This window comes from Zingiber officinale, chromosome 5B (assembly GCF_018446385.1).
Source record: "Zingiber officinale cultivar Zhangliang chromosome 5B, Zo_v1.1, whole genome shotgun sequence".
NCBI lineage: Eukaryota > Viridiplantae > Streptophyta > Magnoliopsida > Zingiberales > Zingiberaceae > Zingiber > Zingiber officinale.
In genome coordinates, this window is record NC_055995.1 from 782813 (window position 1) to 853474 (window position 70662).

The following is a 70662-nucleotide window of genomic DNA, read 5'->3' on the forward strand; positions in this document are numbered from 1 at the left end:
CAAGGGCTTTTTTGTTACTTTTGAAACCACGAGGGTCATTTCGTACTTTAACCAAATCTCAAGGGGTAAAATATAATTCACCCTTTTTTAAAAAAAGGAAGATTTTTGAAGAGCAATGTAGTAAATCTCGTTCTGAGTGGCTCAGAGAGTTTAAACCCGCGAGCTCGAGCGAGGAGCATCGGCCTCCGATTCCAAAATCAAAACCCAAACCAGATCTTCTCCTCTTGTTCATGTATTAGTTTATTGCTGTAAATATTAAGGCCAAATGCTGAAAAAAAAAAAACAGAAGAGTTATTCCCCCTTATTTGGAGAATACGAGGCATTTGCAGCGGTGGAACCCCGAGTATTATGGGGTTCCACAGATAGAAATAAAGGATACCGTCTCTTATTCTCCATATAAATCATCTCTCCATACTTAAATTTCTAGATCCATCATTGGGCATCTGTACCTGTGTCATTTGATGCTGAAAGTCACACTATCTCCAAAACATAAGCTATGAGATACAGTTAATGCTATCATCTTTCAGTATGAATGAAGCTGTAAAAATCTCAACAGAAGGAATATACAATGCTCAAACTGGGCTGCTTTGCATGGTTGGTTGTGGCTATGTTACTTTTTTGGTTGCTAAGCAGCAGATGGAAAGAGGTGAGATAATGGACAGTGAAATTATTATTAGCATCCAATTTTCTCCTCTGAAGCACAGGGCTGGGGATAAAATCACTGGCACAATTAGGAGCACACGAGACAAGATGGACCCATTACAGAGCAGGCAATTCAGTCAATATGGAGAATGGATGTAGAAATTATCATGGTCATGATTTCTCTCACACTGTCATGTTTCTTTGTTGGATTGCAGCTCTTCCATGTGAAGAAGAACCAAGAAGTACTTCCATCCATATCTATTATTATGCTCATCATTCTCACTTTGGGGAATATGATTCCTTTGGTCCTCTATTATTATGCTACATTGAAAGTGTGTTATCTGAAAGAAAGAGAAGGAAAATGTGTTTGGTGTTGAATGACCATCAGGTGATGAATCTTTCATTTGTAGCTGAGCTATCGGAATTCCTTCATTCTGATTTTCTTTACACGTGATTTCATCCATTAGCTTGTCAAGAAGTTAGTTGAATTCCAAGTGAGGAACTACTATATCATTCAGTAACAGAGTTTTGTACTAGAAACTAATAGCATTTTTCAACTAATAATTGATTGATACATATTCTAAAAGACAAGTACATTAGTTACATTTGTGCTTGTTATGTTTCATTTAATTTTATTTTGCTTCTCAAACTGAATTTAGTAGTCATGCTTTTACATTGCAGTGCAAGCAAAATGTCTTATACGTTTCATTCAACCCAGTTGCTCAATTCTGATTCAGTTGATCTTTACTAAAGAAGTCGTTTGTAAGAGGGTATTTGGCTGAGTTTATAAGCTATCTAAAATAGTTTATAAGTTGTTCTGGAACTTATAAGTTCTTTAAATTTGTTTGATAATTTTTTTTTCAAACAACTTATAAGTTGTTAAAATAAATTGTTTTGGAACTTATAAGTTGTTTTTAAAAAAATATGGGAGACCCTACTTTTTTTAAAAAAAAAAATCTTATTTTAATAATTTTCTTTTCTAAAATATCCTTATATAATTTTATAAATTTCTATCTTATCCTCCATAAATTTTTATAAAGCTAATATCTTTCTATCTCCGTCGCTTTCTCTTCCAACGCTGTGTCATTATCTTCGTCGATGCCTCTTTTCAATTTTTCTCTTCCCAAATATAGAAATTCGCCTAAACTCTCTATTAATAAAAAGCTAAAAACCCGCTATTAATAGTAGTATACTTTTTTTGATAATTTTCTTAATAAAAAGATCTTATAATACCAAACACATCAATACCTTTAAGTTGAATATAATAAATTCACCCAAATACTTTAACAATTTATTTTTAAAATAAGACCTAATCACTTATAAGTTTTTAAAACAGTTTATAAAATATACGAGCTTATAAGCTATTTTTAATAAGTTTAACCGAACATTCAAAAACCTCCATTTAGCACTCATAAACTTGTTTTGTCCTCCAGTTTTGCTATACATTGTACTCTAAATTTTGAATTTCATAACAAATATTGACATTTCAATTTTTTATTTATTTATTGAATTTTACATATCCTATTGTAATCTAAATTAATTTTTTAATTAAGGAAAAAAAAATCAATTTTCTTTCTATGTCTGGTCTCATATTTAGAAATCTTTTCCAGATCGTAATGAATATTTAGTTATTCGGTTTAATTAGGAAAGAAATAATAATTTTTTCCTAAAATAATCAGAATTTTTAGGAATAATTAAAAAAAGGAACGACGTATTTTAATTCCGTTAACGGTAACCCGATTTTAAATAAGCCCATTTATAGCAACTAACTCGCAACCATATCTTCCTATAAAAGCCGGTATCGCTCCGCGGAAGCGATCAAAACCTAGAAGATTTCCCCGTGCTTCGAGATTCTAGTAAAACCCTAAATTCTTCTGCTTCTTTCGATTCAATTGCGATGCAGATGGAAACAAAGGCGTTAACAGAAGAGGCGATCTCAATGACTGAGAAGAAGATGAACATGAGCTTAGGTATGCCAGGAACTTTTTCCGTTGAATCTGAAGTTATTCTATCTCAATAACTTAGTCCTAATACGACTTCACATACTTACTTTATTGTAGATGATATTATTAAAATGTCGAAGAAAAATGCTGCTAAAGGGAAAAGACCTCCGAGGCCTCCTGTGAGTGAATATATTCTTTCCAGCAAAGTTTTTTTTTTTTTTTTTTTCTGTTTCAAATTATTAAATAGTTGATCACAAAATCCTGTCTTTAGATTAAAAACCAAGGCTTTCAGAATAGGAATCCTTCCCATGGTAATGCCCTGCTACAAGGATTCATGGATTCCAGATCATCGATTAGACAGGTAATAACTAGTATGCTGTGTTTTTCTGGAGGATATATATGCTGTACATTTATTAATCTGTGTTGACCATGGATGTTCAGGGTGTGCTTGCAAAGAGAAGGTCCAATGTTCATGGGAATCAATTCCCAGTAATCACAGAGATGGCTAGGAAGGCTGCTGCCAGTTCTGTCCAGAACAGGATGAGAAATCCGAATGGCAGATGGTTAGTCCTTTTGCCCTTTTCTATCTTTTATCTTACATTATTGTTTTGCAGTGTAGCACAGATTACAAAATGTGGTTCTTATTTAAAACAAACAGACTTCACATACATCTGTGCTATCAATATTGTTGTAGTTATCCATCCACTGTTGTTTTCTGGACCCTTCAGCTGTTAAGCACTTTGAACTGCACCTTCATTCCTTTCTTAACAAAATCTGCTCTGGTCCTATTTTTGTGGTGTTTTAGGATTGCCATGTTCCACCCAATGTTGGTTTTTGACCACTTAGATAATCTCAAAGTAATCTACATTTTGGGTTAGGATGGATAAACATGGTTTATAAAGGATTTCTGTGCATCAAGAGTATTCTTTATTATTCGATTATGACAAGATTTGCTTATCTCTATCCAACAATTGTAAACAAATGGAATAAATTATATACATTTTTTGGTTAGATTTGGGTTGAAGGTATTATGTTTGGCATATAGTTAACACGGAAACACATGTTTATGTACGCAAGTTCCTGGAGTTTTCTTCTAAATCAGTGAAGCTTTCCATTGCACCTTCCTAACTAAGATTTTTAGATCAGTTCCATCATACAACAATAATTTGCCGTTTGGATGTAATCAGTTTCATGGTATAGATTAATCTGCCATAATTGTTTTCTTTTGGCACGAAGGGGGGATCTGTTGTTTTGGGGTGTGGATGAGGAACATGCTAATGTTTAAGCTCAGAGGAGGAAGCTGAGAAGAAAGCTGGCTGCTTGCTGCCTGTATCAGGGATCTTTAATGAAAAGTTTGTAGACCGCCATGGCTAGAGATTATATACCTTGATCTCATTGCTGGTTTAGCCAAATCCTGCTGGTTTAATAGACATGGAATCTTTCTCAAAGCATCTACATTTGCCTCTTAAGGATGTGGTAGAGCTGTCCAATCTGTTTCTAGTTTCCTGTCATTACCATATTTCTGTGACTAGTTAATTAAACTCATTCTTTTCTTTTAAACGAATGGTAAGCTCTAAGTGCCTTTAGTGTTGGTGTTTGACCTATCAGGAAGAAAATATTCTGACTCAAATTATGTTTTGCTTATAATAGTTTTATCCTCTAATTTTAAGATTGAGCTTACTGATGCAGTGTATTGACACCCCTTCAAAGGAGTGCTGATGCTGACTCCGATATCAAGGTAACTTCTTATAAGCACAAACTGTTAATCCTTCTGTTTGATTTGATGACTTCTCTTGGCCTTTCTTTTAGGATCACTTAAGGGCAGATAATTGTATTGTTGTATCCATTATATTTGGGCCGGCAGTATTGTTTCCTAATATCAATTTCATGTGTTTGCCAAGCAGCAGCTTCAAGCCTTGGATGCAATCTTTGCAAATATGAATGCGATGAGGATGGATTTTGTGATCGAAAAGATTAATCCTGGAGGCAGCATGCAGTTGGTACAAAGGCCCTTTGGCTCAAGGCAGCAGCAAAGAAGAGGTGGTCGTCGCCCTCGAGGTGGTGTTCAGCCGGGACAAAGGCGCTTTGGCTCAGGGCAACGGCAAGGAAGAGGTGGTCCTCGTGGTGGTGCTCATGGTGGGCGTCGTGCTGCTGATAGATTGCCTTCAGCTCACTGACTTTGCTAAATAAGAACAGTTAGTTTGCTGTTGCCCAGTGAACAATTAGCTTGTTGTATTTTATTTGTTACATTGTTTTCATATTCACATCAAAGTCAGGCGCGTAAGGTGGAAATCTATGTCCCAACTAATCTGTACTCTCTCTCCAGTCATTAGAGTTTCTTGAAAGCACAAATTAGTTGCCCCCACGGGCGGGATCAACCGGTTATGACATGGTATTCTTGCAACATGGGTCGGGAGATCGAAGGTCTGCGGCAGCAATTGCGATAACATCAATATCTGTCCGTGCTAAACACCTTCGACCGCCATGTCATCGCCGGGCCCGTATTCACCGTGATTTACTCCCTCTCATACTCGTGGGGCAGGGGTGAGGGGGCCGCTGGGCGGCGGGACCCGCCTTTTGCAACATTGAAAGCACAAATTAGTTAGATTTTTATCAATTAGAGTTCAACATTATTCATAATACGACTATATTTACAGTGGATATGGAACATAATTTGTGACAAAGGAATATTCCATGGTTTCCATCTTAATGTCCAAAAATAACTCAAGTTCCCTAGATTGCAATTGCATGTTTCAATGAAGACATAAGCTGACAAAATATCCTCTAAAATCATCAATATTAACCTCAATGGAAGATCCAATAATAAACATGAGAAAGACATTATCAGTACTTCAGCCTCACAATCAAATTATCCAAAGCTTTGCAACTACACAATTAGGAAGAACCAAAATTATTGTACAACAATAAGTTTGCAGTTTATAATTTAAGTGAAAGGTCCGACAGCAGCAATCAATTTGGTTTCACCCATTTTTTATGTTCTAACTCCAACTTCGGTTAGATATCAGCTCTGATTTGCACCATCTGAATCAATCAATTCCTGCCAACTCTTACAGTTCGCAAATTAAGCTAACTGAAAATTGATTAGCAAATTCAAGGCAAAACATGAAATGGAACTAACAATTGGTTGAACTAAATTAGGATCTTACAGGGGCAATCAATTTAGTTTCATCCACATTTCATGTTATAACTTCTACTCATTTATTCCTATATGCATAAGACAGTTACAACACACGAGTATTTATTTACATCTCTTTAGATTCTCGAGGAAGGATCATATACAGGCATACAGAAATTTCAAACAAAAAGGCATTTCAAGGATTCAGAATATCAACATCCACATTCTCAAAGCCACGAACATCCAATAACGTGATTATTTATTGTCTTCATTTTGTGTCAACCCGCAATGTCATCATCCTTATTCCTTGGTAGCCGTCCTGCCCTGTTTGCTCGTCGGAACCAAGTCTTGAATGCTAAGATCAAGTGTGGGCAGTCATCAATGTTCCGAGTGGAAAAGCGTAAGCACTGCTTCAGCAAATCTTGAGAATCCGATAATGGAAGGGTAGATATTATTCTAAGAAATGCTTCTTCAAGGTCCTGGATGATTGATTTTTGACCAGTTGGCATCGGGAAAACAATGTCCCGACATACATTCAGTACCGGGAGCCAACAACTGACCAGATTCATCCTCACCTGAGAAAAATAAATACTAAAATTAAGAGCTTTAAATCTACAAACTCCTACTGAAAGCATATGCATCTCACTGATTCGAACTTGGAAGCTTGCAATTTTCTTGCACCAGCATCGCTCACAAATATATGCAAGTGCTAAATCAATCAAACTATTGGAAATTATCAACCGAATGAACACCCTTCTACTCGTGAAATATCAAAATCAGGAAAGCATTAAGAATTTGAAATCATCTAAGTTATACCATAATGAGAGTCATTCACATTGAAAAAAGAGAGGCTGTCTTTCCAAGCAAAGTAGTTCCATATGCAGTTGACACTTTGTGAAGCAATGTTAACAGAAGACCTCTACTAGGCCCAACATGCATCCCATTATATTCACATCGACTTTATTTCGATTGATGGTGATGCCTATTCCCCGCAACTAATTAACCTTTCCAATCTCAACATTTGTAAGCGAAACATCATATACAACTCCAACCTTCTCATTGTTGTCCTGATCATATTTTGTTATTGGTAATCCCCTTTTAGCACAATGTCATTTGAAAGAGAAAGAAAAAGAAAAATGCTTAAAAAATAAATTTAAAACTCATCCACTGCTAGCAACATCTGTACAAGAAAATCTTCTTTTATGCTACATAGGGGAAATACTTGGATGCCCTATAAATCATATTCTGATATAATATTGTAGCTTGTTTTCTAGCATTAAATATTTTTTAAAATAATATTATTTATGGTTTTTTTTATTTGTTTATAGATTGTTTAAATAGTCCATGGATTAACATAACTCTGTTAAAAAGGTCATGCGCATAGAATGATAACCATGAAATTTGTGAATGTTATGCCCAAATCCTAAATATTTTTGGTCATGCTCTCATTCAGACTGGACACCTGTAAATCTGATAGACTTACATGCATAACATATCCACTAAGAGGATATTTCATTTTATGTACATTAGTGTAGGGACACTAGTATTTATACTTGCTAGATTAGAGAATGAATTCACTAAGATAGTCTGTTGGTCCTTTGATCTAAATGTCATAGTAGCCTAATGTGCGCTATTTATTATTTAATAATCTTCCGGTTCTCAGAATCATAAAGGGGCACTTAAGTATAGTTTCATCACATATAGTTTGCAACTGTAATCAAGGGATTGATCACTCTGCAGTCATCATGGGAGGTTGTGTTGTCTAGTGGGGTCTTCTTTGATTGCAGCTAAAGAAGTCTTTGTCCAAGATGGGACACTAAAAAAATAGATATTTCTTGGAACAGTCAAATTAATCATAAACCAGAACAATAAAACCATACTTGCTTGGTCATAATTTCTACTTATCCACTCTTTGGGTTTGTTCAGGTTACCTAGCAATGAAGGGGCATCACTGTATCACATATGCAATGAACTTTTTCTATCAGAACTAAATTTATCTGTCTTGAAGACATGTTGTGAAATGCTAATCACAATTTGTAGGTATTTCAGATTGATATATATCAACTTTAAAATGTACTAGGAAGCTTTAGTCAATGGTTAGCTCAATCAAAACCATATATCAACTTTAAATCTATGAAAATATCTCTCTCCTCTTGTGCATTTGGCGGTATCATCATCCCTGAGCACTGTGCCCATATGCACATAGGCAATAGAGGGGAACAATCTACTTAATCACATGAAATTGACCATGTACCCTCACATGTGTCACCTCCCAACTAGAGAAATCTAAATGGAAAGCATACTCAAGTCTTAACACATACCCAAAGAGGATCAAGACATGTTTAGCAAATGTTAGGTTGCAACAAAGGAATGTCCTTCTAGTACCATATAAAAGAAAATAAAATATTGCAATGTTATAATCATTAAAAGAGAGGACTATGACATCACAACTATATAACTCAAACATAAAACCTTATAACTAAATACCATATGTGGGACTAAACCCCATAATTTGTATAACAATTTACTCTTAGTAACTCTAAATATTATAAAGAGGTTTAATTTACTTGCATCACATCAGTTCGAAAGAAAGTTCCTACATACTTGCACATATCCATCCCTTAAGACTGTGTTCCACCTGCCCTTTCGCTCAATTGGTTTATCTCCCCCTTGCTATCCATGTTAAGGAACAAAGTGTTAAACATGTCCCTGTCATGTACTTGGAGCATAAAGGCTTCCCCAAAGGGGAAGTTCCAGTTATTGCCTCCCTTGAGCCTCAAAGTTTTGGACATCCCCAATCCTATGCATTTGAGTAGCGAGGTTCCTAAAATATCTGACGCCTACAATTGTTCTATCCTGTATGGAGCCACCATTGTCTCAACCATTGTTTCAGAAACCCTTGCAGTTGCTCTTCACTTTGTTGACGCATTAATTTTCGTAGGAAAAAATTAATAGGATCTACTAGATTTAATGTTCATTCTATAAAACTCAATTGACTTCAAAAATATGGCATGGCTATTCATAGAACTTCTGTATATTGGCTTTATCCCATCTGATTCACTTTCTATATGATGTTTAATCTATATAGTGCGGTTCAACTAGGCAAAATATTATTAATATTTCCCTATTTTAATTATTTCCAACAAGAAAGAAGCTGCACGCATTTAGTTCTAACTTCAAACCTGTCGAGGAGCCAGTGTATTTCCAGAAGCAACAGAGTTAGCCAGCCGGAATGTGGACCTTATGATCAGTGATGGCAGCCCAGGAGCTATATTCTTCCAGGCGTCATCCCTAAAAGTCTTCTGCAAATCTGCAGCCAAGGAAGCCTGCTCACTCCACCCTGTTACTGCTGTATCGGCCACCCTCAACTCGATCATCCTCTCAACCAACCAGTGCAGGTGCTTCGCATTCATCATGGATGAGTGAAGATTCAACCTCTGCATTGCCTCCCTTTCGTCATTCCCCCATGAAAGTCTAAAATCCAGGCTTGCGTACTTCCCCAAATGATCCTTCACCATCTCCATACTCTTCAAGAAGGCCTGATCAAGAGCTCTCCTTACGCAATCCCTGGAAGAGTAATCACTAAGTAGCTTTGCAACGAAGGCCTTCACGTTGACAGTGGCAACATTTGGATGGCTGCGGATAGCTGAATCTATCAATTTATGGAGCATTTCCTCAGATGTGCAATTCCCATCCCCCTCCTCTGAGACAATTGGGGAAATCCTCGCAAGGAGATCTTCACATTCCTCTAATTGAAGCAAAGGTACCAAATTTAACACCCCCTCCTCTTCCTCCTCCGTCCACGGCACCGCCTCGAGGAATCGTACGCAAGCTCGGACGCAATCATCGAAGAGGAGCTCCATCGCCACGGGGAGCATCTCCAGAGCGTCGGAGACGGAACCGATCGCAGCGGAGAAATCGAGACTGTGGAGAAGCCGAATGACAGCGACGTGAACGCCGAAGGGGCCGCGGGAGCGGTCGCCTCCAGCAGAGGCGAGGACCTTGAGGTAGAGGCGATGCCGGATCCCGCTCCCAATGACGGAAGGGTGATTCCATCGCTCGGAGAGGAGGGCGTCGAAGTAACGGGAGCGGCGGAGTGCGGCGGAGCGGAGGTGAAGGTCTAGCGAGACGGGGTCGAGGTCGTCGACAAGGGAGTCGTCGAGCTCGAGGCGAAGAACGACGTCGGCGGTGGCGGGGTCGTCGAAGCCGATATCCGTTAGGGTTCCGTCGCCGAGGGGAATTTGGCCGGCAAATCCTAGTCGCTGGCGTTTCCGCAGTGGCATCGTGTCTTTAACGCTCATAACGGCGTCGGCGATGGGGTTGAGGCCGGAAAACAGAAGTAGAGATGATTAATTATGTTGTCCTGTAGCCACGACTTAGCTTATTCTGTTCTAAAAAAATAAAATGATAATTTCAATTAGTCGGGATAAATTAGGAAGTTTTCACTTGTCATCAGGATAAATCAGAAAATTTTTCATCATCCATCAGAATACGAGACAAGATATCTTGGATCACCTTTTGTGATACAAGGGATGTATCACTCGTATTTACGGTCGGATCATGATCATGATCCGGTCGTAATTGGTTGCGATCTCTTTCTGGGTTCACTGTCCCCGTTAGATTGTAGTTTGGTTCAGAGCGAGCGGCCGGAGGCCGCCTGGAGGACACCCTCATTCAGCGCCCAGTAACATGGCCACTTATCGACCACCGGAGGTCTTTGAGCGGCCTCCGACCGTCCACTCCGAACCAAATTATAATCTGATGGGGACGCTGAATCCGAGAAAGGATCACAACCAATTGCGGTCGAATCATGATCCCGATCCGATCATAAATACAGTGACACATCCTCTGAATCAAAAAAATAGTTCAGGAGATCTGCTCTCTTAGAATACGATCAGCTCAAAAGTCCGACATCTAATTATGTCCCTAAATATATTATAATTAGAGATCAGTGCCTAAATGATAATTTGGATTTCGTATCGCAGTATCACAATTAGGGATGACAATTTCACTCAAACCCGATCGAGGATCCGATATCCGATCCGAATGGAGGAGGGTATGGAGGGACTATCAATACCCGAATATACGATTAAATAATATATATACATATAGTAAAGAAAATTTTATTTTTCCAAATTCAACTTGTTATTTTTGTTGATATTAAGAAGAGATTATATAGATGTTTAATTTTTTTTTAATTATATATATATATATATTTGTTAATAGGATGTTAATTTTAATATATTTTTGTTGAATGATAATAGTTGGATAGAAAGAAGAAAAATTAAAATTATAGAAGATATCCGATCCTTTAATAGAAATGAATATATCCATCGAAAATCCTATACCCGATGATATAAGGATGGTGAATTTAAAATCTGATCCGAATTCTATCCATCGTCATCCCTAATCACAATACCGGGACGCATATAGCAGCGAATAGATATTTTCCTCCTCGCGATTAATCTGACTCATGCTTTGAGATTCGTCTCTAGTCCGTTTCTCATGCCAAGCGTCCAAGCACGAATCGCAAAGGCTTTTTTGTCCAGTGGTTCCTTCGCAAGCGACGGATGAATTGCAACCGTCAGAAACGAAACCGACGCGTGTGATCAGATGGGTAAGGCTGGGCCCGCCAAATACGATAGGTCGCCCGATCCCGACAAGATCTCAGTGGGATCCGTCTTTGGCGGCCAAGTGGATAAGATAATGATCTCGAATTATTTAATAACTTAATTAAATTTTAATGAAACGATTATGCACAAAACTCACTGGCGCCCTTTTAACTAACGCCAAACTGTGTATAATTATTCACATTATTTTTTCTCTTATATTTTTTTTATCTAAATTGATGCATTATAATAACTACATAATTACAGTTCCGTACCTACTATATAATATATAAAAAAACAAGACTAAAATTATTTGAACGAAAAAATTTAAATAATATTTTTTATTCTAAATTCAGACTATTACAAATTGTTTTTTTAACTAGTAGTAGTTATACATCGTTAAATGGATTTCGATTTAATATATTTTATGTTAAAAATTATGATTTTTTAAAATTTAAAATTTAATATTTAATATTTATATTTTAGTAATTATAATTTCATAACTACTATAATTATGTGACAATTCAATTGTAACCGTTATAATTTTATAGTTATTATAACATGAATATTAAATTTTAAATTTTGAAAGATCATAATTTTTAATTCGATTGAACCACGTGACATATAATATATTAAATCAAAATTCGTTCAAAGATCTACAATTAATTACTGGATAAAACACGTAACAGTTACAAAATGTTTACATTCTTATTGAAGACTCCGAACAATTTTAGTAGTAATTACATATGCCCCGATTTAAACAATAACAAATGAGAAAGATATAATAATATGAGTAAGTTGCTTTTGTGTAGTGGAAGATAATTAGGTACTTGTATGTAGGATGGGATGTTTTTTATTAAAAAAAAAAGGCTAAATACTTTTACTCCTCTTATTTCCTATCAAGTAACATTTTACCTCTTATATTTAAAAAATAACATTTAATTTCCTTTGATCATAAGTAAGGTGTGAGAAAACTTTTAAAAGATAATTTTATTCATGTTTTTTTTTTATCATATTTCGATAATAATTTTAAGAGGAAAAAAATATATTGAATTGATTATTATATCCTTCGATAAATTTTTTTTATAAAATTCATAAACACACCAATCTAAATAATAGAAAAATAGCAATTCTGAAAGAGATAAGCAACCAAAAACTCATAGACCACCCTCACCAAACTATAAAAGAATCAGAATTCTAAATTGATGAATCAAAATCAAATGAAAATGGAACAAAGTTCATTATTATATAGTATATTTTGATGATTGAGCACTAATCTTATAGTCACAATAGCTTATAAACTTTCTTCTTAGACTTTGTAATGTCTTTGATGCGCGTATTGGTATAATTTTATCATACCAATACTTCATTCCTACTTCATTATATGTCATATTTGATGATGATGAGACAGAAATTTTTAATGATGAATTTTATTTTATCTTCATTTGATTTTAGTTTATTAGTTTAGAATTTTAGCTCTTTTTTTATTTGATGAGGATGGTGGAATGAATTTTTCATTTAAAATTATCATTTTTCTATTGTTTATATTAATGTATGTATAAATTTTAAAGATAATTTTTATTAAAAAATATAATGACCACAATGCACAATTATCTTATATAAGTTTTCTCACATTGACTTCTAGTTAAAGAAAGTTAAATATTATTTTTTAAATATAAGGGATAAAAAACTACTTGATAGAAAAAGCAGGGTTAAAGGCATTTAGCATAAAAAAAATCATAATGTGGCGTTATATTTAAAAAAAAAAACTTTTAAATATGAGGCCCTCGCATAGCACTTTGGGCTGCTCGATAGGGCTCGAGGTCCATTAATACTCACTTAAGGTGCTTTTTAAAAAATAATATGTGCAAGCCGAATAAATGCTTTTTCCTCAAAACAATTTAATTTTTCAAATAAAATGATTCTAAAAATGGAACTTAGATTTATGGGGGCGGATCATAGTCCAGCCTTTAGATTGGTGAGAGGTAATGACTCTCCACTTGTTAACAGGTGAATTTCCTGATCCCGATTCAGGAGCGGATAAAGGGATCAAAAGATCCGGTCCTAGATTTATAGATAACAATACCTAAATCAAAATAAAGTGAGGAGAAATCTGATATACGCGAAATGAATTAGTCAAATTTATTTAATGGGATGAATTTTCAATCACGTTTTAAATTTAATCTTGATCCGGTGGTGATCTAGGAGGACCCATTGTCGAGAAGAGTCAACGTTCGGATGGTCGTCAAAGTTAAAAGATGGTAAGCTAAGAGACTAGCTGAGCCGAAGTCCCCATAGGCCGAGCGGCAGGAGGAGTTTGTGGCAGTGAGGCCGAGCCCACCACCCGATCAGCCTAAAGAGTTCAAGAAAGGTGGGCTGAGTCTAAGACGGACCGATGAAAGAAATGCTCGAGCCGATCGGAATAGGTATGCCTGTAGGGGGCTAAAGAGTGGCCAGCCTGCAGGATAGACCAAAGGAAGTGTCAACAGATTAGCGGATGACATTTAAGAAGGGAAATATGTCTTAACATCCTTTTAGGAGTCAATGCCGCCGATTGACAGCGCGAAGGAACAGGAAATCGTACAGAAGAAGATTACGCCGCCTTAGCAGAAAGGTGTCCGCCCTGTTATAGTAAGGTGTCAGGGACTCTTTCCCGATATTAGCTATTGAGGAAAGCTTAGGAAGTCGTATCCGCCCGGGAAGTGTGTAGTCAACCCGTCGAAGTTCTATATAAGAAGAGGAGTGGCTACCCGCGGAGGTACGCGCATATACGTCTTTGAACCACACCATTCACTTCTTCATTTTTCCTTCATTTCTTCTTCCTGCGGTTGTGTGACTTGATCGTCGGAGGGCCGTCACCGGGAACCCCCTCCCGGCTTGGTACTAACGACTTATAATTGCAAGAGCGAGGCGTTTCCACCACGCACGAAGATCCATATCAGCGTTATCTCCCGACAGCCGTCCACTCAACTTCAGGGCAGGATCAAATCTAATACAAATATACAATTAAATTCCACCTAACGAACTAATGGATCCGTTCGGGTTCAACCCGAACCAGATATGTGTCATCATTTTTAAAGAAAATAGAATCAAATGCGGATCTCGATTCTCCGACCCGATCCGTTTCCTGTATTTTTTTTTATTGTATTTGCGTAAAGGCCCTCGGTCGTCGCCGATATTTTAAGGCAGTCCATATATGCCGAGAGGAACCCTCGTGCCGCTTTATTTCTTCTTCCCCTTTCGTTCAGCTGTTCGATCGATTGAATCAATTGTATTTCAGTAATTGTTTACTTTTTGTTTTTTCTCTTCTTCTTCTTCTTCGATCGAAGCATGCGCTCGATCTGGGTTTTCTGGTCTCGGTTCGGGTTCTGGATAAGCGATTAGAGGCGAGATGAGTTCTAGGGATGAGAAGGGCAACGACGAGCCGTGGAAGGAGAGGGAGCGCGCGACGAGGGCTTGGCACGTCGCTCTCTTCGGATTGGTCGGCGTCACCGCCACTGGCCTCCTGGTATGATCTCCCCTCGCGTCCTACTGAACTTCCTGTTCCTTATTCTTGGAGTTTGTTTATAATTTTCTTTTCTTTGGTTAACTTGATTTTGTATTGTAGCGGAGAGGAGATAATGAATTCGATATAAAAAGAACATGATCGTTTTGCTAGAAAGATTGCGTTTTTTTCATCTTCCATGGATAACGCAATGTGTCATTATCGATTTTACCTCTGCCTTTTGTTTGTTCAGCGAGCTTAGCAGTCTTTTAGTTTGAATGGAGTCTAAACAAAGATCTTTTTTCATATGTTGAACTAGACGATCAACCTTATTTTTATTTTTTTTCCTTATATTTTTTATGCTGATTTTCAAGTTGGAGATGTGAAGTGAATTTGGAATTTGCTCTAGTACTATACCGGTGTCATCAGTTTCAGAGTAATTCATGAACTTTGAAAATGCTTTGCTGACGCCAATGTACTTTAATGAGATGAATCGATCTGGTAAGTTTTCAATTTCTTTGGAGTGAAAGAGGCACCTGATTCACAATTTTAACAGTGTTCTTTGCTTCGAGACCGAAGAAGTGGTCCTTGCTCTTGTTTGAAATCTGTTCTTTATTTATTTCTATTAGAGAGAGAATTTTGATTAGTTGCTTGCTGCCCTGTATCAGCGATGGCGACAATGTTTAATCTGTCAGGTTTTTATGGTTGCCTTTGACATTTGTTTATATGCACGCCGTGATCATGCCTTGCTTTCCAGTTCCAGTATAGTGCTAGTTGTAAACATTAATGTCTTACACTCCTGTTCTCACTGATTGAGAATCTTTCTCCCTCTCCTTGTATAAAATTGGTTATATTGAAGATCTAGACTCTTGAAAAAATTTCCTATTATTTTTGGAGTTATACTAGGTTAACTTTGGGTTTCAACATCTCAGCATGGCAATGGTTAATGTATCCAGAGTTCATTGCTTGTAATTCTTAGGTGATATTGTGTCCATATACTCCTTGATAAGTAGTGTTATTTTGCTCACGTAGCAACTTAACTGGAATATATGTGGTCTTTGGCAGGCTGGTCAGTTGCGCAAAACTACTGAATGGGTATACACTCAGGTAGAGTTAGTCTCTGCACTGTTACTTTTAGCATTGCAACTAGTATATAAGGCATTCTTAGTTTGGCATGGAGTCTGTTGAAATAAATTGTACTTGTAACAAATGCTAATGCACCATGTCAAGTATGCTGGTTTATCAATCAACTACTGAGAAAGTGGAAGATAAAAAAGTTCAGTTACAAATCACTGATACCATAATCAATGGAATTGCATATAGCAAGACAGGGTTAAAAAGTTGAACATATCCACTATCTGAGAAGCTTATAAATTTTAATATTCCTTTGGATCAAGTTGAATGCAGGTGTTTCTTATTGTAAGTTCTAGTGCTAGGTTTGAATGAATGTTTTTGATACATCTTTCATTTTTTGTACCTTATAATAATAAATCATTATGACTATTTTTTTATTATGGAAGATAAGTTGGTTACTGTGATAAAAAGGATTTATTTACAGTAGTCAAGAACAAACTTCATAAATTAAAAGTGAGGAAACACAACCTTCGTAGCCAAAAGAAAACAAAACATCAGCATTGATCAGTGAAGCATGATTCCTAGCAACAAGAAAAAAATATAAATTCATAAATCCAATCAGCCAATGAAGACTAGAAATCTGCTACCTTCAGTCAGATAGTGACAATTGATTTTCAATTCTTGTCTGACTAGATCTCCATCAGAAAACTTTTGTAAAAGAAACTGTGTCTAATCATCTATCTTTCTGATGATTAACCATAATTATATTTCATGTGAAATAAGGTTAAGGCTTTATTAAAGAACATGTTGGTCAGTTTCAAAAGTACAAACTCACTTCTCTAATGTAGCTTGGCAAAACTTATGACAAATTGTGATTGAATATATGTCATCCTCTCACTATGTTATAAAAAGTCGTGTGTACACGTCTTTATATCAAAATAAGAAAGAGTTGGGGACAAGAAATTAACAATTAATGTGCAAGGAACTATTGCTTCTGTTTTGCAGTTTACTAATGACTTTATTCTCTCTTTCGTCAGTTGAGCAGATTACGGTCCACTTCAACCTGGAGCAATTCAACAAGTAGTTCAAGTCATGAAGGTTCCAGACAAGAAGCTTGGAAAAGATACTACCGTATTAGAATGCAAGAGGAATATGAGGCTGAGAGGGAGAGAGTTGTAAGTTATTCTATTCACTATTCATCGTTACATCCATCAGTTTTTCTACAATTTTTTTTTCCTCCAATGACTGTGGTGAGATAATGGTTGTCTCTTTGTTTCACTAAATCACTGCACACATTTTTTTTTCAGAAAGATGGGGTTATATCTTGAGTAAAAGTGGTGAGGTCAATGGAGGGATAAGTAGTTGATCATTATATCTTGAGTAAAACTGGTGAGGTCAATGGAGGGATAAGAACCATATAGTTGATCCCAAGCAGGTGGGACTCACATGGCTTGATGATTAAACATATCTTGGTTATATACCACCTAGCAATTGATTTTAACTGATCTATTGTAGTCAAATCCATGACAAAAATCAAAATATTAAAAAGAGCATGTAGGTGGCATGTATGAACCCACTACATGGCACATACATAGGATGCAGGTGCTTATGTGGGGCCTCCATATATGGCCGTGTTTTGATGGCATATGCAACAGCATGGTGCACCTGATCCTGCCTATTGAAGCACCACATACGCTATATATGATGTGGTCCCTTGGCCAAAGGTGTAAATGGCATATGTGACCACCTGGTCCACTCTTTTCATATGTTGAACTACACGATCAACCTTCCTTTGATTTTTTTTCTTCTTCTATTTTTTACGCTGACTTTCAAGTTGGAGATGTGAAGTGAAGTTGGAATTTGCTCTAGCACTATAACGGTGTCATCAGTTTCAGAGTAATTCATGAACTTTGAAAATGCTTTGCTGATTCCAATGTACTTTAATGAGATGAATCGATCTGGTAAGTTTCAATTTCTTTGGAGTAACAAGAGGCACCTGATTCACAATTTTAACAGTGTTCTTTGCTTCGAGACTGAAGAAGTGGTCCTTGCTCTTGTTTGAAGCCTGTTCTTTATTTATTTCTATTAGAGAGAGAATTTTGATTAGTTGCTTGCTGCCCTGTATCAGCGATGGCGACAATGTTTAATCTGTCAGGTTTTTATGGTTGCCTTTGACGTTTGTTTATATGCACGCCGTGATCATGCCTTGCTTTCCAGTTCCAGTATAGTGCTAGTTGTAAACATTAATGTCTTACACTCCTGTTCTCACTGATCTAGAATCTTTCTTCCTCTCTTTGTACTAGAAGTGGTTATATTGAAGATCTAGACTCTTGAAAAAATTTCCTATTATTTTTGGAGTTATTCTGGGTTAACTTTGGGTTTCAACATTTCAGCCTGGCAATGGTTAATGTATATAGAGTTCATTGCTTGTAATTCTTAGGTGATATTGTGTCCATATACTCCTTGATAAGTAGTGTTATCTTGTTCACGTAGCAACTTAACTGGAATATATGTGGTCTCTGGCAGGCTGGTGAGTTGCGCAAAACTGCTGAATGGGTATACACTCAGGTAGAGTTAGTCTCTGGATTGTTACTTTTAGCATTGTAACTAGTATATAAGGCATTCTTAGTTTTGCATGGAGACTGTTGAAATAAATGCTACTTGTAACAAATGCTAATGCACCATGTCAAGTATGCTGGTTTATCAATCAACTACTGAGAAAGTGGAAGATAAAAAAGTTCAGTTACAAATCACTGATACCATAATCAATGGAATTGCATATAGCAAGACAGGGTTAAAAAGCTGAACATATCCACTATCTGAGAAGCTTATAAATTTTAATATTCCTATGGATCAAGTTGAATGCAAGTGTTTCTTGTTGTAAGTTCTAGTGCTAGGTTTGAACGGATGTTTTTGATACATCTTTCATTTTTTGGAACTTATTATAATAAATCATTATGACTATTTTTTTTATATGGAAGATATGTTGTTTACTGTGATAAAAAGGATTTATTTACAGTAGTCAAGAACAAACTTCATAAATTAAAAGTGAGGAAACACAACCTTCGTAACCAAAAGAAAACAAAACATCAACATTGATTAGTTAAGCATGATTCCTAGTAACAAGAAAAAAAATATAAATTCATAAATCCAATCAGCCAATGAAGACTAGAAATCTGCTACCTTCAGTCAGATAGTGACAATTGATTTTCAATTCTTGTCTGACTAGATCTCCATCAGAAAACTTTTGTAAAAGAAACTGTGTCTAATCATCTATCTTTCTGATGATTAACCATAATTATATTTCATGTGAAATAAGGTTAAGGCTTTATTAAAGAACATGTTGGCCAGTTTCAAAAGTACAAACTCACTTCTCTAATGTAGCTTGGCAAAACTTATGACAAATTGTGATTGAATATATGTCATCCTCTCACTATGTTATAAAAAGTCGTGTGTACACGTCTTTATATCAAAATAAGAAAGAGTTGGGGACAAGAAATTAACAATTAATGTGCAAGGAACTATTGCTTCTGTTTTGCAGTTTACTAATGACTTTATTCTCTCTTTCGTCAGTTGAGCAGATTACGGTCCACTTCAACCTGGAGCAATTCAACAAGTAGTTCAAGTCATGAAGGTTCCAAGCAAGAAGCTTGGAAAAGATATTACCGTAGAATGCAAGAGGAATACGATGATGAGAGGGAGAGAGTTGTAAGTTATTCTATTCACTATTCATTCTTACATCCATCAGTTTTTCTACAAATTTTTTTTCCTCCAATGACTGTGGTGAGATAATGATTGTCTCTTTGTTTCACTAAATCAGTACACTTTTTTTCTTTTTCAGAAAAGTTGTGGTTATATCTTGAGTAAAACTGGTGAGGTCAATGGAAGGATAAGATCCATATAGTTCATCCCAAGTCGGTGGGACTCACATGGCTCGATGGTTAAACATATCTTTGTTATATACCACCTAGCAATTGATTTTAACTGTTCTATTGTGGTCAAATCCATGCCAAAAACCAAAATATTAAAAAGAGCATGTAGGTGGCATGTATCAGCCCACTACATGGCACATACGTAGGATGCAGATGCTTATGTGGGTCCTCCATATATGGCCACGTGTAGACGGCATATGCAACAATGTAGTGCACCTGATCCTGCCTATTGAAGCACCACATATGCTATATATGATGTGGTCCCTTGCCCAAAGGTGTAAATGGCATATGTGACTAGGCGTGCAGCCGAATAATATGAAAATATTGATATTCGAGTTTGAGCTCGAAAAATATATATGATATTCGAAGCTTGAAAATATAAATAATTTTGGCTCGAACTCAATTCGAAATAAAATTCGAGCTCGAGTTCGATTCGAATTGTTCGAACCTTGATTTGGATATATTCGAATTATAATTCGAAATGACTTAGATTCGATTTCGATTCAAATTATTCAAACCGTAATTTGAATATATTTAAGTTAAAATTTTGTTCGATTTGAGTTTGCCTCGCGAGCAACTCGTGAACAATTGAACCAGATAGTATAGGTTCGAATTCAGCTCGAAAAAATATTCGAACATGTTTGAGTTCGGCTCGAATTCGATAATTTTGAATATGAATTGAATATTTTTCGAGTCAGCTCAAAAAGCTCGTGTTCCGGCTTGATTCGTTTGCATCCCTATATCTGACCACCTAGTCCACTTTTAAAAAACCATGCTGAAATCCACATAATTCCTGCCTTCTTGTCCCAACTTTATTTATTCTATGCATGTTGGCCTAGTTAACCTAATCATATTGGGATTTGAATCAGTTAGGCCAAGAAGCAACCAATGTCAGAAGGATTGAATTAATGGAGTGTGTTGATTAGAGATGCTAGGAATTTGTATAAGTTGCTGTGCAGATGGCTTACAAAATTATTTAACATGATATTGAAAACGAAAAAAATACCTGATCAATGGATGATAAGTACTCTAGTTCCCTTATATAAGAATAAGGGAGACGTACAAAATTGTGCAAACTATAGGGGCATTAAACTAATGAGTCATACTATGAAACTTTGGGAAAAAGTAATAGAAAAAAGATTAAGGAAGGAGACCATAGTGACAGAAAATCAATTTGGGTTCATGCCTGGAAGGTCGACAATAGAAGCTATACATCTTCTTAGACAATTAATTGAAAAATATCGAGAGCAAAAACAAGATCTACACATGGTATTCATTGACTTAGAAAAAGCTTACGATAGAGTTCCAAGAGAAATTATATGGAGAATTTTAGAAAAGAGAGGTGTTAGCGTAACATATATTGAACTAATTAAGGATATATATGAGGATGTAACGACCAGAGTAAAGACTTCATGTGGAGTAACTGAAATATTTCCAATAAAGATAGGGTTACATCAAGGATCAGCTCTAAGTCCCTATCTTTTTACACTAATTATGGACGAACTCACTGCGCACATTCAAGACACAGTACTGTGGTGCATGTTGTTTGCAGATGATATTATTTTGGTAGATGAAACACGTGAAGGAGTAAATGCTAAACTAGAATCTTGGCAGGAAATAATAGAAGGAAAATGTTTTAAACTTAGTAGATTAAAGACAGAATATATGGAATTTAAGTTTAGCAATATTAGAAATAATGAGACAATTGTTAAGATAGGAGAGGACGAGTTGCTCGAAACCGAGAGATTTAAATATTTAAGATCATTTTTACAAAACGACGGAGGGATTGAGAGAGATGTCTTATAGAATACAGGCAAGATGGTTGAAATGGAGGGGAGCGTTGAGTGTTTTATGTGACCGTAAAGTACCTCTTAAACTTAAAGGTAAGTTCTATAAAATCGCAGTTAGACCTGATATGTTATATGGAGCTGAATGTTGGGGTATGACTCAAGCACATAAGCAGAAGATGAGAGTTGTAGAGATGAGGATGTTAAGGTGGATGTGTGGGCATACGAGGATGGACAAAATAAGAAATGAGAGCATTAGAGAGAAAGTCGGAGTTACATCTATTGAGGAAAAACTCCGAGAGACACGTTTAAGATGGTACGGACATATACTTAGACGACCAATAAATGCTCTAGTTAGGCGATGTGAAACTATGATATACATGCATATCAAACGAGGAAGAGGAAGACCAAAAAAGACTTGGTTAGCAACAATAAAATAAGATAAAATTTATTTAAATATAGATGATGATATAATAGGAGATAGAGCTCAATGGCGTAAAAGGATTCATACAGCCGACCCCACTTAGTGGGAAAAGGCTTGGTTGTTGTTGTTGTTGTTGTTGCTGTGCAGATGGCCTAGTCAGTTTTTTTACTCGTGTAATTATTACATAATTTTGAATTTGATGCAATTGCTTGCCTCGAGGACAGATGCAGATGGTACTAGGCTGAAGTATATAAAACACTTTATTGAACATTCATATTTGTATTCTTTGCCAACAGAAGTTTCATAACGTGTCTTGAGATAATTAAAATTATTATCCATGCTACTCCTATTGTTTTGAAAATAACTGATGATTATGACTTCATTTTTCTTTTATGTAGGAGCGTATAAGACAAATGCAAAGTGTATTTAACAGGGGGCGAAATAAGCAAAAGACCTACAGGAGTTGGACCGACAATGACCCTGGCAAGTACCAGTATATACCACGTGAAGATTGGTACTACGAGACAAGTACATCTCACAGTGACCATAAAAGTAGTTACAAATCCACCCCAAATTACAGGGGACATTACACAATGTCCCATCATTACACAGTCTTAGGGCTTGACAGGTAGTAACTGAACCACTCTTTCTTTATTTCCTAGCAAATAAACACGACTTTTCACTTGTACTGCTAAACTTATTTTCTATGTTGTGGACAACTTGCATATTTCTTGGCTTGCATTTATCTTAGTTAGAGTATAGTTTTTTTTGGCTTGAATATTGTACAGGGAGCGGATACACAATCAGTAAATTATATAACAGAAAACCTTTGCTGATTAATTAGAAAGAACTTAAATTGTTAGATTACATTTGTCCGTTAATGGATCCATGGGAAACAACAAGAACAAAAAGAAAATAAAAAAAAAAAGAATCCTGCATCGTAGGATGCAGGTAGATAATTTGGTTATGTTCCATCGAATAACTGATAAATAGATTGAGATTTGTTGTTCCTTGACATGAATCATTGTGTGGCCTTTGATTGCCTTGTAATAAGATTTTTCCCTTTATCATATACTTTGTGGAATCAATTACTTCACAAGGTATTTGGTTTTTGAGAATGCTATGATACATATGCAGGCGTTGGACAAATTGGTGTAGCTTTAATAAAAAGATAAAACTAGGGACAATAGGTTAAGATGGTATAGATTTGAACAAAGGTGATTAATTATTCTATGACTAGATGAGTTGAATCAATTTCGTGAAATGTAAGGGGCAGGCGAAATGCTATGAACATTGTTTAATTGATCAAAATATTACTAGCAATTTAGGCTTGCACAGAGTTCATGGAGCAATAAGATATATGTAACCAACCTCATATAGCAGGAAATAGTATACCCTTGATTCTTTTGATATTTGCATTAACATTGTATTCTCATAATTTGTCTCTATTTAGATTGGAGGGACTCGAGTAAAAACATAATACGATAATGTATGTTCTAGGATTTATGTTCTCCAAAGCTAATCAGTTTTATGCTTCTTCCCATAGGACAAGAGCAGAACCGTATACCGATGCTGAGGTAAAGGTACACTTTCCATCATCCGATCTCTTCTTATCTAAATGTTGTTTCAATTTTAGCTAAGATAATATATAAATGTTTAGGAAATTGTTAGAGATTTTGTATATATTTTTGAAAATTGGAAAGTAGTAATTGTGGCCATACAAAAATGGAGAAGCTGTTTAACTAGAAAATTGACAAGGAATTTTGAACTGTTGCCATATTAATATAGTTCACTAAAAGCAATATTTTATTAATTGTTTACATCTGTTGTTCTTGTTTAGATAGTTTTTTTCCTTCTAATTTGAGCTCATCAACTAGACTAGGTTATGTCTTCCAAAGTATCTTAAACAAATAAATTAAAATTGATGCAGTAGATTGGATGAGGAACAATCCTGTGTTATTATTGTCTGACTTCACCTGAATGTTTAGGCTCACAGGCATCAGCTTTATAAATTTCTTGTTTTCTTTCCATATTGTCTGCTGACTTGATGTTCATCTATGCATTGCAGTCTGCTTTCCGCACAAAAGCAATGGAGCACCATCCTGATCAAAACCAAGAGAATAGAGGTAGAACCTGTTTCTCATCTTCTTTGTAAAGCACAATAAATCTATATCGTGTCTGGAATTTGTTGGTTACAATATATTTGATGATGGAAAGCATATCATTCCTCTTGTTGCAGTGGCAGCCGAAGCAAAATTTAAAGAAATTATGATGTCCTATGAAGCTATAAAATTGGAGAGGGAAAATCAAAAGTGCTGATATATATACACTCGTGCGTGTAGATATTGGTCATTTCAGAATAAATAAATATATTCAGGAATGCATTTGCTTCGCAAACAGAAAAAAAAAAAAAACAAAGCAAGCTGGGGAACGCTGAAACGGTTTGTGCACAGGAGCATTGACCTTCCATGGTGTTCTTCACAGTGAAAATAGCAACTCAAGTTCATTTCCTTGAAGTGTTGAGCGTCAGCAATTGTTTTTTCTTTCCTCTGGAAACTTGCTTTCCCTAAATATTTATAGTGGCTGCAAACTGTTATATTCTGCTATTTCTGCTAAAATTCATGTTCTAGTTGATACTGTACGAGTATCATTTACTGTAAAGTGAGCTGTTACGTATAACTGATGCCCATCTGACAGTACAATTTTTATGGGAAAATTATCATTTGAATAATGGTTGTTTTCATTTTTATTTATTGCATAAGTTCTTAGGATAATCATAATACCTTCCTCTACCATGCTTGAGTTCATTTTAGTTGAATTTGTCAGCATTTCTAGCTTCCTGCTGTTGATTTGCAATTGTACTAGCAATTATGTGGCTACTTCAAGTTGTTTCCACTAGGGAAATCACTTTGTGAAATGTCTAATGCTGTTTGAAGATATCTAAAAACTCATGCAGTGACTGAAATGCCACTGAGCAGCAAAAATTTTAGAACGATTCATGGGATGATGGTTTAGATGAATAGGTGTTCGTATTAAGTTTGTGTTGTCTTAATAAAATCATGTTTATAACACCCATGGATGGCTAGGTCAGAACAAAACACTTAATTCTTGCCCTCAGGAGGACATAAAAAGACAGGAATCTAACTAGATCAGTAAATAGATAGGAAGCCATTCCCATCAATATATACAATTACTGCTACGATTTCATCCCCAAATTCCCCAAGAAAAGAGAAATCAAGGTTGTCAAAATCTCATTTCACAATATTAGAGTGAATAATGTTTGTGGAGTCCAAGCTCAATGCCACAAGCTTCATTCAATCAGAACAAGTTCAAGAGACATGTTTACAACATAAATTTTGACAAACAAAAAATGGCACTTGAGGTTCACTACCCCCACCTCTCACCCACACAGGCATCAATTATGAGGAGGAGTCCTATAATATGCGGGAACAGTCACCGGGAAGAACATTTGCCGAACCCCTTCAGCCTTGATGATGGGGAGAATGATAGCTGATGCACCCTGCAAAGGCAGAAGACTACCTATGTGAACGGTTTTAGTAGTAGACTATGGCTCAGCAATGAGGATAATCTATTTTGAGCAAAAAAGATGGAACCGTCACCCTAGCGGCCCCCTGAGCCTGGCCCCCCAGGATTTCAGAAGGAGTAAATCACGGCGAGTGCTGGGCTGGAAAGTTGACTGGGGACTTAGGAGTTTTTGACCAGTAGACCAGGAATATTATTCCCGTGTGCAACTGGCGACCCTCGACCTTTGGCCATTTGAGCAAACAACCAGACAACTTACCAGCTGATCCAGCCCGTGGGGGCGATTTGAGAGGAAGAGAGAGAGAGAGAGAGAGAGATTTCAGTTCAGAAAGGATGCACAAGGTTAGCATACTACTTACAGAAATCAGTCTAGCTCCAATCCACATTCGCTTCAGAGACGGAAATGGCAACAATAGACGCCCAACGCCATATATAGCAACAGCAAAGAAGTGTGCGACCAAACTCAATGGCCTGGGATTAAGGCCTGAGAGTAACGAAACAGGCCCATTTGAGAAAACACCACCTAGACTTAGATAGTCGAAACATGCTTGGCGCATTTCATTCCTGGCTTGATCAGGTGACGCACTAAAAACCTTATAGAGCGCACCAGCCAAAGTATTGATTGTAGAAGCAACTGGCTGCAGGAATAAAGAGGTAATCACCATCCCAAGAATACTAGTGTGAAAGTAAACAAAGAATATGATTTCACATACAACATATTGGATTCAAACTGACTACTAAAAGATGTTGTGTTTACCTACCTTCCGTAAAGTGTAAAAAGATTCCAAATATTTACAGAGAGATGGTGCATCATGGAGATCACGAAGAGGCCTAAGAAGATTATTCAACACGGCAATATCAGACAAGGCCACAGTCATTCCTCCACCAGTTAGAGGATGGCGCATATTGAAAGCATCTCCCATTAACAGTGCTCCGGGTGTGGGGTGTGGAACTGCTGGCATGCTCCTATTTGCCATAGTTCTGATATTTCCTTTGTCAATAGCCTTTATAAAAGCATCTTGCAGTTGCTCGGGAAGCTATTGAATGCACATTGCGTTAGCCTCGGTCTATATATTCGTATTAAGAGGGTGCATACCATCCACACAGAAACACACTCCATGACTAAAAGCAACGGAAGCACTAAACAAGGTTTTTTGAAACTACCTGAGGTGCAACTAGCGTCTTCAAATAGCTGGCCATTTCACCATTTGCTAAAGAAGGTACCTTCTGACCTGGCACGTCGACCAAACAGCGGACCTCTGAGCTACTGATTGGATAGAACAAAATGGGTGAAGGATCAGCCAAGATAACATGCCCATGGTTCGGGAATGGAAGTTGGCAGTTCTCTAGAATTAAACCAACAAAAGAAGAGGGTATATCGACCTGCAAAAAGATGCTATCAAATCACTGCAGTAAGTTCTTGTAAACTTTGTTCAGTAAGTTCTTGGAAACTTTGTTCAGTAAATCTTACAAAGAAGAGACAGATAATAGGCAAACTCGACTACTGAAGCAGAGAGACCGAGTGTTTGCACTGTTATCCTATGAGCCAAGCATTGCAACGACAAAGGTGTGGAGAACTTTTATGCGAGCATAACCCGAGAAACCTACAGAATCCTTGATTATGAAATTCAGGAAGATGGGACCAATAAGCAGTCAACCTATTGTCCTATTCTCTTTGGACCTGAGCAGTCTAACTCAGACTTTCATTTAAGGAGCCACCCATGTTAATTGCTAGAGTGTTCTTTTGGACCAGTAACACATTGTAACTTTTCCCACACTAGAGGAGGCTTACTCGGTCAATTTAAGGTACACAAGTTGTAATACCTCCTAAGTTGAAGTTATTGCCTGATAGTTCTTCTGTTCTTCAAACTTAAGCATACATGTATTTGCAAAAAGAAAATGCCAATGGATCTGTATGTGCATCTCAAAGGTTTCTGCTTGCAACAGAAGGTATCTAGATATAAGATATTTGTTGGTAGTATAACTTACGGTATAGCACCAATAGCAATATGGCAATTGACAAATTCAGAAAACTTACAAAATCATAGCCTTTAGACATAAGTTTTAGATAACCAAAGTTGTGCTGCTAGTTGCAGATATCACAAAGGTTGAAGTATAATTATCTTATTTTACCTTAGGAGAGCAAAGGGACTTCCGCAAATTTGAAAAGCAGCCATCACATACAATTGTAAGAGGTGCAAAAGCTTTAAATTCGTCACCAGCTTTATTCTTGTAGACTACCCCTTTCACTGTTCCATTCTCTTCAAGTAATGATGTCACAGTGCCCTGTTCCAACTGCACACTGAAAATATTTTTGGATCTGATGAATTTTCTCTTGATAACCCACAGTGATGAAATAAGACAATTATCAAAAAAGAGTCAGCAATTTATTTGTTGCCTAACTAAGCATAGCAATATTGTAGAGAACTAAACATGTCATTAACTCAAATGTATTATTATCAATGCTGCATGCCAAGCTTCTGCACCAATAGATCCAAATGAATTTTACTCAATTTAGATTACATTAAGAAGTTAGAAAAAAATCAGTTACAAAGAATTTTGTTTCATAAGTTTGAGAAGTCTGACACAAGGAGAAACTTGTGGCCTGTAGTATTTTAAATCTATATGATGAAGCAGGATAGTATTCTTTGGTGGTTGGAGCAACTCGCATGATCTATTTTTCATATTAATGTTGTGACATGGTAGTAGAAAAATGATTACTTGGGCAAAGATGCAGCCTTCTCACGCATCCTTTGTATGAACCTCCCATGATGAAAGCTCCTCCCTGCAACATCAGAATGAAACTTTTCCAAAGGATAAGCAAGTTTAGTATTTCTCCCATCTTTAAAAAGAGCATAACCAAGCACCCGTTGAGCGTCAATGTCTTCAACACAATCTGGTGAAGTGACAAAAAAAGCTTATCAGATGAAGATCTCCTAAATAACAATCAGAATATGTATAATCAGGAAAGAATAAATTAAAGGTTTGCTCCAAGTTGAAATTGCAACATGAACATATGACAGACAAATTTCTTCCTGATATCTGAATCATATAAAATAAGACCCAATGTGATCCAACCCTTTCCTAGGATCCCACATTGGCGGGAGCTTCATGCACCCATCTGCCCCTTATCTGAATCATATAAAATACAGAACAAAGACAGTTGTTTTTTATTAATTACCCTCAAGGCCCAACTCAACCAACTTCAGGTAGCCTCCGGGTTGCAAAAGTTCACCGACAATTCTGTCAGGTTCTGTTAAATCTCTCTCTACGATGTGTACACGTCTTCCATCCTACAATCAATATAAATTAGAAGAAATGTCATTCATGAGGCTTAGTTACTGCCAAACACACGCATCCAACAGAAGTTATCAAAATAATCAAACTATTGATTAAGGGCAAAATTTAGTAATAAAAGAGGAGTAATTACACCATCAGCAAGCATAAAAGAGATAGTTGTGCACTTTGTTAGAATATGACATACATCACCAATGCACCTGCAGTAAGCTATGACACCACAACAACCCCTCTTGCAGTCAATTTAGCCTTACCTTGATGGCTAATCAAAAAATGGAATTGATCCATGCTTCCCTTAGTTTCCTATGTACTCTTTGTTTCTGTATTCAAAAAAAAAAAAAAACCTACATCTATTGAAAAGATGATTGACTGAATGGGAAATGCACCTATCCTTCCTGTACCTTCTTTGTTATTTTTCTCTATTGGATTGGTGCATTCCAGATGAACGTGTGTGGAGAGAGAGAGAGAGTCAAAACACAAAACCCTTTTTGACGTTTGATGGTTAATAACTTCGCTTACTGTGAAGCTCTCTAGATGCATCATTCCTTCAATTTGTGACTTCACCTATTGGGTTAACGACACTCTAGCCTCAATTTTGGGTATTCAAGCTACCAAAGCACTGCTGGTAGAATTGACCTAAACAAGGCAAGTGCCCAACTTAGCTACCTCAATCACCTGTGCCTACGCCACAAAGGCATGCAATTTAATTGTCATTTTTTTTATCTCCCTTGGTAGAGGAAATACATAGAAGCTTGAGTGTAGTAAAAAAAAAAACCCTCCTCAAACACAATATGACAAACTCTCTTACTCCATGGAGAATGCAAATTTGTATGATATGAAAGGGGAAAAAAATTAAATTTGGGTAAATTGTTTCCCAAATCATTAACATCATCCTCTTAATCATTGATGAACATTTCTTTAACATCAACGGAACAAGTACTGTGCTATCTTGAGACTAAAAATTTCTTTCAAGAAGAAAATTCTCCTCTTTGAAGCTCAATAATCTCCCAAAACCTTTGCATGCTGCAACTATTACTATTATAGCACACTTCTAGAGATGAAATCATGACAATAGCCGTCACCACCACAATAAATTCCAAAACGCTTTCAAAAAAAGGTTCTGATAGTGGCATTAGCTTTTGGGCCACGCCCACGCCCATGGTACAGCGGTCCCCTCCCCCCACACAAGTGTATACCTGTTTGCATGCGGCACTGGGCTCCCCATCCAGGCTCAACAAATATACTCTGAAAGTGATTCCCGTAAGAAATCACCTTTTTACCACTCAGTTCATAGCATCACAACCGATCACGGGTTCAGCAAGGGCCAAAGGAGAAAATTCTCCACCCAAAAAGAAATAGAAAGCATCTGGCACTATCTTGTAATTTGATTCTTAACCATGATTTCATATTTGAAAAAAAAAATTACTTGAATGTACGAATTAAGATGCGCCGTGGGCAATATCACCCACATGCTAGCCATGAAAAAAATTATATCACCACTGCAAGAAAACCGAGAGAAATGTCCCGATACCTCTCAATCAACCACTACAGCCAATAATCAAGAGCAAGAAATCCAAAATCCCCGAATCAACATCAACGAACCAACCTAGTTATCGGACGATCAACAGGAAAAAGCATCATCACCTTCCCGAGCGTGTAGGCTAGGGCAGAGCCAGCGACCCCAGCCCCGACGACGATGACGTCTGGGCCTCCACCCCCGTCGCTCTCCCAGCCGTTTTGCACCTTTCTGGTGACAAATGGATCTCCGGCGTCGACCTTCTCCCTCCTCCGGGTCTTCCGTACCCGGATTCCGGCGATAAAAAGAAAAGCCAAAATCGAGCTTCCGATGACCGCCAAGAGAGAATGCCCCGTCATCTCCCCCGCCGGAGAAAGCCCTCTCGACCTCCGCTTCTTTCTCGCGATCTCCACGCTCCGGCCTGCTCTAAATAGCGATGAATGACGTGAAGGTTCCCGTCCTCCGCGGTGGTCGTTTCACCGTTCGCTTCATCCGAACCGAACCGATAATCAGACCTAAACCTAAACCACAACTCTTTTTGGTTTCATTACGAAAGGCGGAACTGTGTGTTCCGCAGGCCCACTCGACGCCATACGAGCTGGAGATTTCGGTCTTCCCGTGAGCTGGATTCGAGATTGGGACGGCAGCTCCGTGGGAGGGATCGAGCCGTCCATCGACGAGGAGCACCAATCTAGAGGCGAGGCCGCGGTGGGGACCAGTCAAGATGCGTGCGAAAAGAAGACAAGGGACACGTGGGTGGGCCTGAGAGCGAGAGATCGAACAATTGACGGCTGCAGGATTTAGGAGATTAATTAAGTTTTAATGGAGATTAGACGAGTAAATAATGGATAGGTTCGGCGAACTTTGCCAGAGTTAGTGACGTCCAACGTGGCAGTCGGCGTATAATAAGGCACTTTCTCGGAACAAATGCTAAAGCAGGAGAGTCCATATTTATTTTTATTTTTATTTTCAAATCGACTTCTGTAATTTTTCTTTTAAATGGTCTAATTATCTTTCAGTATATTATGCTATATCATTATATTATTAAGTTAAGATGTAATGGTACTAATAAATCTTGAAATTTTTTTTAGTGTGAATAAAAAAAAGTAACGTAAATTCATTTTAAGCTTCATCAAAATTAATTAGTAAAAAGAAATTTTTTTAATAAAATAGTAAGATTTTATAAATTTTATATCATATATTTATAGATTTTTTAACTACTATAACTACATGAATTGTAGTTTATAGTTCTAACAACTAAAAAAAATTTAATAAATAATATTTTTTAAAATTAAGATGGGATTGTTAAGAAATACATTCAATAATAAATAGTGACATAGTCATTTGGAGATGAAGGGGTACAACAACCCCTTAGATTTTTTTAAAAAAATAATATTATATATTTAGAAAGCCCTCTCCATCACTTTCATCAACTGATTCATCATTGAAAATTGACCTACGCTAATATTTAAAAATTTTAAAAATCTCTCCTCATTGAAAATCTTGACTACGCTACTAGTATTAAATATAAATTTATGAACGATTTTCGATTTGATATATTATGCATCTTATAATTCAATCTAAATCAAAAATTATAATCTCTCAAAAATTATTTAATATTAACATTGTAACATCTACGAAACAGTAACTATTATAAATATGTGGCAACTCAGTTGTTCGTAGCGTAGCTATTACAATTTTGTAACAACTACGAACCATAGCTATTACCAGTGACGGATCTAGGGGGGAGCGGGGGTGTGCTTGAGCACCCCCTTCTTTTGAAAAATTCGACTAGTATGCTACAGTCCGAGAGGCAGTGAGAAGGAAGATGAACTTGAGCTCTCTTCTTTAAGCACCCCTTACTTTTTTTGTCTGGATCCGCCACTGGCTATTACAACTTTGTAATAACTGCGAGTTCACAATTACTATAATGTACATCAAGTAGTCATTGGGACTATGTTAATATGTTAGGATATACATGTTGTCATCCAAGCACGTACGAACTACGGTTCAATCCTTAGCTAGCTATGCCGTATTTGTAGAAAATTTTCTTTCAAATAGAGACGTAATCAAAGGATGGTGGACTTTTGGGTTGACCACCACGTGCGTTTCCTAATTTACCCTCGATAGAAAATTTCTATAGAGCTAAATCGATCACTCCAAGGATAATCAAATGAGACTAATTAAATTTATTATTTTTTATTTTTTTAAAATATACATCAACTTGAGAATTTAGATGGAAAATATAAAGAAGATAATAATAATGGTGGGAATCGTAGTTACTTGGCGATCATTAAATTGGTATTTTTTTAATAAAAAATTAAAATGAACCATCATCTTCACGTTTTAATCCTTTCAGATTTTTTCCCATTAATTATTCGTTTAATCTGGACGAGTCGGTGGATCGTGGCATTATGACGTCACACTCGTCCGTCATACATGGATCGTGTCAGCAAACCCCTCTTTCGATGGAGTTCGCTAGCTGCGACGTGGGAGCGTGGAGGGTGGAAAGTAAAATTAAGGAAAAGTTTCCACGGTGGAAAAGTTTCCGTCGTTTACTTCATTCAAATTTTCCGAAGGAAAAGTAATGTAATCCATCCGCGGATAATTTTGGAGCCAAAATCAATCACCTCAAAATCGGACGGAAAGCAACGGATGGAAAAAAAAATGACGCATGTACCCCTTTTGCATTCACAAAATTACACTATATACCAAAAAAAATGACGCATGTACCCTTTTTAAATCACAAAATTACACTATGTATCAAAAAAATGACGCATGCACCCTTTTTTATTTATAAAATTACATCATAAGTATTCACCTTCCTCTATCAAGATAAACAAGTGTGCAAAGGAAAAGATTTCTTCACCCTTTCTTTTCTCTTTCTCCAAAGATAACTTTCTATCGTTGATTCCTTTCCTTTCCTCATCCACCCTCTAGAGTAAACATAGCCTTAGCCTACGATGTCGGCCTCTCCCTCCTCCGGAAGCCCGACCTGCTCCCGCTCGACGCCTTCTACTGGACTGAGCTCCCCCTCCTCCTCCGACGACGGGACCCCCGCCCTTTCCTCACCAAGCCCGAGCTCCACCGCCTCATGCAATGGAAGCTCACCCGAGGCAAATGGAGGTCCTTACCATTCTTTTCCTTTTCTCTTATCGATCTAGATCTAGAATCATCCGAGGCTTTTGGGGTTTAGGCCTCGGCTACTGAATTTCATTTCCTCGCTGGAGGAGCACTTGGTGGAATCCGCTTCTCGAAAGGCATTCACGGCACTTCCGGACCTCTCCCAAGCCGTATCCGAGCTAACGGTTCTGAAGGGAGTCGGACCGGCGACTGCTTCCGCTGTTTTAGCAGCCTATGCGCCGGATGTCGCGCCGTTCATGTCCGATGAGGTGATACTTGAAATTTTCGTTTTAAAAAAAAAAAAAGTTTCTTTTCTTTGTTACTACTGATAATGGTTTTGCGCAGGCTATGATTGCGTCTATGGGGAACGTGAAAGACTATACATTGAAGCAATATCTCGCGTTTGCTGAGAAGTTGCAGGTGAAGGCAAAGGTATGCAACACATCATTGCCTGTAAGGTATTGGAAACGAATGCTGTGGTCATTTTAATTTGCTGTCCTATTCAATAGGTTGGCAAACAAGGGATTGAGTTAGCTGTCTAACTTCAACTCAATGAAACAAACATTGTGTTACTTGTGTAGCATCCTTTGGGAAAGGAGAGTAGTAGACTTCAGTTTGATATTTCTCCTAGTATACTGGAGTGTGGCAATTTATGTTTGTTGTCTAAGATGGATGACCAGGATCCATTATCTTTGCATATGGGATCCACATTCAAAGTTACTCGAAATACTTCCCCAGTATTCTTGGGCTAGAACATGCTCTAAAGCCATCCCCATGCTACTATCTTCTTGCTTTAACACATTGCTTGATTCGTTGTCTTGATGGTTGAATGAGTATGGTACATGCTACATCTACATGACATGCAGCAGCATGCCTATCATATGTCAATCAACTTAGAGACACAAGTTGTGTAATATAGTGCTCAACATACATGAAGTATTTTATCATGTTTTTCCTGCTACTGATGTGGCGTGACCATTTACAGTTATATTTTAGTTGCTGACCAAATTGGGACGAGAGGGAACTAATTTGTTAAATATTTATTAAGAGATAAAAACATCTAGTTGATTGACCTTTTAGGTTGATATGCATGGATCAGTAGTTGAAATCTCATAGATCTAGGAATGAGTCTATAAACTGGTTGGCACTGCAAAATAGGACCATTGCCTCACCTCATTTCTCAAATGTGTATGTCTGCATACAAGTTTGAATTCTGGAGAGCGGCTGGAGTTCTCAATAATGGCTTTTTCAAGCTTGGATCTATTCTTTGATGAATCAATTTTCACTATCACTTTTAGTCTCAATCACAAGCAAATAATGCTATAACAGTTCAAGAGTAAAACTTGGGTTTAGTTATGAATATACTTATCATATGTTTGTGAAAAGTTTACAAGATTGTATCAGAAAACTCATCTATATGATTGTGAATCACCTTAGCTACTTTTAAGCTCGTTCATAGAAATTTAGAGGCACACAAATAGGACTCTTGGTAACCTTGGCACGGGCATTTAAGGATTTGTGCTATAATATTGAAATGTATTTTAATGAAATACTAATGGATTTTACGGGTGAGCTGAATATTACTGAGGTCATTTTTTCACAACGTATATGGAAGAAAGTTCTCCCATTTCATTGAAGGCAAATTTTGAACCTAGGAACTTTAGAGTAACTTCCAATGCCTTACCAACTTGCTAAGCTGTCATCTTCATAATACTTAATTCTGTCTTTTCCAGGAACTCACAGTTGTGTAAATATCATGTGGTTCTGCTCTACAAGCGCATCTCTAACAGTGCCAATACATTCATTTCTCCTGTTTTGCTATTATATGTGATAAACGAGGCAATTATTCCTATAATTCTACCTTCTTAATCCGTTTTCATTCTTGCGCCCTTGTTCATGCCTTCACAATGATTTGATCATATATATATATATATATTTGTTGTTGTTCATTTGACATTTCCCCCTGATTGTAACTGAAGCATTAAATCACAATATTGTCTCTTTAAGAGTTTTCATTTGTTTGACTCTTCTATGGAACTTTTTGCCCATGTCAAGCATTCTTTCTATATCTTGACATTAAAATTGTAGTATCAATTTTCATCAATATATTTCTGTCTCAAATCCTACCATTAATTCTGGCAAAGACTAGGAGATAGACCACAAATGAATTTACATTGGCCTATTAACTACTTACTAGTGATTATCCTTTAAAAGTTGTTTTCATTTGCTCCTAATTGTGGTGCTTCATTTAGTTTAGATTATGTTCCCTGTAAATGGTTTTGCCAGCTAATCTTCAAGGTACAATGTCATCTTTTGTGTGAGTCACACAAAATCCATCATCTATCCCTTCCCAAAATATCTCAACTCTACTTCAGTAGCATCTTTAATTTTTGAAGCTTGTCTTTACTATAACAATGCTGTTCGCAATAGTTTGAATCTGAAGTTTAACTGTATACTACTAGTAATTTGTACCTATTATTATTTAACACTATAGATTAAGAATTACCGGTATTTATATAATATCACAGTTAATGGTGCACTTTTGTAGAGAGCAAAGGTAAGGATTCTTAAATTTTCAACTTGTTCATAAATCTTGTTAAAGCTTATACAAAAGTGAAAAAGCCATATGATGAAAATTTCTGCTTGAATTAAGAAATTATTTTGTTTTGCCTTAAATTCGATGTTTTAGCTTCTCTACATTTGCCGGGAAAAAAACTTGGCAGGAGTTGAGCGTCGAGGGGAATTGTTTTACTCCCGTGGACGTCGAGAGAGCTTTGTGGAGCTCAGCAGTTCGCGCCAAGTTACTCCATTCTCCATCAGATGATAAATCAGAGGCTGAGGCTGGTGTCAAGAGAAGCACCAAGAGGAAACGTAAAATTTGAGCTAGTCTCCATGGAGTTGCTAAACACACTAGCACTTGTAAGCACTCATGTTTTTGTACCACCAGTAGCATTATCTAGTTCTCAGCTCTCTCATGTCTATGGACAGTTAGTATTGTCTTGTGCATCTAATGTTGCAACAATCTCCACAAAACTTTCTTAACTGCAGAAAGATATCAATCTTGTCATACTTTAGAGGAAGTTCATCAGGCACCATATTTAAGTCTTAAAGACAGTGATTATGCTCTTCGAGATCAATATTTACTGAGCATCATTCCACATTCAACTCATTCTTTAACATAATCAAAGAATTCCATGTCAATTCTCACAAATGACCAACACAAACCCAGAAAAATTATGAACTAATGAAGTAGAAACAAAAAAGATGAACAACACATTATCCTCCATGTAGCATTTGACATATGCAACCAAAAAATTGGTCAGAAGTGTGATTATATGCACACAATTTTTTAATGGTCCAGAACTCAGATTCATTACATTCTCATGTGGATTAGTTAGGGAAGCAAGTGCTGCAGGACCTTCATGGAGTCTGTTCCAGTAAAAAGCCTCCGGTATGATCTGTTGCAACTTCACTAGCAGCCGGATTCATGTTGAGGAGCTCATTCTGCCATGGACTCAAATGCTGCCAAGCATTAAGTTACAAGAGAGGATGAGTTCAGATGAAGAAGCAAGATGTGGAGAGAAGTGGATTGCGATTTACCTGATCCAATTGTTGGACATGTAACAAGGAAGCTTGTTGCAAGTCCCTTGAGGTAGGAGGAATGCCAGGCATTCCATGCTGAGTGATTCTTTGAAAGTTGGAGGCATTCCATGCCGTTCCTCCGTAGAACGGTTGGAGTACCTAAATGGATGAAGTTCCGAAAACATCAGATACCAAAAGTCTTCATATCATTCTTTGAAACACAAAGGATATGATCTCACATCTTTAGGAACAATTCTCTGAGGATCAAGGCTCATTTCTGGATCGGCGGCCACAAGCTTCATCGAAAGGAACTGCGCATTTCAGTAATAACAGTTTGATTTCTTAGCTCCAAAAGACAATGTTGAATCATGTTCTAGTTAAGAAGCTCGACCAACTACCTCAACTTGGCACTGCAACGACTGTACATAGTTGATTATCTCATCAAGCATCATAGCCTTGCCATTGATCTGCAAAACCGAAAAGAACATATCAAAAGACACAATTGTGTGAAGCAGTAGAGGATTCTGTACCAGAAGCTACTACCTTGTTGCATCCTGGAACAAGATCTTGAAGGAGTCTCATTCTTTCACTAATCTTTCCCCTTCTAACCTGCACGTTAGAAACTCTGAGCATGATGCATAAGAGTGAAGTGTAGAAAAACCTACTCTTTCTGCAAGGCTGTGACTGTTGGTGGCCTGGCCTCTCTTGGCCCGTACATGAAGGTAGTCATCTTTTGAAGCATCAGAGCCTTTGCTATTTTTGTTGCTTGGCCTATGGTTGCTGCTTCCTGGGCTCAGCTCATTCTTCTGTGTAGCATCATGCTGCTCTTCAACCTTCACATTCTGAAGTTCATGGTCGCTGTAGGAAGAGACTCTATTTGCCTCAGTAAAGTTCATACTTTCAACCACAGTGAGGGGATCCCAAGTGTTCCCCAAGCAGTCCTCAGTGACTATCCCAGCCGAAAGTGATGTGCCAACAACTCCCTTGGATTGTAGAGTGGAATACATCTGTGAACAATGGCAATTCGCATCAGCAACTGCCAAACAAAGAAGGTCTTGCAATTGATGTGCGCAAGCTTAATAAGAAGGCAGGCATTTGTGGGAAACACAGTTAACTTTTTCTTTGGGCAAACAGTTGGAGGAATGCAATTGAAGATTATTGCAGATTACTTCTCTTTTGGAACAATTGAAGAACACTGAAGCACCCAACATGGCAGAAATTAAGCAGGTCTGGGAAAGGTCAGAAGAGAAAATTACCTATTTTGAGTATCAGTAAAAACTCTCCCAAGCACCAGTTCCTCTCTCACTGTCAGTTCAAGCTACAAAAGGATGCATTAATAAGGGATCATGGAGATGACCATGAAATAGTTTCAGGTAAGCCAGAAGCCATGAGGTGAGGAGTTAAAAGGGAGAGGTGATGGCTTTGGTTAAAGAAGGGTGGTGGTTAACCACTGCCAACTGCTCTAGTAATTTATGCTTTTCCAAAAGAGCCTTGTCTGATCTAATTTACGCACTATGTGACTCAAAGTGTTCCCCCCATTGTTATTTTAAATGTTTTTTGTCTGACAAAAGGCAGAGTACTTCTCTTCCTCAATCCACACCAAGCTTTGCAGGAGTAGTAATCTTCTACTGACACAGTGCCAGCCATTTCTACACTCATTTTTCCAACTGTCAGCCACAACCACACTTAACTTTATCTGAAACATGTGGAATCTTATGATCCTTTTGCGATCCTTCTTGTCCTTTTACTCTTTTAAAGCCTGAGTGAGCTTGCTTGGAATTGGATGCCTGGAACATAGTCAACTTATGTACTATCTTTGATCCATCAGCTCTGCTCATCTAAGCAGCCATGGCTGATGAGGTTTGGGCAGGTAAGCACAATAAATAAGCTAAGTGGTAATATTTTAAATTTAAAACACACACACACACACACAAAGATGTGTTATAAGAGTAATGAAGAAGACTTGTTAAAAAAAACCAGACTTTGTACAATTCAAGGAGCTGTCAGAAGTTGTTTTGAACAGGTTACATGAGTGACATGCAAGATTATTGCATGGGGTTTTAATTAGAATTCCCCTGGAGATATCAAACTGGTAATTATTCCTTGGATTCTTGATGAAGAAACACCAGCAGATGTCGGTGCCAGTTTGTCTTGTCAGATTTGGATGTGCAATGAATAAATTGGTGGCTCATCTCCAGCCAAATCTTATTCAATTGGTTTTTTTTTAAATAATTCAGTCTTATACCTAATTTGCCCAACTTTTAATATATTCATCAAATTTAGAATTTGAAACTCTAATTTTCTTATTATTCTTATAAGTATTTAATTCTTCAGACCCATATACATCTATTTATCTCCCTCTATATTTATGGAATCGATATTATAACAGCGTTAAAGTAACATATTTACCTTATTATTATTATTATCTTTTACTCAAGACGATTTGTTTTTTTTTATTTGCTTAGAAGGCTTTTAGTATGTTAACACTGAATGTTAACACTGAATGAATTATCATGTATAATCTTAGTTATGTGATTATCAAGTAATCACATAATTAAGATTATAGATAATAACTAATAAAACATAATCTAATATTATTTGATTTAACCTTTGAAATACTCATTTTGGGAAAGAAAAAAATTTAAATCTAAAATAATACATAAAACTTTACACTTCCAAAATAATCATATTCTGAGTTATATTTCACATTTACTAGCATGGCGAGCATGCTCCATTTCCTTTAAATCACTCATTGCTTGAACCAAAGAAGATTAAATAACATTACTTTAAGTAGATAACTAAAATTATCAACAATAACTTTCAACTAAATATATCTTGATAGTTACGTAATTCAAAGAATGATGTAAGTCTATTTCAAAAACAAACAAATTAGAGATAAGAGATTTGAAAATGTTGTAGATATAGGTTTGGTATATAAAATATGGAACCGTCATATCAGCGGCCTCCTAAAGTCGGTCATACGGATATGGAGGAAGGTAAATGCAGGTACACAACTGAAAGCGCATGGTCGGAATGTTAACCCCAAATAATAACACCCCAAGGATCAAACTCTGGATCTCTCGGTCATAACCAGTTGTACTACGCCCTGAGGACTATAGGTTTGATGTATAGTTAATTGCACAAGTGGCTTAGAGCTTAGTTAGACAAATACTTACTATAGGTGCTTAAATCATGGAGAGTGTATAGATTCCATCTTGATGGCTCGCGCGATGGAATCTAACTGATCAAGCCACAAAGACATACAAAGTTGAAATATGTTATCACCGTAACCTTTTAACCATCTGTTTTGTCGTGTGATCAAATACGAGAGAAGAATTTCATATGGATTCATTTCAGAACCTTCTCTAAATTTTACTGGTCTGCATTATGTTGAAGATATTTGACAATTTTACTTAGTTTCTTACATGTTTATGTGGTATTTGGAACTGTATGGATTGAATCTTTGTGATTGTAATTAGCATTCTTAGTCGATCAAATACTAAGAGAGACAAACAAGTATAAAACCAATATTCCCTTTGTTTTTTATTTAATTATTTAAATCTTAATTTTTTTAAAAAAAGTAGGTGAAGGATATTTAAAGTTTTTGCATATAATTTCGTCCCTATATAAAAAGCTGCTGATGAACTTTTCTCCGTGTCTTGTTTCGCTTAGTACTGCACTCGGAACAGATCAGAAGTGCTCGAGTCGGAGTACGCCGGCGACGGCGAGTTCATCGCAGAACCGAAGAATGCCGGTCGTCGAGGAGGAAGAGGCTGAGACGTCGTAGGGTGGAGGTGCCCCCATTGCCCCAGCCCGAGCGGCGGCGTAGACGGCGCCGAAGCGCCGGTGAGGGTTTGGACCAGCCCTCGGAAGCCGTCGGGATCCACCTGGTAAATGCGCGGCGGCGGCGGCTGGGGCCGCCGCCACGGCTTCGCCAATGGCAGCCAGATGATGCGGACGGGCGTCGACCGGGGCGTCGCCGCCGGTCGCTCGTTGTTCGCGGCGGCGTCTCCCATGGAGGAAGAGAGAGAGGCGATCGTCGAAACCGTCGTGGCAGGAAGGGAGGATCGCAATTCATTTATATAGATTTGGGAGCTTAATTGGCGGCTGGCGTGCGTGCGCGCGCGCCGCCGCAGAGGCGGCTAAAAACACGTGTCAGCACGTAAGTGCATGCATGGGCCGGTGACATGCAAAACTACTATTTTGCTTTCGCTTCGACCCGGCCCGGATTGGGTCCACAACAACGGGTCAAGCTTAAATTGGACCGGGCCGCCCGGCTCGATAACCTAAAAATTATGTGCCGTTAGAATTTATATATATCGGTGCATCCCCCCAGCTCTTGACTTTGGCCTCTCGTGCGCATGTAGAAGTCAAAGCACAGGTCAAATTAAGAAAATATTTTTGGTCGTTGAAAAGGCTAATTTTGCATCGAATTCAGGCGCATAATTTCATGATTGTATTAGAACATCCGCATTCGTGCGTTAATGGCCGCATGTTATTTTTTTATATTTTTTTCAATCTGTACAAATAAACATGACGCTGATACGGTGATGATAAAAGACTCCGTCCTGTTATCATGATACAGGTCAAAATCAAGACGATCAATGTGTATATGATATAGGTCGATCGAGCGAAGCATGCTCCGATCGGGAAAAATGCTTCGATCCATCGTCACCTTCGACACGGGGAGCAATCAAACAACCGATGCTCAAGGGATAATGACGTGCAAAAGCCGAACCTAGCGACTATCTCGCTCGGCCAGACAACAGAGCCTGACATCGACAAAGCTCAACTTCGACCGAGCGACTATCTCGCTCAGCCTAACAAAAGGTCTCGACAGTGGCGGAGTGGAACTTCAGTCAAGCAAATAAAAGTATATCGAGGTTCTTGTCGACCAGACGAGGCACCAGAGCAGCGGATATCCGGCCGAACGGCTAATCCGTTCGGCCTAGCGATACAGTACATTGATATCCATCAATATCCTTTTGGGAGTTGGTGCCATCGACACCGAGCATGGACTACCGCTATCACTTCAGAGATATGCTCAATTCGTTAAGGTATTGTGTCAGAGACACTTTACTGATAAGTCTTTTCAGGGAAAACTTTGAAAAACATACTCGTCTTGAGAAGCGTGCACGCACGCTACCGGAGTTCTATATAAAGGGCGGTCCAAGTATCGACGTAGGTAAGCGATATTCACTGTTTGCGCTACAATCTTCTTGTTACTCTGTTTTTCACTTCATCATCAGTGACTGACTTGAGTGTCGAAGGACCAACACTGAAGACTCATTTCCTGACTCGATATTGACATAATTTGTATTACAAATCTTAACGGAGTCCACACCGTCTCTTTAACTTTTGAATATGATCAAACACATTCATGTTACACGTTTAACTTTTGAATAGGATCAAACGCGTTAATGTTACAGTAGCAAAAAGCACGTCATGTTGAGGTTAATGCTATCGAGTGAGTATATATACTTGATATATAGCAATTATGATATAGCTATAGATATAATAAGAATTATGGTAGTTGCAGGTACAACACTCATGAACATGATTTATACAGTAGATCATTGTTGATAGGGATAGAGCTAAGAATTTCATTTGGAAAGGTTCTTGATTTCTTATAAATTTTCGAATAAAATAAAATATTATTCCCATCTGTGTCTGGGGAGTATGAAAGTGTTGATTTACAATGTACAAGATAAGTTAAGTGAACTTAGACATTATATTATTATAGTTTTGTGTTTATTTTCAACTTTCGATTGAGATGTGACAAGTTATTCTTTTGATTGCCATGATATTCAATTTAGTCAAAAAAAAAAAAAAAAAAAAAAATATATTGCATACCACTAGTAGATATTATTTATGTGGATATAAAAGATTTTCTTAACAATTTTTTTAATGTTGTCAAATGAGTATTTTTGTAAATTGACGAGCAACATAATATCACATATGTGATTGTGACGGATTATTAAATCTCAATAGTACTTTTTGGTAGGTATAGAGATGCAGTTAAATTTTCTGTCCCGAAAATTTTTCTGTCCCTCTGTTCCATGTAGATAACGATAAGGTTAAACAGTGTTTCTCGTGATAAACACGTGACGCCGCAGACGAAAGTGGCTTATCGTCGAAAATCTCTTCTGCTAGAAATAATTTCACGACAAAGGTCCTCTCTGTGCCTTAACCCTTTCTCTTCTCACGGTCGACGGTCTGAAGGCCTGCCAGTGCGAAATCCCGTCGTCTTCCAACTATTGACGGTAACAGGCAACACCATCGAGGCGACTCCCTACCCCTTCCCACCTTCGACGCGACTCCTTCCCACCTTCGACGGGAGCAGGCAACGCCCCATCTTCGACGAGAGAAGGCAGCACCATCGACACCCCCTTCCGAAGTCGACGAACTCCCCTCCCGAAGGCATCCAGGACCTCCAGCTTCGTCTCCGTCTTTCCTCGACGAAGATCCTGCAAATCGCGTTCCCGTCCTGTGCAATCTCCGGGCGAATTCTTCACATCGCTTTTGGTGGAATCTCTGGATCGTTGGTCTTTCAGGTATGATGGTTCTAGCAAATTCAAACTTTTTTCAAGTTCTTTACCTGATTTTTGGCACGTTAATGGTTGAGATCATTTTGTTTTTTATTTTATTTTTATCTGTGTTTTTGTTTCTGCTTCCGGTGGAATCTATGTTTTTTATTTGTGTTGTGTGATCTTTCAGGTATGTGCTGTGTTCTTGAATCATGAATCAGTATATTTTTGTACCTATTTCTTGTGCCAATTTGCATTTTCTCTTTCTGTCAATATCAAGTATGATTTATTCCATTACAACCAATTATGTAATTATATTTTAGCTTCATATGGAAAACATGTTATGCATAAAGACAAATTTGAAAAAAACTACAACATAAATAAAGAATCTTCCTTTTAGATTCATTTTGTAAACATTTAACTAAGAAAACACTAGCAGTCGAAGGGGCATAATTTGTCTAGCATGCTCACACATAATGAGGTGCATCATTATAAGTTGCACATAAATTAGATGATACTTTTTCCTTTACTTTGAAGATTCAATTAGTCTAATTTCGGACTCTGATGGGATTCTCTTAATTAGCTCTAATTTTGTTGAATTTTATTTTTTAAGTTGTTGTTGAATGACATCATCAAGTAATTGCAGCATCGATCATACCAAATTTGAAAATGTACAATGTAGGTACTGTGGACTAAGAGTATTGGTGCTAGTCTCTTGATCAATCAACAACCCAGGAAGACTATATTATGGATGTAAGTGATAAGCGTAGAATGTGTCACATCCGCTAATCAAATTGTACAAATGTATTTTCCACTGAACCCCTTAATTAAACAATAATGTCGTAGTAACGAGCCCAGGATCGATCCGAGAAATCAACAGTATGATGTAATCTAGGATTATCTTTTTATTCCTATTTTTGGGGTTTTCGATATAAAAATGGAGTTGGGGGTTTAAAAGCTTTAAATCTAAATCTAACAAAGGAAAACACAGCAGTAAAGAAATTAATCTAAAGCATAACTAAAACCTACCTATGTGCCAACAATCAAACCTTAACGCATTGTCACTCCTACATTGAGATTAAATCATTGACACACTCTTAAACTAAGGAATGAAATACAAGATGCAAATAAATCTGATCTACAACACCAATTAAAACCCTAGCTTGAATTTAAACTCTAAACACTTAACCAAGCAACAAATTAAAATTAAACTAAGCTTCAACAAGGAAATAAATACTAACTACTTGCATAAAAATATAACAAAACATAAAAGTAATCTGTTCTAAGTTACAAAACAACAATAAAAGTGAACTAAACCCTAACCAATCCAATCTCACAATCAATCTCACCAAACTTCACACTCAAGCCGTCACACAAGAGGCCGAAATCGAAACCACCCAATTTCGGACCTCAGTGGAGAATCTCATCTGCGTCTCAGCTCAAGGAAGGCTCAGCTACACCGACGGACCACCCCCGGCGAGCTAAGAACGACCCTAAACCCAAGAATGGTCCGAAAATCTGCAAATCTGAGCTCTGGATCTGGGATGAAATTGCGGATGATGGTATGCTGTCGGATGGAGCTCAGGAACACCGAAGGACCACCGCCGATAGTCGCTGATGTGAATCGGAGTCGCCGATTTGGAGGAACACCTCCAAATCGCGCTGAAACAGAGAAGATCCAAGAGCCAAATTCCACCGGAGGGAACACCCTTCGATGGCTCCAGAAGATCGGGATGAGCTGCAATGAAGTTCTACAATGAGGTTGAAGCTTGAAAGAATTGATCGGAGAAGGAAAGGGCTCGAAATCCGAAGAAATGCCGCCGGGACGAAGCTACGCGGAGGAAGAGATCGATGAAGGAAGCTAGGTACTGTAGCTTCTGTTTTGAATCAGATCTGGATCTGAACGGACGGCTGGGATTGATTTGGAGCTAAATCAACGGTGAAAGTTTGCCCAAAATCCGATCTGAAGGTACTGATGTTGATCTAGGGTCTGGATCTACTCTCCCGTAGGTCAGATCGATCAGATCATCACTGGATGGCCCGGATCTGCACAGTCATCATTGAACGGTCCAGATTAATCCAGCTGGATCAATGGCTGGATGAACTCAGATCTGGATCAAAACTTCTGGATCTTCATCAATGGCTTAGATCTGCTCCCCATTAGGTTGGATCGGCCAGATCTTCAACGGATGGTTCAGATCTGTCATATTCTTGATGAATGGTCCATAATGCTTCAAAGCTTGATCTTCTTGTTTGGACTCCGATTCGAGCCCAATTTCGGTCCAAATAGATCCAAATCTAAGATCCTTTGATGCCTGCAAAATAAGAATTAAATATTAGCATCAAATAACACCAAAAATAATATAATTTGCAATTAAGTCTAAAAATACACACTATGCACAAAATGTGATATAACCATGATTTAAACTATGAAATCAACATCAAACCATGCATATATGAATCAAAATAATGCAGTAAAATCATGGTTATCAAATCCCCCACACTTAGTCTTGAACGTCCCGTGCAAGTAAATAAAACTAAAAATCATCTCCATAGAAAATTCCCTAGCAATACCTAAAAGATAGTAAAAAGAATTTAACTAAGATCATCTTAAAAATCACTAACAATCATGAATACAATCCAAACAATAATCAGTAGGTATGGTAGTTTCAATCTAATTGAAAAATTAAGCAAGTTGCAATCTCACAAGGAATTTACCTATTCTAGCTCTCACACTCAAAATTGCATATATGTGGAGCTCTCTCAATGCAACTCATAACATTTCACTACCATAAGCTTGCTTATTTTCTAAATCTCCACCACCATAAACATAGCATACATGAATCAAAAGGAATTTATCATGAAGAATTGAAATGGAATCAAAAAGAACAATTGAAATGGATGAAATTGGCAAAAGAAAAGGCATTAATGAAGAAAATGAGAAGATGAGAGTATTGGAGGAATATACTTGATGAGTTGACCATTTGATGTAAAAAGAGATGAATACCATTTGTTTTTAACAATTCAAAGCACCAAGCTAACCTCCCATTCAATTTGATGACCAACAAAGAATCTTGATACTCTATCTTCCACTTGATACTCTCTTGATGTATCATTTTTCAATTTTTTTTTTTTCATCATTGTTTTTCCACATATCACTTCCAGCACTTTGAAACTAACACAATTCAAATCACCTTATGGAGAATTTCCCTCCCCCACACTTAAAATTTGGCCGTCTCGGACAATAGAAACACATTATGCTTCCCAATTCACTTAACACACCTTAACCACTGTTTTATTTCTGTTCTGCAAAATTAATCTTCTTTTCTCTGTCTCAGATTCGAATCCATTATAAACAGAGGCCATTCTAAATTGTTGCAATTTAAAAAAAAATCTGGGTAAAACAACACTGTAATAAAATAGCAACAGTCTTCCAATTCCTGAAATTCCTGTATTCAAAAATACTGATAACTTTCTTCCAACAGAACCTTGGACTCAAGTTCAAAATTCACAGTTGAAGCAACTCCAGCTATCTAATAAACAATTCTGGATTCAAGATCATCTCCCTCAGAATTTCATTACTGAAATCAGTCTTCATTCCGTTTGCTTCTCTTAGTTTTAGAATTTTGTCATGTTGTTTCAGAAGTTTAGCAAAGTTACCATCATCAATTAAGAGGTCTCTACATGGATTTAATCTCTGTAACTTCTAGCACGAGGCGCCAAAATTTGGTACAAAAACTTCAGCATTCAGCTTTCACAGCAACAGTAATTCCAGAACCCAGGGCTGTCTACACTGTTGTCACTGCCCTCTCAATTTCAGACCGGCTTCAGGCTCTATATAATCATGGAAACAATGCAACATACAAAGGTAAAGAACTATCAACATGCCTGAAAACAAAAGGAACCAAAGATATGGAGATTGATACAGAACTGGCACACACAAATCAGCAAATTACAGCTCCTATTCCAGAAATCCAAATTCAGAATTCAGATTTTAATAACTGCTTCAAACAAGATTACAGACTCAAAAACAGCTTCAAACATCACAGCCTTTTTCAGATTGTATTATAAGCTCTCTATATTCCTGTCAACTCCATTGTTATTGAACTAAGTTCATGTCATTATCTTCATACTCCTGCATTTCTATAATTTCAGCTTTCAGCCATCAAGTGAAGGCTCTATCTCTGAAATTCTCAGCATTAGACTGATTTAAATTTTGCTAGCTCAGATTTCTGTACAGCTTCCACCATAGTTTTCCATTCATCAAGAATCACTTCCGGAATTCAGACTCATAAAGAACTCCAAAGGTTTGAACTTCCCAAAAGGATTCAGAAATAAGACTGATAAATAAACAATCAATTCCCTCCAGCAATCTAGTTCTGCACTTATAAAACTTTCCAATTCCTTAACTGAATTAAAGCTATAACCAATCAGAAATTCTAACTGTTAAACATTCCAAAGCTTTTGAGTCAATAACAGATTAGCTTCATGGAACAAATAAGACATTACATGATATCCGCAACAAATACTGCAGTAACAACTACTTGCAGCCCAATATTGACTTAAATTCTGAATACACATTCATTATAGTTGCCCCTGCATTGGCACAAAAATTGTAATTCCTGTACTTATGCATTTCTGAATTTCTGCACTTCAGCTTTTCAATGACCAGCAATTCTCCTTTCCAATGGTTGTGAATTCCACTTGTTCTTCTTTGAATTGAGTTTCACTTCCAAACTTGAGAGCTATCATTTTAATGTTGCATTCCGAATTTTGATACACCATATGATACACAAGTTCTGCATTTATGAAATTCCAGATTCCACTCCAGATAGCAGTTGATTCTGATATTAATTTCAGATCTAAACTTATCCAATTCATAATTTCAAACCTTCCTTCTAGCACCAAGAAATCAAACTCAGAATTCAAAATTAACAGCAGCTTTGAAACTCATCTCCAAACCACTTCTGCAACTAACAGCTTGTTTTTTTTTTCCTCAGTTTGCCTCTGCGATCTTAACACACATGCACTTTATATTTCTGATCATATTAGCAAGAAAATTTCTCCAATGCCACCTTCCTTAACAAGCTACTCACTGATTTCTTGTAAAACTGAGTAGTTTCATAAAATCACTTCATTGGAGTATCATATTTTGATCCATGGTAAGCTCGGAAAGGAAGGAGCATCAAATGAAAATATAATATGGCCAACGATCAGAAGTTTCAAGAAAGCTTTGGCACAAATCTGAACTTCCTTGAGAACAGAATTCAGATACAGAATTATGGTTTTCATCCTCACTTCCAGCTATATTTCTTACTATTTCCCACTTTTGTATTTGATCTACAGCAAGACTTAACCACATTTCCTTACAATGGCACAAATTTCCAGCTCTAAATTGAGCTTTCTCCTGCTGCGATAACAGTCCAAAACTCAAGCTGCAGATTTGATTCATTTTCAGTTTTCAGCATTTTGAGTGTTTCAGAAATCATAAATCAATTCCATTCAATTGCAGAAGACATAGAAATAGTTGAACTCCATTTGCTCCTGTACCAAAAAAAAAAAACTTCAGTTAACCCTTTCTCTAAATAAACTGTCACTTTGAATCTTGATACAAACTTGATACACAATCCAATTTCATCATTACTGAATTTTCAGAAAAAACCTTAATCTCCATTTCCGAATTCTGCAATGGCTGCATAAGGGCAATGTTTAGAATCAATCATGTTACTGAAATCATTGTCATTAGCATTCTATTAGTAGTATTTTAATTGTCCAACAACCACTTCCATATTCAGCCATGCTTTCTGCAGATTCATGTTTCTGTATCTGCCTGCAAATTTCTGCCTTTCTCCATCAACCTCTTCTACCTCAAATTTCAGAATCTTGTAAGTGTCTAGAAATATCCAAATTCAATCAGTTTCATAAACTCAGTACTTCAGTAGCACATGCAGATTTCAGCAACATATCTCTTCTTTTCTACAGATTCATGCTTCTGCATCTCTTGAATTCCAACTCCAGCAATTCCATTCAGTTGCAATTTTCATATTTCAGGATCCGAATTCATTCAACTTTAAATTTGTGGTACACTTAGACAATTAGAAGTACCATTTGTCAATGAATCAGTAAGAATTTAACTTGAATCTTTCACTCATTAGGGAATTGCTTAAAAGGTTTAGCACAAACTAGCTTTCCAGTTTTCTAATCTTAGCTTCAGAAATTTCCAGTTTTCATTAGGGAGTTCTTCAAGATTCAAATTCCTAAAAATTCTCTCCTAAGCACTGAACAATTCCATTCTGTAAAATAGCACCATCCAATTTTCTCTACTCCATGGTGAAATCAGAAATTGAATTGAAATCAGTGATATGCAGGAAGTTCTTGTGCCAATTAAAAATTATTTCCTGATCAGTGCAAGCTCTAAATTTATAGAAACATCTCACCTGCATCTTGTTGCAACTTCCTTCAAAAATAAGCTGAACAGAAACTCATCAGTAATTCTCACGAAAATGTTGTTCTTCCATCTTGGTGTAGTTTCCATTGTCCTTCTCTTCATCCATGAAATGCAACATTTATAAAGATATGAATCATTAAACAACACTCCAGTATCAAATCTCTTGATATGTTGTAACCCCTTTTTGAAGATCCAATAAAAGAGCAAGGATAATCAAATTTGCATAAAAATTTCAGTTCCAAAATTCCACTAAGCAACTCAATAGCCGAATAATGGTACCAATATTCATGAATCCTTGCAACATCTTTAATATTTCCAAAAATTTATTATCTCTTCATTCCTCCCCCACACTTTAAACCTTGTCCATCTTAACAACCTAACTCATCAAGATAGTCAACCAAAAACTCTCAATAAAAGATTGACAAGCAATGTTATCAAGAGTTAGAATGCTATATGAAAATGTTCTTAGAAAATTGTGGAGAAAATGAATTAGACTTTGAAATAGACAAAAGAAAAGAGTTCAATGATAATTATCCTTCTTTTCCATGCATCCATATGCTATTGTGACTTTGAAAAGAAACCAAGCAAGTTCTAGAGTTCAATTGCTATGAGTGCATGCCACACAAGAGAAAATAATAGTGCATAGGCTTTAAATGGTCCTCTCTAGGTAATATTATGCAATCAAGCTCAATTAATAAAATTGGAATCCACCACCATTTTAACCAATTTCATGTAAGGAAGACATCCAATCATGTTAAATGACCTAAAATTGATGGTCAAATTTAAGAAGCTTTTACCATCTTAAAAATATTACTTAAGAAATTCCCATGGAGATTTTTATTCAAAATGAAAATGCTATGTACTAACAAAATGCAAAGTATGAAGTAAATGTGCAAATGTAAGTATAAAACTAAAGAAAGTCTCATCAAAAAGAATTTATTAACAAAGCATGAATTAAAATGCAAGATAAAGCAAAATTAGAACCAACTCCCCTTTAATTCCGGCGGTCGAAGAAGATCTAACAAAAGAAGTCACCCCGGAAGTGGAGTATTTGTGTTTCCATTCAAATTCTTCTTATTACTAATTTTTCCCTTCTTAGCTTTTTCTGGAGGTCTAAGTCGGTTCAGTTTAAGTACCTACTCCGGAAGCTTAATTTCTCCTACAACATCAATAAAAGAAAATACCTCCCACACGCATGTGGGGTAAAAAGAAAATAGGAGAATATTAGTATGGGCAAAAGATATTTCAAGAAATGATTCACATCTAATAAAATCAATAAATTGTACCTTCATGAAATTTTCTGAAAAATCACACAAAATACTAAACTTGTCATCTTGAAAGGTACCTGGAGTGATGATTGTTACCTTTTTTTCATCAAATAAATGCTCAGACTTCAGTTCAGGTGTATGTACATCTTCATGTAGAGATTCTTGGGTGCTTGGCTCCATAGCACAAGTCTCTACACTTACATCCTCCATTCTTGGTGATTCTTGAGGTAATGCTTCCAGTAAGCATTCCCCTACACTTAAATTATCTTCTGCAACAAGACCTGCATCACTCACATCATCTAAAGCAACAACATTAGTAGAATCAACAATTTGAACAATTACATCAGCATCACAAATAATATTAGAAAATTCTTGTAAAGAAATAGAAGTAGTGTCAAGCCTGACAAGATCTCCACAATCCACCTCTTCACTGGCTCTTTGTGCTTGTAACTGATTAATAGATGATGCTATCTGATCTAACTGACTCTGTATATTCTGTATCCTTGCAAATTGTTGCTCTTGATGCTCTCTCATTTGTTGCATAATATCATTGCATTTCCACATTGATTCTTCAATTTGTTCTTGTGCATCCTCATACCTATTCCGCTGCTCCATAGGTAGGTAGGACTGATAGGACTGAATCTGAGGCTGATAAAAATAATTCTTCATCCCATCTCCAAAATACTGATGATATTGATCCATGGTCACATGAATTTCCTGTTCTTACACTGAAACACTAGCAAATAAAATCAGAAGACTCAGGAACAAATAAAATCAACACATGGATATATAATCATGAAAGCAATCAAAACAATCCTAAAATTACTAAACATTGAATATTTTTCATTCCCCGGCAACGGCGCCAAAATTTGATAAGCGTAGAATCTGTCATATCCGCTAATCAAATTGTACAAATGTATTTTCCACTGAACCCCTTAATTAAACAATAATGTCGTAGTAACTAGCCCAGGATCGATCCGAGGAATCAACAGTATGATGTAATCTATGATTGTCTTTTTATTCCTATTTTTGGAGTTTTCGATATAAAAAATGGAGTTGGGGGTTTAAAAGCTTTAAATCTAAATCTAACAAAGGAAAACACAGCAGTAAAGAAATTAATCTAAAGCATAACTAAAACCTACCTATGTGCCAAAATCAAACCTTAACGCATTGTCACTCCTACATTGAGATTAAATCATTGACACACTCTTAAACTAAGGAATGAAATACAAGATGCAAATAAATCTGATCTACAACACCAATTAAAACCCTAGCTTGAATTTAAACTCTAAACACTTAACCAAGCAACAAATTAAAATTAAACTAAGCTTCAACAAAGAAAGAAATGCTAACTACTTGCATAAAAATATAACAAAACATAAAAGTAATCTGTTCTAAGTTACAAAACAATAATAAAAGTGAACTAAACCCTAACCAATCCAATCTCACAATCAATCTCACCAAACTTCACACTCAAGCCGTCACACAAGAGGCCGAAATCGAAACCACCCAATTTCGGACCTCAGTGGAGAATCTCATCTGTGTCTCAGCTCAAGGAAGGCTCAGCTGTTAGGACCAAAAGTAGCTAGAGGGGGGGGGTGAATAGCTCGTCGCGTTCGCTCGGTGCGCTTCGTTGCTGGGCGTTGCAGCGGAAAATACAGAAACAAACACAAGCACGCTAACACTAGGATTTTACTTGGTATCCACCTCACAAGAGGTGACTAATCCAAGGATCCACACCAACGCACATACCCTCCACTATGAATAACACTCCTTTATGGTAACTACCAAAGGCGGAGAAGCCCTACAACACTCTCAATACAAGAAGAAGAAAGGGAAATACAAGTTAAGCAAAAGCTTACAAGATGTGCAGTAAAAACCCTAACCCTAACTTCTTCCTCTTGCAATAGATCCGCCTCTTGACTTGGAAAGCCTCCAAGAACCTTCAAGAACTGGCGATCACGTGCTTGTAGAGAGCTGTGGAGGAGCTGGAATGAATCTGAGAAGAGCTCGTGAAGAGATCCCGAAGACCACGCTCGCCTGCGGCTTTAAACCCGACGCAACGGTCGGATCCCGATCGATTCGAATGGAATCGATCGGGAGGCTGGATCGATCCACGGATCGATCCGGCGCCTATACTAAGCGCTGGATCGATCCACGGATCGATCCAGCGCTTATCACGCGAAGCAGCATCGTCCCGATCGATCGGCTGATCGATCGGGACCTCTGGATCGATCCAGAAGCTTTCTGTTCGCTGGGAAGAATCTGGATCGATCCACTGATCGATCCACAGCCTGGATCGATCCACGGATCGATCCAGCACTTGGTTTTTGCCCAAAACCAAGTCCCAAACCTCCCTAACCAACATCCGGTCAACCTTGACCTGTTGGTACATCATGCCTCGCATCTGGTCACTCCCTTGACCTGCTAGGACTCCCCACCAAGTGTCCGGTCAATCCCTTTGACCCACTTGGACTTTTACTCGTCGTGCCAAGTATCCGGTCACTCCATTGACCTACTTGGACTTCCACCAAGTGTCCGGTCAATCCCTTTGACCCACTTGGACTTTTACTCGTCGTGCCAAGTATCCGGTCACTCCATTGACCTACTTGGACTTCCACCAGATGTCTGGTCAACCTTGACCCATCTGGACTTCCTTCCTTGCCAAGTATCCAGTCAATCCTTTGACCTACTTGGACTTCCCAACACCAGATGTCCGATCATCCTTGATCCATCTGGATTTCCTTCCTTGCCTAGCTTCACTCACTAGGGTTTTCCATCCGCCTGATTTTCAACTGCCCGGCTTCACTCACGGGACTTTCACCAGCTTCACTCACTAGGGTTTTCCATAGCTTCACTCACTAGGACTTTCACCGGCTTCACTCACCAGGATTTTCCATCCGCCTAGCTTCACTCACTAGGACTTTCACCGGCTTCACTTACAGGATTTTCACCCAGCTTCACTCACTAGGGTTTTCCATCCGCCTAGCATCACTGACTTCCAATCAAGTATCCGTCAACCTTGACCTACTTGACTCTTCTTCGATCAATATCTTATTATCAAACATCTAAACCCAAACCAAGACTCGGCTTGGTTAACCAGTCAACCTTGACCGAGGGGACTGCACCAACAATCTCCCCTTTTGATGTTTGACAATACCACAATAACACTTACAATCCCACATGTAAGTTAGGCTAATCCTATAGCCTCCTTCTTCATGCCACTAGGTAATGAACCCATAAATTAAGCTTTTCATTCTCCCCCTAAGAGGGCAAACTCCCTCTAGGTAATGAAAACCTAACTTACTTCCTTTCATTCTCCCCCTATTGGCACACATCAACCTCCTACTAATAAAACACATCAACCCGTCTTTGGACACACATCAACCTATGCTCCAATTTTGGGCACACTTCAACAACTCCATTTGTTGAAGACTCTCCCCCTGAAGAGTTGCTCATCGTGATCACAATTTCACTCATTGTGATCAACTTAATATCGAAGGTCCCATACCCTTCATTATCCTTAACTTCTCCCTCAATGTTGACAAATACCCAACCTTGAGCATTTTCAACCACTTGAGTTGCCACTTGAAATGATGAGGATATCCACTCCCCATTTATCCCCATTTCAAGTTTAAATGCTCAACCTTGAGCAAGTTCACATGAAGGTTAACCACCTTCCAAGGTTTAGTGAAAATAATTTTCATGTCTTTAAAGAGTCCCTCCCCTAAAGACATGGTGGAAACTTCGTCATTGCACCAACAATGACTTGGAATCCTAAACCTTTAGGAAACCCAGATTTAGAAGTTTTGAGGTTCAATGTTCAAAATTTGAAACAAACCTCAACCTAAACTTCACTTAGCCTTCCTTTACCATTCCATCCTTGTTTTCAACACGAAAACACCCTTTTATGTATACAAATGTATTTTAAGGGTTTGGAATGAGTACCTAGACTAAAATAGGTTCAAAGTGCTGAAATCAGGCTTTCCACCAAAATCAGCAACTTGGATCGATTGGAGTTGGGTTCCAATCGATTGAACCTTCCGAATCGATCCACCGATCGATTCAGACTACTGAATCGATCGGTGATCGATCCAGAAGCTCTCGGTTTGATTGGCCGAATCGATCCATGGATCGATTCAGGCACTCAATCGATCCATGGATCGATCGAACTCGATAGTTGCTGAAATTCCATTTCATTCAAGAAACCCTAGAAAATTCTACAAAAATCCAAAATTATGAAATTTCGTGTAGACATTGTTTAGGGCATATATTATCAAGAAAAATAGTTTTCTATGAAAATACATCATATTTTCAAAGATTGACACAAACTTGAAAACTTGCAAAAACTTTAGTGTTTTCTTTAAGTTTGTGTCTAACTATTCAATGGTGATTACTATCAAAAGATAGCCTTCACCAAGGTTTTCCAAAATCATTTTGAAAACTTTTTCAAACCAATATCCCACCATATTCCTTGGGCTTAATGCACATGACTTGTACATTAGCTTTCCCAATGATGGGAAAACACATATCTATGTGTTTTGATGAACTTACAACTCAAAAGAATGCACTAAATCAGCATCTTGAGTTTTGTTCATCATCCTAACATCTCACTTGTATCTAATGTGCACTAAAACACATACAAGTCATCTTATAGGTCTTTGTGAGATGTAGATTTTGGTTTTGCCATAATCTAGGGATCATGCATATCTATCTAGGCATTTTGGAGATATTAGACACCCACCTAGGATGTCACTTGTTAATAAGTGTTGTTAAATGCCTTTTGTCCTTAATTACAAGGAATTAAACTTAATGCATGATAATGTTATGACATACATCAAAAAGAAATAATTTTCAAAAGAAAATATCCTATAATTACATGATGTATGAATGACATGACATGGTATTTTGGGATTTTCATAATAAAACATGAGCAAAAATAGACATGATGTCATGACATATGATGGGCAAACAATCATGGCAAGATTTAGCATAAATAAAATATACCTAGATTAACTATCTAAGTATCCTTAAAACCTTAGCTAAACTTACAACTTAAACCTAGATTGCCCTAAAGTGCTTCAAGAAAATGTCAAAGCCTAAATTGGCATTTCTAATTCCCTTGATTAATTTATGCCAGTCGAAATTAAGCATATCCTCAAATGTTGGCATATTTCATTTTTCCACAAGAGTAGCACTTCAAAGTTAAGGCCCGGATTGCCTTAAATTTCCTAAGAACATACCAAAATCCCAACTTGGTAGCTCTTATGAATTTCCCAATATGTGCCTTTTAAGATTAAAATCAAATTTTCACCACTAGGCACATTTTACTCTTTCAAGGAGTAAATAATAGTTCCATTTCATTTTCAAAGGTTAACAAAACCTTGAAAATGCTCCTGAGTGTCAATTTCCTCAAAGTTGGGTTAACTACCCTTCTAATTGGAGTTGACACTCTAACCCATCTATGGGTAGAAGATGCTCCTAGGAACCCAACACCTATTGGTGCTCCTTGGATGCTCTAGGTACTCACTAGGGATAACTTCCTAGTGACCTTGTTGGGCTTCTTAGAAGCCTTGGTCACATTTTCTAGGTCAACCCTAGGGATAGCCTCCTTGTGACCTTGTTAGTGACTTTCTTAGACTTCTTAGAAGTCTTAGTCACTTTGGTTGCAAAAATACTCTTAGGGATGACTTCCCTAGTATTCTTGACTTGACCACTAAACCTAGGGTTTGTTCCATAACTATATGGAACCCTATGATAACTAGGCACATCCTTCTTAGCCTTTGGTTTGTATCCCAAACCTCTATGGCTATTTGATGGCTTTGACTTTCCTAGCCCTAGGTTTTGCTCATTTTGCCCTTTTAGGATATTTTCCATCCTTTTTAGGGTCTTTTCCATTTTATCAAGTCTTGATCTCAAGACTTGATTTTCTATCATTAAATCCTTAGAATTTGGTTTTTCATTAAGTCCATGAGCATTTTTGTTTCTAGGCTTGTATCTACAATCCTTAGAGTTCTTGCCTAGACTTTTACCTACATTCCTAGCCTTAGGTGTAGTAGTTTTGGCATGTAGGGCCACATGCTTTTCCTTAAAGCCCTCATGCTTCCTATTCTTATGGTAAATCGCATTAAAATGATAAAAATTAGAACTATCATGCTTTTTACCATAATTTAAAGGAGTAGGCTCAATAAATGTTACCTTCTTCTTTACCTTGGAGGCTCCCCCTTGACTAATGCCTCCTTGAGCCTTGACCATCTTCTTCCCCTTGAGGCATTGACTCCGGTAATGCCCCTTTTGATTGCAAGAGAAGCATATAATATGCTCCTTGCTCTTCTTTGTGTTGGGGATGGTCTCCTTTGGCTTCACCTTGCCCTTTTGTGCCACTTGGCCCTTCTTCTTGGCTAATTTAGGGCACTTGCTCTTGTAGTGCCCATGTTCCCTACATTCAAAGCATATAATATGATTTTTATTATTAATTGAAATATTTATACCTTTGCTTGTAGGGGTGGCATCTTTTTCTTTGGATCCGGAGGTAGAAGCTTCCTCTTGATCGGACCTTGATTCTCCTCCATTTGATTTTTCTTGACTTGTGGAGGTATAAGCTTCTTCCTCCTCTTCTTCTCTTGACCCGGATGTAGAAGCTTCTCCTTCTTCTTGATCCGGTGTCACCAAGGATTGCTCCCCCTCAATCCTAGAGGTGGAGGCTTCATCATCTTGAATATGAAACAAGGAGTATGCTCCCTCCTTGTTCCCTTCGTTGCATTCCCTTGAGGATGAAGCTTCTTGGATTTCCTCTTCTTGGGAGGTTGAGCATCTCTCAACCTCGAAATCCTCCTCTTGGTCTTGCTCCACGAGTCTCCCTCTCGGATTCTTCTTGATCTCGTACAGTGGAGGGGATCTCTTCATGAAGCTTGGCCAATTTGCTCCAAAGTTCCTTGGCATCTTCGAATTCTCCAACTTGAGCCAAGATGTGGCTAGGCAATAAGTTGACCAAAAGCTTGGTCACTTTGTCATTTGCCTCGCCCCTTTGAATTTTCTCCGAGCTCCATCTGCTTTTCTTTAGAAGCTTGCCCTTGGAGTTCGTTGGAGCTTTGAAGCCTTCCATTAGAGCAAACCATTGCTCTATCTCCATCATAAGAAAGTTTTCGATTCTTGATCTCCAAGAATCAAAACTTGTAGAAGTGTATGGTGGAGCCACCCTTGTGTCAAATCCAAGTCCATCTTGGAATTACATCTTGAAGTTGAGCTTGATAAAATCTTGAACTTGAAGAATTTGCTCCAACTTCTTCACCCTCTAGCTTTTCTTGATATGCTTGACCCTTCCGGCGATGATTCCGGTGAAGAGCGGCCTTGCTCTGATACCACTTGTTAGGACCAAAAGTAGCTAGAGGGGGGGGTGAATAGCTCGTCGCGTTCGCTCGGTGCGCTTCGTTGCTGGGCGTTGCTTGTTTCTTCTTGGATGTGCAGCGGAAAATACAGAAACAAACACAAGCACGCTAACACTAGGATTTTACTTGGTATCCACCTCACAAGAGGTGACTAATCCAAGGATCCACACCAACGCACACACCCTCCACTATGAATAACACTCCTTTATGGTAACTACCAAAGGCGGAGAAGCCCTACAACACTCTCAATACAAGAAGAAGAAAGGGAAATACAAGTTAAGCAAAAGCTTACAAGATGTGCAGTAAAAACCCTAACCCTAACTTCTTCCTCTTGCAATAGATCCGCCTCTTGACTTGGAAAGCCTCCAAGAACCTTCAAGAACTGGCGATCACGTGCTTGTAGAGAGCTGTGGAGGAGCTGAAATGAATCGAGAAGAGCTCGTGAAGAGATCACGAAGACCATGCCGAAGACTTTACAACGCCAACGGTCGGATCCCGATCGATTCGAATGTTCCGAATCGATCGGAGGCTGGATCGATCCACGGATCGATCCAGAGCGCCTCGGTGCTCAGAAACACGCTGGATCGATCCACGGATCGATCCGGCGCTTATCAAGCGACATCGTCCCGATCGATCGGCCGATCGATCAGGACCTGGATCGATCCACGGATCGATCCGAGCTTCTGATTGAATGCGGATCGATCCATCGATCGATCCACGGCTGATCGATCCACGGATCGATCCGACGCTATTTTGCCCAAAACCAAGTCCCAAACCTCCTAACCAACATCCGGTCAACCTTGACTGTTGGTACATCATGCCTCGCATCTGGTTACTCCCTTGACCTGCCAGGACTCCCCACCAAGTGTCCGGTCAATCCCTTTGACCCACTTGGACTTTTACTCGTCGTGCCAAGTATCCGGTCACTCCATTGACCTACTTGGACTTCCACCAGATGTCTGGTCAACCTTGACCCATCTGGACTTCCTTCCTTGCCAAGTATCCAGTCAATCCTTTGACCTACTTGGACTTCCACCAGATGTCTGGTCAACCTTGACCCATCTGGACTTCCTTCCTTGCCAAGTATCCAGTCAATCCTTTGACCTACTTGGACTTCCCAACACCAGATGTCCGATCATTCTTGATCCATCTGGATTTCCTTCCTTGCCTAGCTTCACTCACTAGGGTTTTCCATCTGCCTAGCTTCACTCACTAGGACTTTCACCTGGCTTCACTCACCAGGACTTTCCCCTAGCTTCACTCACTAGGGTTTTCCATCTGCCTAGCTTCACTCACTAGGACTTTCACCTGGCTTCACTCACCAGGATTTTCCATCTGCCTAGCTTCACTCACTAGGACTTTCACCTGGCTTCACTCACCAGGATTTTCACCTAGCTTCACTCACTAGGGTTTTCCATCTGCCTAACATGCCAGTTAGGACTTCCCAGTCAAGTATCCGGTCAACCTTGACCTACTTGACTCTTCTTCGATCAATATCTTATTGTCAAACATCTAAACCCAAACCAAGACTCAGCTTGGTTAACCAGGTCAACCTTGACCTGAGGGATGTTGCACCAACATCAGCTACACCGACGGACCACCCCCGACGAGCTAAGAACAACCCTAAACCCAAGAATGGTCTGAAAATATGCAAATCTGAGCTCTGGATCTGGGATGAAGTTGCAGATGATGGTATGCTGTCGGATGGAGCTCAGGAACACCGGAGGACCACCGTTGATAGTCGCTGATGTGAATCGGAGTCGCCGATTTGGAGGAACACCTCCAAATCGCGCTGAAACAGAGAAGATCCAAGAGTCAAATTCCACCGGAGGGAACACCCTTCGATGGCTCCAGAAGATCGGGATGAGCTGCAATGAAGTTCTACAATGAGGTTGAAGCTTGAAAGAATTGATCGGAGAAGGAAAGAGGTCGAAATCCGAAGAAATGCCGCCGGGACGAAGCTGCGCAGAGGAAGAGATCGATGAAGGAAGCTGGGTACTGTAGCTTCTGTTTTGAATCAGATCTGGATCTGAACGGACGGCTGGGATTGATTTGGAGCTAAATCAACGGTGAAAGTTTGCCCAAAATCCGATCTGAAGGTACTGATGCTGATCTAGGGTCTGGATCTACTCTCCCATAGGTCGGATCGATCAGATCATCACTGGATGGCCCAGATCTGCACAGTCATCATTGAACGGTCCAGATTAATCCGGCTGGATCAATGGCTGGATGAACTCAGATCTGGATCAAAACTTCTGGATCTTCATCAATGGCTTAGATCTGCTCCCCATTAGGTTGGATCGGCCAGATCTTCAACGGATGGTTCAGATCTGTCCTATTCTTGATGAACGGTCCATAATGCTTCAAAGCTTGATCTTCTTGTTTGGACCCCGATTCGAGCCCAATTTCGGTCCAAATAGATCCAAATCTAAGATCCTTTGATGCCTGCAAAATAAGAATTAAATATTAGCATTAAATAACACCAAAAATAATATAATTTGCAATTAAGTCTAAAAATACACTATGCACAAAATGTGATATAACCATGATTTAAACTATGAAATCAACATCAAACCATGCATATATGAATCAAAATAATGCCTTAAAATCATGATTATCATTAAGCAACATAGATGGTTAAAGTGGGTGAGGTCTGATGCTAGATTAAATGAAAACACTAGTGATATACATTCAAGGACGTTGCCAAGACTGGAGTCGAGGGTAGGAAGTGAATACATTGCTTATCATGAACACAATATGAGAAATTGGAATGTACCGCTTATCGTCTGGATATTAGTGATAGTGGACTTATTTCTTTTGGTTTTATATTTGTTTTGTTTGTTAGTTGGTATGGTTTAGTAGTAATGTGATAAAGAAATATAATTATGGATGATGTTGACATGTGTTTTTTTTGTTTATGGATGGATATTAGTTATGTATTCTTCAGTTAGCTTCGTATGTGAACAAATGATGTTATGATATTATCTTTGCTTATCCATGTCTAAGCCATCTTTAGCATGCATTGCCGAGATTACTTCCCACTTTGAATCGTTTGCTTTGTGAGGCTTGTTAATGTTACTGCTTATGCTACTACAACTTCTTTCATTACTTGCTGGAACAATTGACAATATAATTCAATGTAAGATTTAAAGGTCTGGTTCTGTTAGATTTGTGTCTAAATCGGTACTCGTTCTCATTTGTAAACAAACTTCTGCAATGGGCAATATGTTGCCACTCAATCTAACGATGGCAAGCTGTGATTGCTAGGGAGCAAGTTTAGATAAGGTGCTGCTCTTCGCTAGCTTCTATGAATCAACTGTTGCCTCGGGATTCATGATTCCACTTTTGATCTTAACTCTGCTTTTCAATGAGTACTGCAAGCAACAGTTTCATCCACTGTTTAAGAACCTCCTGTTGGTGCAACCTTAGGTCAAGGTTGACCTGGTTGACCCGACTCGAGTTGACTTGACTCGAGTTGTATTTTGATGTTTGACTTGGGAAGATTGTTGATGCAACCTTAGGTCAAGGTTGACCTAGTTGAGTTGCATGTTGATGTTTGACACTCGTGAGAGAGTTCTATTCTTGATATGGGACAAGAATAGATGTTTGGGAGATTATTGGTGCAACCGTAGGTCAAGGTTGACCTGGTTGACCTGATTCGGGAAAAGTCCAAGTATGGAGACTTGGCACTGGAAAAGTCCAAGTATGGGGACTTGGCACGGAAAAGTCCAAGCAGGGAGCTTGGCACGCGAAAAGTCCAAGTATGAAGACTTGGCACGGGGAAAGTCCAAACAGGGAGTTTGGCACGGGGAAAAATCCTAGTGAGTGAAGCTAGGTGAAGGTGAAAGTCCTGGTGAGTGAAGCCAGGCATTCGGGGAAATCCTGGTGAGTGAAGCCAGGTGAAAATCCTAGTGAGTGAAGCTAGGTGAATGAGAAAGTCCTAACTGGGATGTTAGGCAGTGTGGAAATCCTGGTGAGTGAAGCCAGGTGAAAATCCTAGTGAGTGAAGCTAGGTGAAAGGTGAAAGTCCTGGTGAGTGAAGCCAGGCAGTTGTGGAAATCCTGGTGAGTGAAGCCAGGTGAAAACCCTAGTGAGTGAAGCTAGGTGAAAGTCCTGGTGAGTGAAGTCGGGCAAGGGAAAATCCAGATGGATCAAGGGTGATCGGACATCTGGTGTTGAGAAGTCCAAGTGAGTGAAGCTTGGCATATGGAGTCGGAGAGGGCTCGGTAGCTCGTTCTCCGAACTAGGTTAGAGAGGGCACTCTAAACCGAGGAGTTGGATCGGTCTGGTGACCGATCCAGTGATACTGCGTTTGCCCTGATCGGTCTGGTGACCGATCAGAATTAGATCAGTGGCTCACTGATTGCAATCTGATCGGTCTGGAGACCGATCAGGAGGCAACGCAACCTTGCGAGAAGAAAACCGTGGATCGGTCTGCTGACCGATCCACCCATGTCCTGATCGGTCGGCAGACCGATCAGGAAGAGATCAGTGGCGAGAGGAGCCGAAGCCTGATCGGTCTATGGACCGATCAGGTGGTTCCCTGATCGGTCCACAGACCGATCAGGGCTTCGATCGCGACACCTGATCGGTCTGGGGACCGATCAGGTGACAAACAGAAGCTTCACGCGCCTAGGCTGATCGGTCTGCAGACCGATCAGTGTTCTAGCCGTTGCGATGCAACGGCTAGTTTCTTCGCTGTTTCTTCTTCGCAGGTATAAAGGGGCTGAGGGCTTCTACAGGACTTCTGCTTCTTCTTCTTCCTTCTGGAAGTTCTCTCCTGCCTGAAGCTTCGTGTGAGCTTCCCCGGCTGGTCAGCTGCTGCTGCTCTTCCGTGAAGTTGATGCTTCGTCAACGGAAACCAGTCGAAGGCAAGCTAGTGTTTGTTTTTACATTCATATTGCTCTTGCTTCTTGCTGTATTTCTTGTACACTTATCTTGCTGTTGCAAGAGACTCTGTGGTGAGGTTTCTCCACCCACAAGGAGTATATTATTAGCCGGTTCTCCGGGGACTCATCCACCGACGGATTGACCGGACTCGTCCACCTTACGGACACGCCGAGGAGTAGGAGCCCTAATCTCCGAACCTCGTTACATCCATCGAGTTTGAGGTTTGATTTCTTTCCTTGTCACTTCTATTGTTTTATTTCCGCTGCGCTAACTCGACATTGTAGAAAGAATCGAACGAATTGGGGTCGGCTATTCACACCCCCCTCTCTAGCCGTACGAAAGGATCCAAACAAGTGGTATCAGAGCAAGGTCGCTCTTCATCGGATTCACACCCGTGGGAGCACAAGCGCTAGAGATGGATCAATTCGGAGAAGACATCACCATTCCACCCTTCTACAACGACAACTTCGCATATTGGAAGGTAAGGATGATGTATTTTCTTAGGACTAATATGTGGAATTGGTTTTGTGTACAAGAAGGGTTTACTCCTCCAATGGATAAAGAAGGAGAGCCTCTAGAGAAGAACAAGTGGACAAAGGAACAAGTCCATCAATCAACGATCAACAATGAGGTAACTAAAACAATTGAATTTTCATTACCTACTAATATTTTGCGTAAGATAGGTGAATACAACAATGCCAAGGAGTTGTGGGATAACTTGGCCAAGTACCATGAGGAGAGTTCCACTTCAAGCCATGAAGAGGAGCCTAGTGAGCCAAGTAGCTCACATCATGGAGGGAGCGAATTGGGAATTGAGGGCTACTCAACATCCAAGGAAGAAGAGGAGGAGAGTTCCTCTTGCTCAAGTTCGGAGCAAGAAGAAGAAGTTTCCACCTCCGGAAGGGTTGAAGAAGAAAGCTCATCTCCATCCACAACCCTAGGTAACTCAAACACTGTGATTTCAAGCAAATTACACATAATGTGTTTTGAGTGTAGGAAACATGGACATTACAAGAGTAAGTGTCCAAAGAGGGTAAGAAAGACTCCACCTGCGCCAAAGGTCAAGGAAGCCGGAGTCCCGAAACGCAAGGGCAAGGAGCACATCGTGTGTTTCCAATGCAAGCAAAGGGGACACTATAGGAGCCATTGTCCGAGGGGGAGGCAACCTCACAAGGGCAAGAGACCGGGCACATCGATAGGGGGAGCTAAGGCAAACCCTAAGGTAACCTCTAAGGTTCATTTTTGCAACTCTAATAAAATGCATGCTAGGAATTTTATTGCACTTGTCGATAATAACAAGCATGATAACCTTAGGAATCAATACATGTGCTTAGGTGCAAAACATGTGAGCCTAGATAAGGATAACACTAGGAAAGCCAACCCTAGGATTAACTCATCTAAGGTTAAGGAGAACCTAGGTAGAAATCCCAAATCATCTAGACATATGCCTAGAAATACCTCAAGGAATAATGATAAATTAAAGATTGAGGTATTAGAGAAGGAGAATCAAGTCTTGAAGTCAAGACTTGATACTTTGGAAAAGACTCTTGAGAACATGGAGAAGTCATCTCTAGGGTTTAAGAGTCAAAAACCCAAGTCCAAGGACAAGAAAGGTTTGGGTCACAAACCTAAGTCCCAAGTGGTCAAGCCCACCTATCATAATGTTCCATTCGATTATGGAACAAAACCTAGGGCTAGGAAGACCACCACCAAGGTCACAAGGGGAGTCACCCCTAGAGTTGATCTTGATGAGACCCAAATGACCAAGGCTTTAAAGCCTAAGAGGGTCATTAGGAGGGTTGCTAGGGAAGTCATCCCTAGTGAATATTTAGTGAACCCAATGAGCTCTAATAGGTATTGGGTTCCTAGGAGCATCTTCTCTACCCCATAGATGGGTTAGAGAGTGTCAACTCCAATAAGAAGGGTAGTTAACCCAACTTTGAGGAAATTGACACTCAAGGAGCATTTTCAAGGTTTTGTGAACCTTTGAAAATGAAATGAATTATCATTTACTCCTTTGAAGAGTTAAATGTGCCTAAAGATTGGAAATCTCATTTTTAATCTCAATTGGCACAATTTGGGAAAATCTAGAGAACTCTCGAGGAAAAATGAAACATGCCAAGTTTTGAGGATAAATTTGATCTTTAAGTGGCATGAATTAATCTAGAGTTCAAGAAGTGTCAAAATTAGGATTTTGGCATTTTGGGGCAATCTAGGATTAAATTTGAAGTTAGCCAAGTGGTTAAGGATACTTAGATAGGGAATTTAGGTATTTTATTTGTGCTAACTTGCCATGATTGGTTGCCATATGCCATGCCATGACATCATATTTATTTTATTATCATTTGAAATGTCATGATAATGCTTAGGTTATCTATATGTCATGTGTTAGTTTAGTTTCAAACTTTATGCCATGACATCATGACATTGGCACATGTTTTCATATCATTATATGCCATGTCATCATCTCTTGCATTATAATCAATGAAATTGATTTAAGGACAAACATATAATTTGATATTGAGATCAAATTGGTGTTTAGAGAATGCATGAGACCTTAGTCTAAGATACCTAAACTCATATCTCACATCAAATTTGACTTGGATGTGTTTGATACACTTTAGATGTGTGTGAGATATTAGGATCATGAGTTAGGATCAAGGTGCATAGTTCTTGTATCTAGATGAGCCTAATTCAAGAAACTAAGGATCATAGGGAAAGCTTGTGTACAAGTCATGTACATCTAGCCCTAAGATTATGGTCCTAAATTCAAATGGTTTTAAAAGCATTTTAAAATTGATTTGAAAAACCTTGATGAAGCTTTCCTAGTGATAGCATTCATCATTGAACTTTGTGATACAAAGTTGAGTTAAAACTTGAACTATTTCAAAGTTTTTTTAACTTTGTATCAAGATTTGAAAATGGAAACTATTTTCATAGAAAATTATTTTTCCATGATAGTGTATGATATGAGGAATGTATCCTCAAAATTTCACAATTTTTCGAATTTTCTGGAATTTATTAGGGGTTTCTGAATTTCGGGAGAGGAAAAATCAGAAATCCCTGTGATCAGTGTCTGGATCGGTCGCTGGACCGATCCAGGGAGGGCTGGATCGGTCACTGGACCGATCCAGAGTGCTGTGGATCGGTCTGGTGACCGATCCAGTGAGGTCTGATAGCGTGCCAATGTGCTGAAATTCGACTGCATGTCTGAAATTTCGGCTGAAAGTTGGTTTTTAGATTTCTAAAGGTTTGAAACTCTCCAAGACATTGTTGGTGCAATGGTCAGGGGGGAGTTGGCCTTTAGGGGGAGTTTTAACTATTAGTCAAGGGGAGTTGACTTTTAGGGGGAGTTTTTACTCCTTGAGGATTAGTGATATGGGATTATCACTAAGTGGATTGTTGAGCTTAGTATCAAGGGGAAAATAAGAGTTTCAATGAAAGGTATGAGACTTTCATTAGGAAGAAACTCTTGACCTTGATACCCTCCCTTTTCTTTTTGATGTGTGTCAAAAAGGGGAGAGTGTTCATTGGAGGATTATTAGAGAACCTAAGTTAGGTTATCGGTTTAACCTAAGCTAGGGGAAGTTTGTCAAGGAATGTTCGAGGAAGAACATTGGAATACTTTTTGATGTGTGTCAAAAAGGGGGAGAATTATTGGAGAACCCAAGTTAGGTTATCGGGTTAACCTAAGGGGAGAATGTCCAGAGAATGTTCAAGGAAAGAACATTGGACATTGGAAGATGGTTGGAAAACCTAAGTTAGGTTATCGGGTTAACCTAACTTGATTATGATTTTGTCAAACATCAAAAAGGGGGAGATTGTTGGTGCAACCTTAGGTCAAGGTTGACCTGGTTGACCCGACTCGAGTTGACTTGACTCGAGTTGTATTTTGATGTTTGACTTGGGAAGATTGTTGATGCAACCTTAGGTCAAGGTTGACCTAGTTGAGTTGCATGTTGATGTTTGACACTCGTGAGAGAGTTCTATTCTTGATATGGGACAAGAATAGATGTTTGGGAGATTATTGGTGCAACCGTAGGTCAAGGTTGACCTGGTTGACCTGATTCGGGAAAAGTCCAAGTATGGAGACTTGGCACTGGAAAAGTCCAAGTATGGGGACTTGGCACGGAAAAGTCCAAGCAGGGAGCTTGGCACGCGAAAAGTCCAAGTATGAAGACTTGGCACGGGGAAAGTCCAAACAGGGAGTTTGGCACGGGGAAAAATCCTAGTGAGTGAAGCTAGGTGAAGGTGAAAGTCCTGGTGAGTGAAGCCAGGCATTCGGGGAAATCCTGGTGAGTAGCCAGGTGAAAATCCTAGTGAGTGAAGCTAGGTGAATGAGAAAGTCCTAACTGGGATGTTAGGCGGTGTGAAATCGGAGTGGGCACGGTGAAAATCCTAGTGAGTGAAGCTAGGTGAAGGTGAAAGTCCTGGTGAGTGAAGCCAGGCAGTTGTGGAAATCCTGGTGAGTGAAGCCAGGTGAAAACCCTAGTGAGTGAAGCTAGGTGAAAGTCCTGGTGAGTGAAGTCGGGCAAGGGAAAATCCAGATGGATCAAGGGTGATCGGACATCCGGTGTTGAGAAGTCCAGTGAGTGAAGCTTGGCATATGGAGTCGGAGAGGGCTCGGTGGCTCGTTCTCGAACTAGGTTAGAGAGGGCACTCTAAGCCAGGAGTTGGATCGGCGGTGGCCGATCCGGTGATCTGCGTTTGCCACGATCGGTGCGGTGACCGATCGTAATCGATGGCTCGCGGTTGCAATCGATCGATGCGGAGACCGATCAGAGGCAACGCAACCTGCGAGAAGAAAACCGTGGATCGGTCTGCGGACCGATCCACTCACTGATCGGTCGGCGGGCCAAACTAGCAGAGAAGAGAAGCCCGATCGGTCTATGGACCGATCGGTGGTTCCTGATCGGTCCGCAGGCCGATCGGGCTTCGATCGCGACACCTGATCGATGCGGGACCGATCGGTGACAAAAAGCTTCGCGCTGGGCGATCGTGCGGACCGATCGGTGTTCTAACCGTTGCGATGCAGCGGCTAGTTTCTTCATTGTTTCTTCTTCGCAGTATAAAGGGCGAGGGCTTCTACAGGATTCTGCTACTTCTTCTTCTTCTTCACTCTTGCGACCAGAGCTTTGCTGAGCTCTTTACTTGTGAAGCTTCGTGTGAGCTTCCCGTTTGGTCACCGCTGCTGCTCTTCCGTGAAGTTGATGCTTCGTCAACGGAAACCGTCGAAGGCAAGCTAGTGTTTGTTTTACATTCATATTGCTCTTGCTTCTTGCTGTATTTCTTGTACACTTATCTTGCTGTTGCAAGAGACTCTGTGGTGAGGTTTCTCCACCCACAAGGAGTATATTATTAGCCGGTTCTCCGGGGACTCATCCACCGACGGATTGACCGGACTCGTCCACCTTACGGACACGCCGAGGAGTAGGAGCCCTAATCTCCGAACCTCGTTACATCCATCGAGTTTGAGGTTTGATTTCTTTCCTTGTCACTTCTATTGTTTTATTTCCGCTGCGCTAACTCGACATTGTAGAAAGAATCGAACGAATTGGGGTCGGCTATTCACACCCCCCCTCTCTAGCCGTACGAAAGGATCCTAACAAGTGGTATCAGAGCAAGGTCGCTCTTCATCGGATTCACACCCGTGGGAGCACAAGCGCTAGAGATGGATCAATTCGGAGAAGACATCACCATTCCACCCTTCTACAACGACAACTTCGCATATTGGAAGGTAAGGATGATGTATTTTCTTAGGACTAATATGTGGAATTGGTTTTGTGTACAAGAAGGGTTTACTCCTCCAATGGATAAAGAAGGAGAGCCTCTAGAGAAGAACAAGTGGACAAAGGAACAAGTCCATCAATCAACGATCAACAATGAGGTAACTAAAACAATTGAATTTTCATTACCTACTAATATTTTGCGTAAGATAGGTGAATACAACAATGCCAAGGAGTTGTGGGATAACTTGGCCAAGTACCATGAGGAGAGTTCCACTTCAAGCCATGAAGAGGAGCCTAGTGAGCCAAGTAGCTCACATCATGGAGGGAGCGAATTGGGAATTGAGGGCTACTCAACATCCAAGGAAGAAGAGGAGGAGAGTTCCTCTTGCTCAAGTTCGGAGCAAGAAGAAGAAGTTTCCACCTCCGGAAGGGTTGTAGAAGAAAGCTCATCTCCATCCACAACCCTAGGTAACTCAAACACTGTGATTTCAAGCAAATTACACATAATGTGTTTTGAGTGTAGGAAACATGGACATTACAAGAGTAAGTGTCCAAAGAGGGTAAGAAAGACTCCACCTGCGCCAAAGGTCAAGGAAGCCGGAGTCCCGAAACGCAAGGGCAAGGAGCACATCGTGTGTTTCCAATGCAAGCAAAGGGGACACTATAGGAGCCATTGTCCGAGGGGGAGGCAACCTCACAAGGGCAAGAGACCGGGCACATCGATAGGGGGAGCTAAGGCAAACCCTAAGGTAACCTCTAAGGTTCATTTTTGCAACTCTAATAAAATGCATGCTAGGAATTTTATTGCACTTGTCGATAATAACAAGCATGATAACCTTAGGAATCAATACATGTGCTTAGGTGCAAAACATGTGAGCCTAGATAAGGATAACACTAGGAAAGCCAACCCTAGGATTAACTCATCTAAGGTTAAGGAGAACCTAGGTAGAAATCCCAAATCATCTAGACATATGCCTAGAAATACCTCAAGGAATAATGATAAATTAAAGATTGAGGTATTAGAGAAGGAGAATCAAGTCTTGAAGTCAAGACTTGATACTTTGGAAAAGACTCTTGAGAACATGGAGAAGTCATCTCTAGGGTTTAAGAGTCAAAAACCCAAGTCCAAGGACAAGAAAGGTTTGGGTCACAAACCTAAGTCCCAAGTGGTCAAGCCCACCTATCATAATGTTCCATTCGATTATGGAACAAAACCTAGGGCTAGGAAGACTACTACCAAGGTCACAAGGGGAGTCACCCCTAGAGTTGATTTTGATGAGACCCAAATGACCAAGGCTTTAAAGCCTAAGAGGGTCATTA

The 70662-nt window shown here is 38.7% G+C and overlaps 6 protein-coding genes across 11 annotated transcripts; 3 read left to right on the forward strand and 3 right to left on the reverse strand.

The window, feature by feature from the left end:
- The first annotated feature begins 2495 nt into the window (after nucleotides 1-2495).
- Nucleotides 2496-4864, forward strand: LOC121987186. 3 transcript variants are annotated; one of them, XM_042541079.1, is made up of 6 exons: nucleotides 2496-2612; nucleotides 2703-2764; nucleotides 2857-2946; nucleotides 3027-3148; nucleotides 4275-4323; nucleotides 4490-4864. In XM_042541079.1, exons 1-6 carry the CDS (start codon nucleotides 2540-2542, stop codon nucleotides 4760-4762), a joined length of 669 nt encoding a protein of 222 aa, XP_042397013.1. In that variant the 5' UTR covers nucleotides 2496-2539; the 3' UTR covers nucleotides 4763-4864. The 3 variants fall into 3 exon arrangements, with proteins under 3 accessions (XP_042397013.1, XP_042397014.1, XP_042397015.1); XM_042541080.1 differs by having other exon boundaries at nucleotides 4493-4864; XM_042541081.1 differs by having other exon boundaries at nucleotides 2878-2946.
- Nucleotides 4865-5781: 917 nt separating this feature from the next.
- On the reverse strand, nucleotides 5782-10052 carry LOC121983818 (BTB/POZ domain-containing protein At1g63850-like). The gene is made up of 2 exons (XM_042536453.1): nucleotides 8904-10052; nucleotides 5782-6296 (listed from the first exon to the last, which is right to left on the reverse strand). Exons 1-2 carry the CDS (start codon nucleotides 10020-10022, stop codon nucleotides 6000-6002), a joined length of 1416 nt encoding a protein of 471 aa, XP_042392387.1. The 5' UTR covers nucleotides 10023-10052; the 3' UTR covers nucleotides 5782-5999.
- A 4459-nt stretch (nucleotides 10053-14511) lies between these two features.
- Nucleotides 14512-24478, forward strand: LOC121983820. 4 transcript variants are annotated; one of them, XM_042536456.1, is made up of 9 exons: nucleotides 14516-14838; nucleotides 15880-15921; nucleotides 16926-17063; nucleotides 18415-18456; nucleotides 19462-19596; nucleotides 22430-22659; nucleotides 23578-23608; nucleotides 24100-24157; nucleotides 24271-24478. In XM_042536456.1, exons 1-9 carry the CDS (start codon nucleotides 14722-14724, stop codon nucleotides 24348-24350), a joined length of 873 nt encoding a protein of 290 aa, XP_042392390.1. In that variant the 5' UTR covers nucleotides 14516-14721; the 3' UTR covers nucleotides 24351-24478. The 4 variants fall into 4 exon arrangements, with proteins under 4 accessions (XP_042392392.1, XP_042392391.1, XP_042392390.1 ...); XM_042536455.1 differs by having other exon boundaries at nucleotides 14518-14838; nucleotides 23578-23614; XM_042536458.1 differs by lacking the exons at nucleotides 16926-17063; nucleotides 18415-18456 and having other exon boundaries at nucleotides 14512-14838; nucleotides 23578-23614.
- Nucleotides 24479-25262: 784 nt separating this feature from the next.
- LOC121983819 (squalene monooxygenase SE1-like) lies at nucleotides 25263-30904 on the reverse strand. Its single transcript, XM_042536454.1, has 8 exons — nucleotides 30516-30904; nucleotides 28756-28867; nucleotides 28296-28470; nucleotides 27708-27876; nucleotides 26739-26957; nucleotides 26336-26611; nucleotides 25934-26212; nucleotides 25263-25551 (listed from the first exon to the last, which is right to left on the reverse strand). The coding sequence occupies exons 1-8, from the start codon at nucleotides 30744-30746 to the stop codon at nucleotides 25447-25449; spliced, it is 1566 nt and encodes a 521-aa protein (XP_042392388.1). The 5' UTR covers nucleotides 30747-30904; the 3' UTR covers nucleotides 25263-25446.
- Nucleotides 30824-36587, forward strand: LOC121987961. Its single transcript, XM_042541661.1, has 6 exons — nucleotides 30824-30857; nucleotides 30965-31139; nucleotides 33328-33513; nucleotides 33584-33779; nucleotides 33856-33942; nucleotides 36234-36587. Exons 1-6 carry the CDS (start codon nucleotides 30824-30826, stop codon nucleotides 36390-36392), a joined length of 837 nt encoding a protein of 278 aa, XP_042397595.1. The 3' UTR covers nucleotides 36393-36587.
- A 154-nt stretch (nucleotides 36588-36741) lies between these two features.
- On the reverse strand, nucleotides 36742-38554 carry LOC121983821 (transcription factor bHLH49-like). Its single transcript, XM_042536459.1, has 7 exons — nucleotides 38349-38554; nucleotides 37758-38099; nucleotides 37636-37701; nucleotides 37491-37559; nucleotides 37332-37403; nucleotides 37111-37251; nucleotides 36742-37032 (listed from the first exon to the last, which is right to left on the reverse strand). Exons 2-7 carry the CDS (start codon nucleotides 38097-38099, stop codon nucleotides 36931-36933), a joined length of 792 nt encoding a protein of 263 aa, XP_042392393.1. The 5' UTR covers nucleotides 38349-38554; the 3' UTR covers nucleotides 36742-36930.
- Nucleotides 38555-70662: the final 32108 nt, after the last annotated feature.

Coding starts and splice junctions, on each gene's coding strand:
- LOC121987186 (XM_042541079.1), top strand. CDS start 2,540: ATGCAGATGGAAACAAAGGCGTTAACAGAAGAGGCGATCTCAATGACT. Junction 2,947..3,026: donor CCAGATCATCGATTAGACAG/GTAATAACTAGT, acceptor ATGGATGTTCAG/GGTGTGCTTGCAAAGAGAAG. Junction 4,324..4,489: donor ATGCTGACTCCGATATCAAG/GTAACTTCTTAT, acceptor TTTGCCAAGCAG/CAGCTTCAAGCCTTGGATGC.
- LOC121983818 (XM_042536453.1), bottom strand. CDS start 10,022: ATGAGCGTTAAAGACACGATGCCACTGCGGAAACGCCAGCGACTAGGA. Junction 6,297..8,903: donor ATACACTGGCTCCTCGACAG/GTTTGAAGTTAG, acceptor TATTTTTCTCAG/GTGAGGATGAATCTGGTCAG.
- LOC121983820 (XM_042536455.1), top strand. CDS start 14,722: ATGAGTTCTAGGGATGAGAAGGGCAACGACGAGCCGTGGAAGGAGAGG. Junction 14,839..15,879: donor TCACCGCCACTGGCCTCCTG/GTATGATCTCCC, acceptor GGTCTTTGGCAG/GCTGGTCAGTTGCGCAAAAC. Junction 18,457..19,461: donor CTGAATGGGTATACACTCAG/GTAGAGTTAGTC, acceptor CTCTTTCGTCAG/TTGAGCAGATTACGGTCCAC.
- LOC121983819 (XM_042536454.1), bottom strand. CDS start 30,746: ATGACGGGGCATTCTCTCTTGGCGGTCATCGGAAGCTCGATTTTGGCT. Junction 28,868..30,515: donor TAGCCTACACGCTCGGGAAG/GTGATGATGCTT, acceptor TATTGATTGTAG/GATGGAAGACGTGTACACAT. Junction 26,612..26,738: donor AGACGCTAGTTGCACCTCAG/GTAGTTTCAAAA, acceptor TGCATTCAATAG/CTTCCCGAGCAACTGCAAGA.
- LOC121987961 (XM_042541661.1), top strand. CDS start 30,824: ATGAATGACGTGAAGGTTCCCGTCCTCCGCGGTG. Junction 33,780..33,855: donor CGCCGTTCATGTCCGATGAG/GTGATACTTGAA, acceptor GGTTTTGCGCAG/GCTATGATTGCGTCTATGGG. Junction 33,943..36,233: donor AGTTGCAGGTGAAGGCAAAG/GTATGCAACACA, acceptor AAAACTTGGCAG/GAGTTGAGCGTCGAGGGGAA.
- LOC121983821 (XM_042536459.1), bottom strand. CDS start 38,099: ATGTATTCCACTCTACAATCCAAGGGAGTTGTTGGCACATCACTTTCG. Junction 37,404..37,490: donor CGTTGCAGTGCCAAGTTGAG/GTAGTTGGTCGA, acceptor TGAAATGCGCAG/TTCCTTTCGATGAAGCTTGT. Junction 37,252..37,331: donor AGAGAATTGTTCCTAAAGAT/GTGAGATCATAT, acceptor TCATCCATTTAG/GTACTCCAACCGTTCTACGG.